Genomic DNA, 72,089 nt, shown 5'->3' on the forward strand with positions numbered 1-72,089 from the left:
TTAGCCACGGCTCTCCCAGCGTCCACCGCCGGAGCCCCTTTTTTTGAACCTCTGGCAGGCCGTTTACCTAAAGATGAAGCAGCAGAAAAGGTTACCCCCCGTGATTCATACTCCAATGTGTTTTAACTTTAACCAAAATGTGTGTAGGTTTTCTAATTGTAAATTTATTCACGCTTGCAGTTATTACGGAGACAGACATCCCAAGTCCGTGTGTCCTCGGAGTACGCAAAAAAATAAAATAAGGCCTTCTACACCTGTCAATGTTCCTGAACTTGACAAAGCTTTGAGAAAGCATCCCAACTGCTGTTTTGTGCATTATTTGATGACAACTCATGACAACATTAATGTACCTAGCATTAACAGTTTGATTCCTCTTCCCAGTTTTTCTTTGTTTTATGCTTCAGTAGATCATGCCATTCAGTTCATTAAATGAGCTGGTATAGGAGCTTGGCTGGGCAAAGCTGACATCATTGATGCTTTTAAAATCATGCCACTTCACCCATCTCAGTGGCACCTTTTTGGAGTTCAATGGCGTAAAACTTTTTTTTATTCTGTTAGACTTACTTTCGGCTGCCGCAGCAGTCCTCATATTTTCGATACTTTATCGGAAGTGCTCTGTTGGATCCTTTTAAATGAATATAAGCTGCCTTTCGTGCTTCATTTGTTAGACGATTTCTTGGTCGTGGACTAGGGATGGGACGGTATGAAAACTTAATATCACGATTATAGTGACCAAAATTATCGCGATTATCAATATTATCACGGTTTTGTTAAAACGAGATGAAAGTGTTCAAAACGAGTTGATGCTCACACTGAAGACATTTGAACAAGTTTTATATTTGAAAATCAACAAACAACAAATAAAACAAGCAGTTCTATGCACTTTTTAAAACATTTCCTTCCTTATAATGACGGTCGTCAATAGCAACGCATTATAACACCGCGCACATCCATTGTAACGCCCGCCTAGTGTTAAGTAGTGTTCATGACATGAATGTGGATGTGCCTTTAAGATAACTTCTTCTATGGTGTACGTTATTGTATGCATGCTGTTTTTATGTGAGCGCGCACGCACAGTGAGTGTGAGATTACTCGCGCAAAGAGAAAGATGACTGCTCTGACCGTTGTTTTATAATAATGTGTTTACTTCCACTTTGTATGGCAAGCCGTTTTAGCTTAAATTGTACCAAGCGTTACTCGTCGTAATTGCATTTTTACTAGTAAGAATTCAATTAGAGAGCTCTACAATTCAATTCTTACTAGTAGCAATTACAATTAGAGAGCTCTCTAATTCAATTACTACTAGTAAGAATTACAATTACAGAGCTCTCTAATTCAATTATTACTAGTAAGAATAACAATTACAGAGCTCTCTAATTCAGTTCTTACTAGTAACAATTCCAATTAGAGAGCTCTACAAATGAATTTTTACAAGTCATATGTCTCCATTGACTTCCATTCATTTTTAATTACGGAGCTGTACAATTGAATTGTTACTAGTAAGAATTACAATTAGAGAGCTCTCCAATTGAATAATTACTAGTAAGAATGCAATTGCAGAGCTCTTAAATTAATTTATTACTAGTAACAATTTAAATAGAGAGCTCTCTAATCCAATTATTACTAGTAACAATTCCAATTGGAGAGCTCTCTAATTCAGTTGTTACTAGTAAGAATGCAATTGCAGAGCTCTTTAATTCAATTACAGAGCTCTGCAATTATACATATCTTTAATTCGTATTTTTACTAGTAAAAATTCAATTAGAGAGCTCTCTAATTGCATTCTTACTAGTAAGAATTTAATTAGAGAGCTCTCTAATTGTAATTGTTACTAGTAATAATTGAATTAGAGAGCTCTCTAATTGTAATTCTTACTAGTAACAATTCAATTGTAGAGCTCTGTAATTAAAAATAAATGGAAGTCAATGGAGACATATGACTTGTAAAAATTCATTTGTAGAGCTCTCTAATTGGAATTGTTACTAGTAAGAACTGAATTAGAGAGCTCTGTAATTGTTATTCTTACTAGTAATAATTGAATTAGAGAGCTCTGTAATTGTAATTCTTACAAGTAACAACTGAATTAGAGAGCCCTCCAATTGTAATTGCTACTAGTAAGAATTGAATTGTAGAGCTCTCTAATTGAATTCTTACTAGTAAAAATGCAATTACGACGAGTAACGCTTGGTACAATTTAAGCTAAAACGGCTTGCCATAACTTTGATTTGTAGCGTGTTTTAGAGTGTTTTCTTTTCCCTTTTAACATTCGCTCTTCGACATGTATGTGAAGAGTGTGCTTAAAGGGGGGGTGAATTGCTGTTTCATGCATACTGAGTTTTTTACACTGTTAAAGAGTTGGATTCCATTGCTAAACATGGACAAAGTTTCAAAAGTTAAGTTGTACGTTTGAAGGAGTATTTTTGTTCCAAAAATACTCCTTCCGGTTTGTCACAAGTTTCGGAGGGTTTTTTTCGAGTATGGCTCTCTCTTACGTAAGAGAGGGCGGAATTTCCTTATATGGGTCCTCAGGGCACTTCTCCGCGGGCGCGCGCGCACTCGTAGACCAGAGAGAGAAGAGAGCGAAAGCAGTACGTTACCTCAAAGCGCTATGCTCGGCTTTTAGGGAAGTCAATGTCACCAAAGAAGTGTGTTTTTGGTTGCCAGGGCAAGACAACCCTGCACAGATTCCCAAAGAACCCAGCGTTAAGGGAACAGTGGATGGAGTTTGTTTTTCCTGAGCATAAACGGAGTTGTGTAGACTGTTTGTTCCCTGCATTTCGACGATGATTGTTTTATAAACAAAGCCCATATCGACGGATGTGCAGATCGTCTAATGCTTAAGGATCGAGCAGTCACAATGATAAAGGTTCGCTGTCGCATGCAGTGAGTAAACTGCTTCAAATGTCTCTCTGTGTTGTTGTTAGCTCGGTTAGCACTATAGCACACCGCCCACACGGCCCGCCCCCAGCCGCTCGGTTTTTTCCGGAAAGACTCGGTACAGCCTATCTTTACATTATAAATATAATAAAACTAAAGACGTTTTGGAGATATGAAGGATGCAATACTACTCTATAGGTACTCAAGATTAACAGGAGATTGAGTGAAAATGAGCAATTCACCCCCCCCTTTAACTGAGAGGAAACATCTATAAAAGTCTCGTGGAACTACCAGTTAATTTGCACTGTCTTGTATTCTTCATCTGGGCAAACTTCAAACTCTCTGACAGACGTTACACTGTGTATCACAATGGACGCGCTCTCTCGTTTCATTCAAATACAACTTGCCGTCTTGCGTCTCCGTTTTTAATTGTATTGAAAATTAAATCAGAGTTGATTTATTGTTTACAGAGTTTGATAATATTGTTGTGAATGCTTGTTTTGTACGCTGTACATAATGGATTTATAAACAGGTAAGATTTAAAACATTAATCTCAATTCAATGTCACTCTTAATAGTCTTGTTTGAACTTGTTCGTTCGTCTTTGGCTAAGCCACTTGCTGCGAACTTTTCTTCGCGGAAGCTTCACGTTTATTTCAAGTGATTTAGTTAAACTTAAAACAACATTTTATGCCCAATTATTGAGGTCAAAGTTAACTTGCCTTGCGTTCGCTATACAACAGTCGGTGATGGTCACACAAGACGACTCGGCAGATCTTTCCCCCCTGTTGCAGCTACTTTTTCTTGTGCATGTTCTGCAGACAGGGTGACCATCCTCGATAGAGTTTCCCTCAGGACTTTTGTTAAAGCCAAAATATGACCACACCTCAGAATTGGTTCTTTTAAAAGGCTGAAAAATCTCCCGAGCACGGTCACTGCCTTCGGCAATTCCTTCTTGAATAAAAAAAATAACATTGCGCGCTGCGCCTGCGTCAGACTGTTGCTGGCTGAACAGGATTTAAAATTGCGATAATCAAAAACGGTTTGAATGATAATTAAATTTTAAACGATATTACTAACCGTCAGTACATTTTATCGTGGTTTATCGTGAAACCGGTAATCGTCCCATCCCTATCGTGGACTATCCAAAATCTAAACCTGAACGATGTCTTAATATTCTGAAAGAAACCTTAATACACTAGGTATACCTCTCTCAGAAGAAAAAAACAGTGGGGCCTTTAAATTCAATCAAATTTCTTGGCATCATCCTAGACAGCAATCTCATGCAAGCGTCCTTACTTTTTAATAAGCTTGATCTTATTAGGGAGGTTATTAAAACATTTTTAAACAACGATTCCATAACTAAAAAGAATTACTCTCTCTGTTAGCGCATTTTAATTTAGCTTCCTAATGATATCAATACCTGGCTCTAGGAAAGCTAACATTAAGGGCGAGGCCACACGCAAATTAGAATGACCCATAGAAAAGTATATATTTATTAAAGCATGGGCGTCAGAAGCAAAAAAAAAAGTGGGTGGGTCCTCCCTCAGAAAAATGTTACTAATGCCATTTCATATATTCTGATGCCTTTTAATTAAACAAGTAAACTAAACTCGCCTCCAAGTCGTGCATTAAATGCACAGCTATCCGTGGATTAACCTGCTGATACCACGGTCATTTGCCAGCATTGACAACTTAAAGCGATGTTTGCAATATTTGACTGGAAGGGTACAACGGGTGTTTTTTTCGTCAGTTGTAGCTTGTTGAGAAATATAATGTAGCTATTTCAGCGTAAATGGAGTTTAATTCATTAGGGCATTCCTCAAGTGGAATGGATTTGACTGACGCAGCTCTGAAAAGCGAACAGACATATGCGCTGAACGTAAAAGTGAGTGGGTCCAATATCATTGGTCTTAAAAAGTGGGTGGGTCTTGTCCCACCCATATACAATGGTTCCGACGCCCATGTATTACAGTAACAAGTTAAAGAGTACCACAACATTAATTACACAAAATAGTGGTCTGGCCTGGCAGCATAATACAGCGGTTTTAGTTGTTTTCGCGGATCCATGTAAATGGGGATTATTTTGACAATGGTGTCGTCTGAATTCAGAAATCAAAGTTTCTGTTGCAATATCAAGTTCTTCTAAGCTATCTGGGATGCTGAGATGATGAAACTGATCAGGAAGATTATCGAAAAGCAATCTTTAGTGGCAGAAGTGATAAGTCTAACATTTGTAACACAGAGTCGGCTTTGGAGCCTTGGCTAAATGTAATTTACATGAGACTATAATGATCTTAGATGTCATCGCTCTGCTGCAGAATTTCAACGGCTTCAACACTTATTCTGTGTGATAATATTAGATCTAGAGTATGATTATGACAATGAGTAGGTCCTGACACGTGTTGTCTAACTCCAATCAGAGCATGTGAGCGGAGTGGAGCGGTGAGAATCTCCGCTCATCGCTTACGGAACTGTTCACCCCTCCGCTCCCCCGCGCAAAGCTACATCAGGCCGCTCCGCTCATTATCGCTCAGCGCATAACAAGGTTTGCTTCGTGCTCCACTCAAACCCCCCCCCCCCCCGCTCACTCCATAAAAGGAAGAAAATCTACATGTATATCACTTTTAGCTTAGACCACAGCCTTACCTCCTAAATAACTAATGAGTAACATTTTTCAAATAGAAATGTTTTATTTCAAATTACAGGCCTATGTAAGAAGGAATATAGCCTACACAAAAAGTAAAATTAAACGAATAAATGGGCCTAATAATCTAAGTAAAAATTATATAAACAAAAATATGATACATTTTTTCAAAGTAAATTAACTATAAGGCCAGAATTTTGATAAGTGAACTTCTGCGCAACGCGCACGATTAAAATTTAAATGGGCTTCCATACACAAACTGCTGTAAAATTAAACGAATAAATGGGCCTAATAATATAAATATGATTACGGACTACACAAATTCGGCTAAATAAAACGAACCATTAGGTCTACTTGAATGAAAAAACGAATTTGTTTGAATATTACGCTATATTTAATTTACACTTTGTTACAAGTTACCGTATTCAATTTGCTAACCTTTTGTTTTCTTCCCAGCGTTTTCTTCCCCCATGTGTCTTTTGAGATTCCAAAATGAATCTTTGCTGACTGAAACGATGTCTCCACATTCGTTTTCTTGTACCACATTATCATTGTTAGTTAGTTATATTAATAGTACAGGGTGGGCCATTTATATGGATACACCGTAATAACATGGGAATGGTTGGTGATATTAAAGTCCTGTTTGTGGCACATTAGTATGTGTGAGGGGGCAAACTCCTCAAGATGGGTGGTGACCATGGTGGCCATTTAGAAGTCGGCCATCTTGGATACAACTTTTGTTTTTTCAATAGGAAGAGGGCCATGTGACACATCAAACTTATTGGTAATGTCACAAGAAAAACAATGGTGTGCTTGGTTTCAACGTAACTTTATTCGTTCATCAAGTTTCTGACCACTTATAAAATGTGTTCAATGTGCTGCCCATTGTGTTGGATTGTCAATGCAACCCTGTTCTCCCACTCTTCACACACTGATAGCAACACCGCAGGAGAAATGCCAGCACAGGCATCCAGTATCCGTAGTTTCAGGTGCTGCACATTTCGTATCTTCACACCATAGACAATTGCCTTCAGATGACCCCAAAGGAAACCTCAAGGCCATTGGATATTTAAAATTGCTACATGATGATGTGTTTCCCTCTTTATGCACTGAAGCTGGCACGTTCCTTGAGTTTTTCCAGCAAGATGGTGCACCACCACATTATGGGTGCCAGGTCCGAGCATTCCTAGATGAACAGTTTCCTGGAAAGTGGATTGGTCGTCGTGGGCCAGTTGAATGGCCACCAAGGTCTCCCGATCTGACCCCCTTAGACTTTTATCTTTGGGGTCATCTGACTTCAAAACACTTCAAAAAGAATTATATTTGAAACTAGACTTCTTAGTAATTCTGAAAATATTACTATAAATTACAGCAACACCTCCACCTTTGCCTTTCAGACGAGGTTCATGTTTATAACCATAATCTTGGAGGGTGAACTCCTTTAGAGTAATTGTTTGGTTTTAGCCAGGTTTCTGTCAAACACAGCACATCTAGGTTATGGTCTGTAATCATATCATTAACAATATGTGCTTTTGAAGTAAGGGATCGAATACTCAGCAACCCAAGCTTTATCATTTGTTCATTTGTATTATATCTGTTTTTTATTTGATGAACATCAATTGAATTTTTTCCATTAGATGGGTTTGAAATTTTTTGGTATTTCATAATTCAGGGAACTGACACAGTCTCTATATGATGATATCTAGGTGAAATATTCTCTATGTGATGGGATTTATCTGACCTTGGTGACATGAGACTGCTAGCAGACGGTCGGTTTAACCAGTCTGTCTGCTTCCTGACCTGAGGGAGGGATGAATACCATCTCTTTTCAACAGGTCAGGTCTGCCCCAAAAACTTTTCCAATTGTCTATGAATTCTATATTATTTTGCAGACACCACTTAGACAGCCAGCCATTGAGTGATGACAATCTGCTAACTATCTCATCACTCCTGCGAACAGGAATAATAACACAGCCACTGAGAATCCTGTTGAATGTGACATTTGTTATTAGCGATTATATTACACGGAACGTGAAAATAGAGCCACCAGCCACCATAGTCACATGTTTGCCGGGAGCCAGAGCGCCTGACATCAAAGCAAATTTAAAAGTGCTGGCTCTATTAAGTTAAACACAATTCTGTTCAGTTTATAAGCTGTCAGATGAGACCAAACATGTTAGGACACTTTTATAGTATGTAGTGGGAAGAAGCATGTTTGTCCTGTGAAGCAAATGGCACAGATGTATTAGAGGTGTAAGAGACACAACAGTCTTCAATCTGCATAAGGACGATTCCCTCGCATCAGATTCACAGCATTAGCATACTGTGATGATGAGGCCATTGACCCTAATTTAATTCACATGAATACTTTTAAAGTGACAACTGCTGTACTAGGGCAGTAAATGGGCTAGTTATACCCATATTTCACGTCAAAAGTTCCTGTTTTCACCTCATTTATTATGCTGATGTCTTCAGATCTCCTGTAAATTGCCACTTAAAGCTCATTTCATTGGCGTCAACAGGCTGAGGTATTTATTTATTAAAGGGTTAGTTCACCCAAAAATCTAAATACTGTCATTAATTACTCTCGCTAATGTTGTTCCAACCCCTTAAGACTTTCGTTCATCTTCGGAACACAAATTAAGACATTTTTGATTAAATCTGAGAGCTGTCTCACTCCTCCAGAAAGTTAGTAAAGACATTGTTAAAATAGTCCAAGTGACTACAGTGGCTCAACCAAAAGTTTATTGAGTGACGAGAATACTTTTTGTGCGCAAATAAAAACAGTTGTGTATTAGCATCGGTTACTTTACAGAAAAACAGAAATAAATGCTTATATGTGATATTAAGTATAAAAACAAACTCAGTAACTGATACATTTTATTTTTATTTTGGGCAGATCAGCTCCTCCCACTAAAATGTACTATAATTGAAGCTCCTCCCACATCAATTACATCCCACTGCAATTCACCCATAAATGCTGGAATATTCCCACCAGCTTCAAGTGAAGACGGGCATCAGAGCATCAGGAAGAGCTGAAATCGGCAAAGACTGAGTTTATTAAAGAGGACAGTGAGAACATGAGTGATCCAGAACCCTGCAGAATGAAACACACTGAAGATCCTGAAGAACAAAGAGGTTGGTGTTTATTCTTCATTCATTCATGATGCTGAAGAACATTCATGTTAGAAACATTCAAGCATTTCATCACATTTTAGATAAACAGTTAAACTATGAAATGGGTAAAAATTTTATTGTTTGTTAGTTTTCAACAAATGGTCAGTAATGGGAGGTTTATACACTTTTATACGGTTTGTCAACATCAGGTCAGACTAAATATTCTAGCTATGTAACATTTATTTGCAACAACGTTGCCAGTATTTTTCAATATAGTTATCATAATTACATTAGCAATTAACAGAGTAAACGACATATCAAGTAAATTAACTTTCCAGAATGGCTGACAGGGTTGTAAGCATAACTTAAAGTGTAAATTGCAGGTTTACCACCACAGCCAATTAATGTGTAAATTAAAGTGCTCTATATGTACATATTTAATTATTTCTGTCTTAAAATGCGTTAAAATAACATTTATTGGGGTTTCTTCAAAGGTAGCGTGTTTTTGCAGTAACTGGGTGATGACGTCATAAGAGGCACTCTTATCCCATACTCTGCTAGATTCTTACTGTATTATGGCTATTTGGAGAACGACTGAGGATGTGGGAAACCATCAAATTCCTTATGGACCACAGCCCTACAATTTTTAACCGGTCAGGTGTGAGAGAGGGGAGGAAATTTCCAGGAGCCATGGCACTCAAAGAGTTATTAATGCTTGGTGTGAGGAGAATGAGTGGAGGGTTGGCCAGGTGTCCTGGTGAGTAACGTTAGCTACGTTAGAGCTAGTCTGGGCTAGCCTGGTGCAAACTTAACCCGGATAATATAAGGGAACAAGCCAGTCTTTTCAAAATCTTGCCGTCATGTAGAATAGCACGGAGGGACAACGACTGAAGACATTATTTACTTGGTGTCAGTCCAAATTAGAGCTGTAGAGATGCACACACTGCACAGGCATCAATCGCTTGTCTCATCGACGCCTCAAACGTCATGTAATGCCCTTCCTCAATCCACGCGTTATAAATTTCTAACGATTTAATTAGCGATGTTTATTGTCAGAAAAGAAAAAGAGATCGATGTCCCCATCACTGTGTTTGTGTGGGCTATGCTACCCAACTGAATCAGCAGTGGAGAGTACGTGCTGCCGTGAGGTGAACGCGTTCTGGAGTTTAGTGGAACAGCTCGACCTGCGACCGGCTGATCTGACGTGCCTGAACCCGTTTGTTTTGCGAATAGCTTATTCTCATTCCAGGCAGGATCACGGTCCCCTTGAAGTCAACACACACGAGTATTCAACTGGGCTCTTTCAACTGCATGATGGGAGGACAAGAAAATAATCTCAATCCATTGTCTCAGTCTTTACACAAACTGTACAGTGTTGATCACATTTATCAACTATGGCGTGACGCCATAAGAGGAACTCACTAGTAGAGTTACCGGCATAGTCATAGCTATAGATGCCTTACATAACTACAGAAAAGTTAGTTGTATGTTTTATTTGATAAAAAAATTATGGATAAAATAACTCAATTGTAAACGATGTCACTTCATGTGTCACAATTTTAAGAAATGCTCTGTTTTTAAAATGAGGAAAATCATGTCAGGAGTAACAGGGTTGAGTGAAACATGTAGGACACAGATAATGCTAATAAAAATTGCTAATTTAAAACTAGTTATATAGCTATGGACACTGTAAACTTAAAAGGATAGTTCACCGATTAGCATTAAGCTTTGTATTAGTGGAAAACCTGTAGTATTTTCGAATTACCATGCTCTCAGTAATTTAAAAGTCTTAAGTAAAATAAATTAAATATCTAAAAGTTGGTGTGAAAATATGGAAGTATTGTATATTTTAATTGTTTCATTGATCAAATGTAATTAATAGATCAAGATCGATGTACCTCATACATGATAATATTATGTAGCAGTTGTCTTGCATCATTTTTATGCCCTTTCACTTCATATTTCACTTTTTGAATTAATTGAATTGAATAAAATGAATTTCTTTCATGTCAGACCTGATGGAAGAGAGCGAGGAGAGTGAAGAACTGAGTGAAGTGGAGGAGGAACATCATGTCAAACCTGGAGAAAAACCTTTGAGTCGCTCAAAGGCTAAAAATACATTTTTAAAGAAAACAAAAGCCAAGAAATCTACAACCTGCACTCAGTGTGGAAAGAGTTTTACAACCAAACAAAGTCTTGCGTGTCACATGAGAGTTCATACTGGAGAGAAGCCGTTCTCATGTGATCAGTGTGGGAAGAGTTTCACATACAAACAAAGTCTCGATCATCACTTGAGAGTTCACACTGGAGAGAAGCCATACGCTTGCCATCAATGTGGGAAGAGTTTCACACAACTATCACACCTTAAAGAACACATGAAGACCCACACTGGAGAGAAGCCGTTCACATGCATTCAGTGCGGAAAGAGTTTCATAAACAAACAAAAGCTTAAGCTTCACATGAGAGTTCACACCGGAGAGAAGCCATTCTCATGTGATCAGTGTGGGAAGAGTTTCACAAAAAAAGAAAATCTTGAGCTTCACATTAGGATCCACACTGGAGAGAAGCCGTTCTCATGTGATCAGTGTGGGAAGAGTTTCACAAACAAAAAAAATCTTAAGCGTCACATTAGGATCCACACCGGAGAGAAGCCGTTCACATGTGATCAATGCGGCAAAACATTTATTAGTGCATCAGCCCTGAAGACACACATGACAGTTCATACGAAGGAGAAGCCGCATTCATGTTCTGTGTGTGGAAAGAGTTTTTCACTGCTGCCATATTTACATGCACATCAGAAAAGTCATGCTGATGTGAGAGAGTACCTGTGCTTTGAGTGTGAGAAGACTTTTACTACAGCACGAAATTTAAAAGTGCACCAGATGATCCACACTGGAGAAAAACCTTACAAGTGTTCACACTGTGACAAGAGATTCAGTCACTCCTCAAATCTGAAAACACATGAGAAGATCCACAGCAGAGAGAAGTTGCACACGTGTGATCAGTGTGGGAAGAGTTTCTCTATTAAATGTTACCTGAAGAAACACATGAAGATCCATGTGTAACGTGTGTAACCATCCAACACAGTCTGAGATCATGGTAAGTAGTTCATCTTTATGTGCTGAGAAACAATCCTGTGTAAATTCACTCTCTCACTGTAGGTGGCGCTCCTGGAAAAGCAGAAATAAAGCACTATACAAAGCAGCGCAGCTTTCTGTTCCTGACATTAACTTGTTATGGAGAAGAATGTCAAACAGTGTTTTCATGTTTTCAAACAGCCGTTCAGAATTTTGTATTTGCTATGGAGATTATTAAGATACACAGATGAGAGAGACGCTTCAAGATTATTTCTGTTAATCAAGTATATTTTGGTTTTTATGTGTATGCAAGGATCTGCATACAGTGCATGTCATACAAAATCAAACAGTATAGAACGCGCGCCACCTTATTTAACGCTGCCACGCAGGTCGCACATTGAATTGCATTGTTTTGCAGTAATCAGTTGTTCCACAAGGTGGCAGCACTGGCCTGGGCTGTTTATTCCCAGTATAAAACCAAGGCGGTAATCCAGAATCCATAAAGCATACCTTCTATACTGTAACTTTACATCTGAGGAGTTTAAAGACTCAATTTGTCCATTGTTTATTTCTAAAAAAAAACACGACAATGTATTAAAGGGTTAGGGTTATGGTTAGGGTTAGCCCTAACCCTAACGCATTACCTTGTATCTTATGCTATGGCCCCGTAGAAGCCGTTTTTGTAAAAATAGGCTAACGATTGCGTCATAACCACGCGACTCTCTGTCGCAAAGTAGAGAGGAGGAGAAGCTCGCAGGGAATCGGGGGGACGTGGAGGCAAAATAATTAATCAGAATACTTACCAAAAGTAGCTCATGGACAGCTCCTACTCACACTCTCCGTCTCTGTGAGATTCGGAGGGAATGATTCCGATTTCTCTCGGCACAGCTACTAGAAGACTTGCAACTGTCAGACGGGTTACTCACGTCACATCTATGTCGTCAAACTCAGTTTGAGTCTGTGCAGTAAGTGCTTCTAATGGACTTCACTTTTCTCCGTTGAAGTCTATGGGGTCGCTGTGTCCATTTCTTTTAATGTCTATGTATAAAACCAAACTAAAGGGAAGGAACAACAACAGATGCCTGCATTGACAAGCGAGAGGGTCAAGAGATATGTGTAACTTTAGTTTAAAAGATTACAAAACATGGTTTCACTTTATTTTGATGATCCCTTTAACACATTCTGTTGACTATAAGTAACGTTGCACCTTCATGTCTTACTAACTCTCATTAGAGTGTTAGTAGAGTATTGGTAGAATGTCTAGAACGTCACTTTAAACTCCATGAGTAAGCCATGATTAGCTGGTTGTTTGCATAAAATAGTCCATAGAAATTCACTTGATTTCATTTGTCTTTTAGACCTGATGGATGTGATCAAGAAAGAAAAAATCTGTCTCCTGCCCTAAATCAAGGCTGAAGATTCACATGAGGATCCACAGCGGACAGAAAGCTTACACATGTGATCAATGCAGGAGCTGAAGAAGAGGCTGTAAAGAGAGACATGAATCTAATATTAATTTTTAACTCGTTCTTCATTGTTTTTCTTTAGAACATCTAGTTTCTCTTCCACTTCTACTCTTCCATGCAAACGCAGTATATACTTTCATGTATCATTTAAACTGGACACTTCTCTGAGATGCTTTGCTTGTCAGCAAAGAATCATGCAAAATGGGAGAGGGACGATTTAATGTTAATAAAATTCCCAGTTATTCATTTTATGTCTCAGAATGTGTGTTTCTTGTCTTTAATTTCACCACTGTAAGTTTAACCACCGTGCGCCTCTTCCCTTGATGTGCTGGATCTGTGAAACGCGAGTCTGAGGGGATAGAGAAGGGGAGGTGGAAGCAAATTCATAGACAGAGACTTGTGCCTCGATTTGTAAAAGAATTAGCCAATCACCATTGAGTATTTCACTTTCAGCAATTAGGAGTATTGAGAAAAGTAACATGGCAGAGGAGGCTAGTCTCCCTTGGTAAATCAAACAGTCATTGACGAGACGTACATTACATGATATTAGTTTGAACTTCTACCCCTGATGTAACTATGGAGAGTAGAGATATTTAATATTTGATCGCAAACAAATTTACTAAACAACCATTGAAACAACAATTAAGAATGAAGAAAGACCCCATGCCTAAGTTGGATAAAGGCTAGAGCAATCAGCTTCACTAAACGACTGAACGTTGTCTTTCAACACAGACATTTAAAAGGACAGAAGGATTTTTGCTTCAAGTTATAGGCTAGGACTAGGTGAGTGAACTTATATTCATATTGTCTTGATGCATGTTTCATTTTCTATAAATATTCTGTCAATAAGTGACCAAAAAAGCATTTTAAAGTTGTTAAAAAATCAGACCGCTAAAATGTTGTGTGCCTCCTTGATTTTAAAACCTACCAGCCACCACTGCTTAATGTTTGTATTTGCTTCAACTAATCATTGATTAAAATCAAGCATCGCGTTAGTTCAGGCAGGCCACGTCAGCCAGGTTCGCATCAGCTGATAGCCAGCTGTTCATGACGTGTTCCAATCCAGTGTCGACATCTATCACAGCGGCACATATTAACTCCCATTCTTTCAGCATTTTCTCCATAGCATCACTGCTCGCATTAAACTATTGTATGGCTGCAAGTTAATTCAACATCGGCAATGAGAAAACTGCTATTCTTAGCGCAAGTCATTATTACATTACTCACCATGTCTGATCTGGATTCAGACAAAGAACAAGTTCAGCTTTTCTTAGAAAACGCTGGTGAGAATTTTGATCCGGACAATGCTCCAAGTGTGCGCAGAAGTTTGCGACTGGTCAACAAAACAACTCCTCTGCTCGTTATAGCTGACTGGCCTGCTGAACTCGCGACGCTGTACAGCCACAACATCCAGTCTCCTCTCGGAATCAGCCACTAAGAACTCTTTCAATTCTTCCTGGAAAACATCCCAGAAACGCCCGCAACTCCATCGACTCCAACACCATCCGGATCCAGGAAAGCCACTGCCAAATGAAAGCACTCCTCCATTTCCACCAATGAGCAGAGAGCAGATCAGAATTAGACGCCTATTTAGCCATTATCTCAGACCTCGCCATGACTTACGGTGGGAATCTTTTCTACCACTACCATAAATCTTTCTCGGCTAAAGCAGCTATGTACATTCAACGGTTTAACCAGAGACTGGACTGGTCTGTAGTAGATTTGGCTTTAATAAGCAGACATTTTACCAGTCATCGCGCTTTGTCTTGCTCTTTGTGTGTTTTTTTTTGCGCATACTCCTTCTCTGTGCCTGAGAAGTGCTAAAACTCCGGCAGGCGTTAACCTAAAGATGAAGCAGCAGAAAAGTTTTCCCCGTGATTCATACTCCAATGTGTTTTAACTTTAATGAAAATGTGTGTAGGTTTTCTAATTGTAAATTTATTCACGCTTGCAGTTATTGCGGAGACGGACATCCCAAGTCCGTGTGTCCTCGGAGAACGCAAAAAAACAGCGGTTCCTCTTCGGACAGCCAGAGGTGAGTGATGGAGCAGACACTGGTATGGGGTTCACACAGCGATTCCTCTTCGGACAGCCAGAGGTAAGTAATGGAGCAGACACTGGAAAGGGATTCACAAAGCGGTTCCTCTTCGGACAGCCGAGGGTAGATAGTCGAGCGAAAGGCCCTTTCCAACAGGAACAGCTCAGTAGCCTGGTAGCAAATCTTGCCAGGGAATCAAACAACAGTGCATGAATATTCAACAAATCATCTTCAAATCAGACAGTAATCAGGTACTCACGCCAGGGATCCTCTTCAGTGTGAACAGTTCAATAGACAGATAATGCTGCCTCTTTTAGTCAAGGAGTCAAACAGCAATGCATGAATATTCAACAAATCCTCTTCAAATCAGACAGTAATCAGGTACTCACTCCAGGGATCTTCTTCAGTGTGGACAGCTCAATTGACAGATAATGCTTCCTCTTCGAGTCAGGGAGTCAAACAGCAGTGTATGAATATTCAACAAATCCCCTTTAAATCAGACAGGATGGAGCTGCAATCCTATACAGCATACATTCAACACACAGCAGTTAGTTAGTTTCAATTCGGCACCCGAGACCAACGAGTATGCCAACTGGGGACACAGGCAGACACAAAATTATAATGTCCACACCTGTGCATGCATCAATCTCTTCAAATGGTCACAAGTGTTCACTTCACACTAAGCACTGCAACTCACGACAACTCACAGTTAATAAGGTCTCTACTCGCGGTCCCAGCCGACTCCTTCCTCTCAATTGACGAAACTGCACATCCAAAACTGTGTGGGAAGTGTACTATGAACACACTACTGTCATTAGAGGCTTTGTCACGGGTGACAAAATGCTTGGAAAAGCGGAACCCTTTTTCCATGTTCCCCGAGGGGATTATTTTGGTGTAACACCTCACTCCGGTTCCGGGTGTAGCAGAGGCATTGTCCAACCTAATTACCACTGATGCACGGCAGGTGTGAGAGAGAGAGGAGCGGCGTTTGCGCAGGCTTTTCACTTCACAAGAGGAGGATAAAAGAGCCGTTCAAGAGAGAAGAAGTGGTTGTGTCAGTCGGTCAAGACAGTTGCTTGTGGTGCAGTTGCTGGTCGGTGTTCAGTTGATCAGTTGTTCGGCTGGGTCTCTGTCGTCGTGTCTTGGGGTAGAAGATCTCTTGTTTGGGCGCTTACTTTGGACGCTGTAATCCTGGAAATCCGTGTAAGTGAAGAACTGCCATTGGAGTCGGTCGTTTAGAGCTGCTTGTGGAATACTACTGGATTGAACTGCTGCTTGGATCTGTGCTGGAAGAGGAAGAGAGAAAGACTAGAGAAGAACTGAGAGTTGAATATTCCTAATGAAATGCATGGATGAAGCGAGGCTTCTGATCAGCCCTACTATGTGAGTGATTTGCAGTTGTTTGCCTTACCTGAAGCACGCCGAATTAATGCTGTGGATTTGTGGTGAACACGAGTGCTGTGTGATATGCTGAGAAAAGTCTCCCAACGCCTGCTTTCATTGTTGTGAAATGATCTACCGTAAATACTCTAATATTGGCCTGTATTCCATTACCGGCCGGGTCTCTAACAGTGGCCGGTCTCGCTGTCGGCGGAGGTAAATAAAGGCCGGTCTCTAATAGTGGCCGGGGCTATTATTAGAACCAACGTTTTTCTGGGCAGGCCACAGCATTACGCTTGTGATAGTAACATGCAAATACCTCAGGGGGGCAATGTTTGCTAACGAATCCAAGCCATAGCTACGGTAGCCTGGTCATGTCAATATGTCAATCACTTCGCTCTTGACTCGCACGTGAGACTTCAGTCATCGGTAGGCTAACGTTGTTTACCATGGCAGCCGCAGAGCCAAAGAGGATTTTTGGCGAAAATCTATTTTTTTAACCCCCTGGGGTCGACAATCGCGCCGGCGATAGGCTTTTTTTCTTATAAGTGCACAAGAGATTCAAAATATTCTGTTGACTTTGATCTTAATTACGGAGAGCGCGCGCTATTCAAACTCTGAGGCGATCCACGCAAACCTGTGAACACCCACAATCAGCTGGATAACACACACCTCGGGTTCACTTTAAGATTCACCTCGTTTTCATTTCGAGGAGCAACGGATCCGGTTGAGGAATAGGTCAGTTCTGTATTTGCTTTGTTCTAATCGCAATAGTGTCTGTACACGCAAAAAGACTGTTTAAATATGAATCGTGTGTGTGTGTGTGTGTGTGTGTGTGTGTGTGTGTGTGTGTGTGTGTGTGTGTGTGTGTGTGTGTGTGTGTGTGTGTGTGTGTGTGTGTGTGTGTGTGTGTGTGTGTGTGTGTGTGTGTGTGTGTGTGTGTGTGTGTGTGAATGCACAGATGCGTGCTGTTGTGGAGCTACTACAGCGCGCACAAATACTGTTTCAAAATGAATCATTGTTTTTGTGTGTGAATGAATGAACAGCTTTTACCAAACTCTATTGCTATACTGAGACGAGTAAAATAATGTTATATGGTAACTGTACGTTTTCAATAAATTAACTTAGTATTTTATAGGTTCAAATAGACAAAATCTCGTTTTTATTCATTCTACTGGTAGTCCGTTTTGCTCAAATAGAAATAAAGGCCTGTCTCTAATTCTGGCCTCCTTCCAATAAAGGCCGGGGCCGCGATGCGCTTGAGTAAAATAAAGGCCCGGGCCTATATTAGAGGATTTACGGTACTTGTCCCCATCCAAATTCCAGAACGATACAACTGAACTGGTGAAGTAATGCTTTGTATTTTCCTCTCTTCCACTGAGTATTGTCGTGAAGTGAGTTTTAAAGTCACAATTTCCCTTTCATGTCCTGATCAGAGAATCTGCTGTTGAGAGAAGAAACATTACCTGTTACTTACCATCTGAGTCCTGCAGATGTGCAGCAATGCTGTGAAGTGAGCTTTAAAATCACAATTTCCCTTTCATGTCCTGATCAGAGAATCTGCTGTTGAGAGAAGAAACATTACCTGTTACTTACCGTTTGAGTCCTGCAGATGTGCAGCAACGCTGTGGAGTAAGCCCCTCCCCCCAGCCACTATCGCACCATTGTGTTCCGAAGACAGTGAAGAGTCGATCCAGCGGCTACTCCGGTCAAATAGCCCTAGAAGAAAAGAGTTGTTTATTCTTTCCTCAAGTTGATTGTTATCCAATAAAGATTGTTACTCTTGAACTCAATTACTTGCCTCCTCCTTTGTCCATCTGTTACGTGCCTGTGGTGTCGGCTCCTCATGGTAGTGTCTGGAGTCAGGGGCGGCTGGTCATCCGAGTCCGCCCCGGCCTGCACCGGTGACAGCTTCAAACCAGATTTCAATAAACTCTGGGGCAGTTTCACCAAACTGTTATATACAGCGGGTACTGAAGGCATTAGGTTTCCTAATAAGAATTGCAGATGACATTTAACTGCTTGACGAAGTAACATAGATCCACTGCCTCTCTTCCTCTGTTAGTATTATCTCCCTTTATGGATCCAGATCCATCAAACCGCTGATTTAAGGCTCCTTCCTCCTAATGTGCAGTCTCTCTCTGCTCTGTGTGACATCCTCTCTCCACACAAACATGTCCTTTTATAATCCCCCTCGCGAAAACATGTCTCTCTCGCGGCTCAATCTCCGCTCATTACACAGCTGACGCTCATTTCCCCATTTACTAATGCCGGCCAGACTGTTTACACAGAAGGACCCGGAACCGGCCTGGTGTTACCTCGAAATCACTCCCACGGGGAAACATTGGGTAAAAATAGTTCCGCTTCACGTCACCCCGTGACACTTACTTTCGGCTGCCACAGCAGCCCTCGTATTTTCGATACTTTATCAGAAGTGCTCTGTTGGATCCTTTTAAATGAATATAAGCTGCCTTTCGTGCATCATTTGTTATATAATTTCTTGGTTGTGGACTATCCAAAATCTAAACCCAAACGATGTATTAATATTCTGAAAGAAACCTTAATACACTAGGTATACCTCTCTCAGAAGAAAAAACAGTGGGGCCTTTAAATTCAATCGAATTTCTTGGCATCATCCTAGACAGCAATCTCATGCAAGCTTCCTTACTTTTTAATAAACTTGATCGTATTAGGGAGGTTATTAAATAATTTTTAAACCGTGATTCCATCACTAAAAAAGAATTACTCTCTCAGAGTAATTCTTGCTCTGTAGACCAGAGCAAGAGAGAAGAGCGAAAGCAGTACGCCCATCAAAACGCTGTGCTCGGCTTTAGGAAAGTCAATGTCACCAAAAAAGTGGGTTTTTGGTTGCCAGGGCAAGACAACCCTGCACAGATTCCCAAAGAACCCAGCGTTAAGGGACCAGTGGATGTAGTTTGTTTTTCCAGAGTTGTGCAAGACTGTTTGTTCCCTGCATTTCGACGATGATTGTTTTATAAACAAAGCCCAGATCGACGGATTTGCAGATTGTCTAATGCTAAAGGATCGAGCAGTCAAAATGATAAAGGTTCGCGGTCGTGCGTTGGAACCGGGCGGTGAGTAAAACTGCTTCAAATGTCTCTGTGTGTTGTTAGCTCGCCGCGTTAGCACAGCTTTAGCTCTGCCCACACGGCCCGCCTTCAGCCGCTCGTTTTTTTTTCAGGAAAGACTCGGTACAGCCTATCTTTCTTTTATAAATATAATAAAACTAAAGACTTTTTGGAGATATGAAGGATTCAATACTACTCTATAGGTACTCAAGATTAACAGGAGATTGAGTGAAAATGAGCATTTCACCCCCCCTTTAAAGTAACAAGTTAAAGAGTACCTCAACATTAATTACACAAAATAGTGGTCTGGCCTGGCAGCATAATACAGCGGTTTTAGTTGTTTTCGCAGATCCGTGTAAATGGGGATTATTTTGACAATAGTGTCGTCTGAATTCAGAAATCAATCAAGATGTTCTGCTGATGATCCTGAATGGCTTGTTGAATGAGTGTTGATAGTCTGAGGCTCATCAATATTAACAGATTTGCTGAAAACACTCTTTTATTTTGGAGGTCTTGGAGGTTTCGGTGCTATTGCGGTGCAAAAAGAACAAAAAGCAGTTGAAGGAGAATGAGCAGAATTTAGTTATTTATCTGAATCCATTAAAATTATTGCTAATCTTTAACCTCTTACTTAATACTACTAAACTAAAGTTACTAAATAACTAAAACATAGGATTTAACCAGAATAATGTAAGTTATAATTGCTTGAGCTTTTAACATTATCATTAATAAAAGGGAAGATTCTTAAAGCCTTTAAAGGAGAACTCGGGTCAATTTTAACATTGAGCTAATTTTTTTGTAAATTTGGAGTGCTGTCAATACAGAGAACAACGACAAAAATCGGTGTTGCCTACACCGTGTTATCCTCTTTTTAAAGTTTGCAAAATTTGCATAAAAAATGGCACAGATGTGTGTTAGAGGTGTAAGAGACACAACAGTCCTCAATCTGCATAATGACGATTCCCTCACATCAGATTGACAGCATTAGCATACTGTGATGATGAGGCCATTGTCCCTCATTTAATTCACATGAATACTTTTAAAGTGACAACGGCTGTACTAGGGCAGTAAATGGGCTAGTTTTACCCATATTTCACGTCAAAAGTTCCTGTTTTCACCTCATTTATTATGCTGATGTATTCAGATCTCCTGTAAATTGCCACTTAAAGCTCATTTCATTGGCGTCAACAGGCTGAGGTATTTATTTATTAAAGGGATAGTTCACCCAAAAATCAAAATACTGTCATTAATTACTCCAAACCCTTAAGACTTTCGTTCATCTTCGGAACACAAATTAAGATATGTTTGATTAAAGGGGTGGTTGAATATGATTTCACTTTCTTAACTTTAGTTAGTGTGTAATGTTGCTGTTTGAGCATAAACAACATCTGCAAAGTTACAACGCTCAAAGTTCAAAGCAAAGGGAGATGTTTGCTTTTAAAGAAATTGTTTTTTAAGGACTACAACAAACGGCTGGTAGGGACTACACAACATTCCACACGGGCATGTGCGCATCTCACAACAGTTCCTATTTGAGCAATTTATAGATTATCATGACAGAATATCTTAATTGAAGATAGTTAACTCCACATCAGCAACATAAATTCATCAACTGACCATTCAGAGACGTCCTGTTGCATTCTACATGTTGTCACTTCTTTGTCTGACTCCGTTTAAACATAAAAGGCAGAACTGTTTCTGTCATTTTAGTGTGTACTCCACCATAGGCTTCTATTGTAATTGAAACTTGCCGGCCCAGAAAGTTAGTAAAGACATTGTTAAAATAGTCAAAGTGACTACAGTGGCTCAACCATAAGTTTATTGAGAGACGAGAATATTTTTGTGCGCAAAATAAAATAAAAACAGTTGTGTATTAGCATCAGTTACTTTAGAGACAAACTGAAATAAATGCTTATATGTGATATTAAGTATAAAAACAAACTCAGTAACTGATATATTTTATTTTTATTTTGGGCAGATCGGCTCCTCCCACTAAAATTTGCTATAATTGAAGCCCCTCCCACAGCGATTACATCATCAGTGAAGCTCCTCCCACTGCAATTCACCCATAAATGCTGGAATATTCCCATCAGCTACAAGTGAAGACCGGCATCAGAGCTAGAGGTCTTCACGGGTCCAAAAATTCGTGCCCGAACCCGAAAGAGACCCGTAATGTGCTAAACCGAACCGACCCGGACCCGTCTATTATTTCAAAAGCTGGACCCGGACCCGTGCAGATCCGAGAAATGCCTAACTGGACCCGACCCGGACCCGTCTATTATTTGAAAGCTGGACCCGAAACCAACGGGAAGACACAGACCCGACTGGACCCGATTGTCACATATTCCACCTTAAACTGCTATTACAAGTCAATAAACCTGTTGCGAAAAATACAACTTTTTGTCTTACCTAATTTAAGCCGTGGTAGCTTAGTAGTCTCCTCTCCCTTCCTTGTAACGTTACCTGACTGGCTGTGATCATGCATTACAATCCTCCGACAAGAAAGTTATTCATGTTATTCCTCTCGTTATTCCAAGTCCAAGCTTAATCCACTCATTATTTCAGCTTCAAAAGTCCACTTGATGTCACGGTGACGGATGACAAATGCAACTTTGCACATGTAACGTTAACTTACATTCTGACTCGAGTTAACTCGCATAATAACTTTGACTGTTTGCCCTTTTGAACTAACGTTATAATAACGATTGCTCGTTCAGTGCCATGGCCGCTGACGTTATTTATTTGCTATCATCTCTGTGCTCTCTGCTCTGCATCGAGTCCTAATCTGACCACTAAAACTTTAAAATTAAACAAGACGGTTAATTTATATTGTAAAATCTAAAGCGCGGTTTGGCGGTCCCTCACTGAAGCTCTGGTAACTGGTTGCCATAGAAACATGACACGCGCTTGAGACTGCACATGCACGCTAGCTGGATCAACCTAAAATATGCTTTTTAACGCAATTTATTTTGAGTGTCCTAATTTTACAAGTTGCAAGTTACAAAAAAAACACAAGCAGTGTCTAATCACGACCGGGTTTTCTCCAAGTCTGATCTAATGACTCCGATCGCACGGGTATTACACACAATGTTAAACAGACCCGGGACCCGAAGTAATAAATTCGGACCCGACCCGGACCCGGCTGATCATTTAAAATATAGACCCGAACCCGTACGGGTCCCGGGTCGGGTCCCGGGTCAACGGGTCTCGGGTTCACTGTGTAGACCTCTAATCAGAGCATCAGGAAGAGCTGAAATCTGCAAAGACTGAGTTTATTAAAGAGGACAGTGAGAACATGAGTGATCCAGAACCCTGCAGAATGAAACACACTGAAGATCCTGAAGAACAAAGAGGTTGGTGTTTATTCTTCATTCATTCATTCATGATGCTGAAGAACATTCATGTTAGAAACATTCAAGCACTTCATCACTTTTAGATAAACAGTTAAACTATGAAATGGGTAAAAATGTTATTGTTTGTTAGTCTTCAACAAATGGTCAGTAATGGGAGGTTTATACACTTTTATACTGTTTGTCAACATCAGGTCAGACTAAATATTCTAGCTATGTAACATTTATTTGCAACAATGTTGTCAATATTTTTGGCATTTTTCAATATAGTTATTATAATTACATTAGCAATTAACAGAGTAAACAACAAACTTTAACAAGTAAATTAACTTTCCAGAATGGCTGACAGGGTTGTAAGCATAAAAGCAAAACTTGACTCATTTTAAAAACAGAGCATTTCTTAAAACTGTGACTCTCAGGAAGTGCCATCATCTGGGCTCTTTCTGCTGCATGATGGGAGGACAAGAAAATAATCTCAATCTATTGTCTCTGTTTTTACACAAACTGTTGATCACATTCATCAACTCTGTTACCAAAGATATTATAAGAAGAATTACCTCAATAAATATGACACTTATATTATTTATAAGAAATACAACCTTATCAGTAACTATATGGGAAATCATGTTAGGAGTAACATGGTTGAATGAAACATGTAGGACACAGATAATGCTAATACAAATTGCTAATTTAAAACTAGTTAAAGCTGCGGTCACTCTTGACTTTCAGTATGTGAAATTTCTATGGACACTGTAAACTTAAAAGGATAGTTCACCGATTAGCATTAAGCTTTGTATCAGTAGAAAACCTGTAGTATTTTCGAATTACCGTGCTTCCCCCACTCATGTCCCCCCGAGACGAGAGATTTATGTATTTTTTGTCTAGAAACAATCTTCCTATGACGCAAAAATCATAATTTTGCGTCATCTGAATATTTCCTGGCCAGAGGCTAAAGACTACAGCCAGTAGAAGGAGTTAGATCCGCATGTTTTCAACCCGCCCATAGAGGGTGGGATCCCACTCACAGAATCTACAGACAGTGTCAGCCATCTTTTTTAAGCTAAGCTAACAGGCTCTTGCTCTGTGGAGAAAGCTGAGTAGTAGGGGTGACCATAGGTCCTCTTATTCCCGGACATGTCCGGCCGGGACTGCCAGTGCTCTTCCTCTGACCGCCAAGCAGGTCTTGCTCCTCCGGCCGCCTCCCGCTTCCCCACCATCCATGCATCCGACCCGCGCACCATACCATACCTCGAGATCGCCCAAAATGTCAGGGTCTCGTCTAATATTTTCCACAGTCGCCATTCACTACGCCTACATTTTTACATTATTTGACACTGACACGTACGTGCCAGCTTTGCAGGTCATGCATTCTGCTTCACAATGCTAAAACGCACATCAACCGATCACTTATTTAGCGATCATGTAAACACTACGTTCAGATTCACCAATCGGAATTAATTCAGTCCGATTGAAATAAAAGGCGTGCATGTAAACATAATGAACGGCGACCGCAGAAACTAAAAGCCGAATCCCGGATATCATGAAATCCGACGCCCGGAGCAGCCGCTGCAGCAGAGGAGCGAGACCCGTCCGGCGGTCAGGAGGAAGAGCCCGGGCAGACTCATGGAGATAAAACAGCGTCTTTTCAGTTTTGAGTCAACTAGTAACTTATTTGAATAATTTCTTCTGATACTGCCCTCTGTAACCGGTAGGCGTGGCTTGAGAGTGTCCTTGTAGGGCAGCGAAGCAAGTGCATTCTGGGAGTTGTTGTCTTTCATCCACATTTTCTGGCTTTTCTCATTCTAGAAGGCACCAACTTCTAAAATAATTTCACATTTCTACTACATACATGACCCAATTTAAATACACATTCATGATGTGTGTGCGCGAGTGAGTGAGCGAGTGTGTGTGTGTGAGTGAGTGAGTGAGTGAGTGAGTGAGTGAGCGCAAGTGAAGTGAGTGAGTGAGCGAGGGACAGTGAGTGTGTGTGTGTGCCAGCGAGTGTGTGCGTGCGTGCGAGTGAATGTTTGCGAGTGATGGAACGCGATGACTGGTCGGAAAGCAACGTGTAGTCTGACATGTTTCTTGTCCACGACACAAGATTTTAGGAGTCAAAATCGTGTAATCTAACACCTTGACTATCGTAACAGACACAAAAATCTTGCAATCTGAACCAGGCATTATTCATCGTGTCAGGCTGTCTGTTGCAATGTGTTCATCACGCGAGTTCATATCGCAATGAAGATGAAAATTCGATGTATCGCAGGGTTTCCGTTGTCCGGTAATTGCCGGACATTGGCCGGAAAAAAATTAAATGTCCAACAAAATTAAATCTCTCCGGTCAAATTGTCTGATTAAAATTGTCCTAACTAACTATACGAGACGTGACACGCGCTAAAAGATATCTTTTCCATGTTAATCCGAGTTTTTGTCCTATAACCAGACGCGACGGCGAACGCGACATTTCTAATTTAGAAACGGTTTCTATTTTTCTGCGACGTCGCGCTGGAACATCAAACACAAAGTGTGGCAATGATAATCTCTGGTAGGCTACTGTTTATGTGCTTTATTTAATGTTAAAAGCGTGAAATGTGACTTTGAATATCATTTAGTGCTCCAGCTTTGTGTAGCTGTAAAAGCAACAATGGATATAATTCCCCTCAGATCTTGAAATTAAACAAATGGAAACATGAACGTTAAAACTGTGAACAAACAAGTGTATTCTTTGACAAAGAATGTTTTAGTAACTCAGTCAGTACATACTCAAAATGTATTTTTTTAAATGGTGTAATATTTGTGAATGTTATTATGTAGCTACTTATCCATTTTCTTGCGAGTGCCTCAAGTTTACTCTAGCCATCTCATTCCAAGATCTTTTTGTGTGAAGTGATCAAATCCCTCACACTCAGTTTTTCTTAACTGTCACAACGAACCAGCAAAAGTAATGATTATGAATATGTAAAATATTGCAATGAGACATTTTAATTGTCTATTAATAAAGTGTTTTCTGTGTCGGCTGCAAAGATGAAGTCTGACTCGCGATCTTCGCAGTAGTGAACGCGCCGGAGAGAGATACACATTTCATACGGATCACATCGTTTTATTTTGTTTTGAATGGTTCTGTTTAAAAGTAGAGATTTCTGTAGATAATAGATATATTTCTATTTTATTTTATTTTTTTAGGTGTGTGAGGCGAGTAGGCTACCTTATACATTAAATTTCGGTTCATGGATGATAGCTTAAAGGTGGTATCAGTGATTTCAGGCCCAAAAATATTTTTGAAAAAGAAAAAGCTGGCTCAAAACGTCACAACACCCTCCCCCTGTCGGTGATTGGTTGGAACACTATTTGTTTTGGTTTTGATTGTTTGGCTAAACCATTTGTTTTTGTGTGCAGATCTCGGAGCCTAGGCTGCCTACAGAGACGCGTTTTTTTGACGGCATGCTTATGGGGCGGGCAGCTAGCCCGTGAATATATCTCTGAATATATCTCTGAATGTGATAAAAATATTTTTGGGCCTGAAATCACTGATACCACCTTTAACGTTAGCTCCAGTTCAGGCGCTGGCGCCTCCATGTCGTGATTATTTATTGTCTGCTATATTTACTTTTTATTTATTAAATCGAGAAAACTGGATAATGAAACACTGATTAAAATTAAGATACAATTAATACAAAACGAAATTCGTTTTAAAGAAAGGCTTTGTGCTTTCTGTTTGAGGTCTCTGTGGAAGTTTTAAAGCAGTCTTTTAGTGCCGCTTTGAACAGTCGCGATGCGTCAGTAATGGAGAACTGTCACGTAAGATGGTAATATTATTATTATAAATAATAAAATGTGTAATAATCCCGCCCCTCTAATTAAGAGCCGATATCTGACCGGCATATCATCAAAAATGTCCAGAAAACGAAACCTCTGCTGGTCACTTTGACCGATACCATTTTTTTCTAGCGGAAACTCTGATTGTATCATTCAGCCCTATATCACACATTCACATGTGTATGAATGGAAGTTGGTGGAACAAAAGTCTAGTGTGACCGGCCCTCAGTAATTTAATTAAAAGACTTAAGTAAAGTAAATTCAATATCTAAAAGTTGGTGTGGAAATATGGAAGTATTGTGTGTTTTAATTGTTTCAGTGATCAAATGTAATTAATAGTTCTCACTACAGAAACATGGGATTTGTCTATAATGTTTTAAAAAATTAAAATTTCAAGATCGGTGTACATGATACACCTCATTCATGATAATATTATGTAGCAGTTGTCTTACATCATTTTTATGTCCTTTTGATGTACTGAAAATAAAAATTAAATTTTCTCTTTCATGTCAGACCTGATGGAAGAGAGCGAGGAGAGTGAAGAACTGAGTGAAGTGAAGGAGGAGAGTGAAGAACTCAGTGAAGTGAAGGAGGAGAGTGAAGAACTGAGTGAAGTGAAGGAGGAGAGTGAAGAATGTCGTGGCCAATTCTCAGTCTCTGGTTCAGGTCTCAGAAGAAATCTTTCAGAGTCGAAGTTTCAGGTCTCAGGAGAAATAACTTTATTGAGCAGTTCAATAAAGTGAGATGGTAGCTAAGCATCTGATTTTACAATGGTCTGCATTTGGGTCTTATACCTCATTTTACGTCATTTATTTTTTACTTTGGTATCCAATTAACATTCGTATAATTATCTTTTTCTCTTTGCTCCTCCTCATCACTTCACCACGATTAGAAACACCTGCATTAATGCTCAATTTCTATTGGTGGCCATACTGGCGCATGCGCTTTTCTGATGATGACTTTGCATATGGTTTTTTGGGTACTTTTCCACTCTTTAGCCTTATTTTACCTTTTACCCAGTTTTCTGTCTTGTCCTCACACGACTCCTATCCTCACATGCACTTTTGACATGTCCTGTGTTTCCCATCATGCTTTGTTTTCTCTTTCTCCCTTAATTGCAGGCCTTGTTTTCTATTTCTCCCTTGGTTGTAGGCCTCCCTTATTCTAGGCCTAGTTTCTTCAATGTTTGTATCATGCATTTGGACTCATATGAGACAGATATAATTCTCCAACATATACTTATGTATAAAATTCTCCAACACATCCCCCCTTTGGGACTAATTCAGTCCCACCTTCATCTCCTTCTTCCCAGAATGTACTTTCATGAATAAGTCACTTTTCTTTTCTTTACCTATCCAATATGGTCAATATAGACCATCCATCTTTTACCAAAAGACCCCCTCACAAAAGTACACCCTGGAGGAAAATGAGACCAAACATCTCCACCCCCACTTGGCTAGAGTGGAGTAAAAGATCTCACCTTCCTGTAATATCATCTTTTTAAGGGGTGTGTTACATCAATCTTTCAATACCTATCTTGTTGTACAAACTTGGAGTTTAATATCTATCCATCGGTGCCAGAGGTACTGCGCAGGCGCTTCCGGTGGCCTGGAGTGCTATCTGGGTTGCTCCATCGTTGCCAGAGGTGCCCTGGTCCTGCCTAGGGCGCTATCTGGTGTTGGAGCAGACAGCGGGTTTTTAAACCACCAGTTGAGTCAGCTCTTGTTTCTTCAACAATCGATGACCGCGCTTGCAAATAATTCCTCTTTTGCACTATAACTATATATATGCTCCAATGACCCAATGTATATAATTTTTGTCCTCTAACTTGCTACAAGAATATACTTATACATTTCAAAAATGTAAAAAATAAAAAATGAATAAAGTAATAAAGTGACTATTAGTGATAAAAACATTCTTAACTTTTTCCTTTATGTCTGGTTGCATTACCTCGTACCACGGGCAATGACCTGCTTTAAACCCTCTATCGTCCCCTCTCATTCACATATTATATAAATGAACAGTAGGTATGATTATATGTAGCAGCAATTTTAATAGGATTATATGTGTATAATGCTTTCAAAACAATTATATGAGTAAAATTCTTTCAATTGATTATATGAATAAAATACTTTCAGGAAAAGGGGCCTTATAAAAAGAAATACAAAAATACAAAAATCCCTCTAACTAACTCCCTATTCTACCCACATTCTAATTATTCTGTCTATTTTTACCCCAAAATAAAATACACAGTGGGGCTATCTCCCTCTCTCACCAAAAACAAAGTAAAATTGTTAAACCCAATATAGTAGAGTAAAAGAGAAAGAAGAAAAACAATAATAACAAGGCACCCCCTTCCTTACTCCTCCACCAGGACTCTTTACAGGAAGTCGTCTAGCTCATCCATGCCTGGTCCAATTGAATGCACTCTGGAGTTGTTGCATCCAGTATCAACTCCCGTTTGCCTCACTATTATATTGACCATCTGCTTGGCAGCTGCGTTGGCTAGCAGTGATCTGAGGAAAGGCACAACACAACAGAATAACAAAAGAAAAACAATAACACCCACAGCTATTATTGTTCCCACCTTAATGAACCATTCTTTCCAGGATCCAAACAAAGAATCAAACCAGTTTCCCAATTGTCTGTCCCTCCCCGCATTTTCTGCGACCTCTTGTCTTAATTCCTTCAGCTTTTTCATGGCTTTTGTAAATGATCCGTCCGGGGCTGTATTATTTGGGATAAATGTACAACAGTCAGTACCAAACATTACACACACTCCTCCTTTTTCTGCCAGCAGCCAATTCAGGGCTACTCTGTTTTGCCACGTCATTTTGCTAGTATACTTTAATTGCTGACCTAAGGCATCAAGTGCTTGGTCTGAGTAGTTAATGAATCTCTGCTGATTGTAGTAAATATAATTAATCCATTCCATATTCTTATTTGGCGTTATCCAGACAAATATTGATTCAAGTCCAGATGCTACCTCGTCTCTAGCTTTGAACTCATGTGGTATCCCTCTTGGCTGTCCAATTGCATCAATAGTAACTTTAGGGTCTGGAACATATGCTCTTTTAACTCTTTGACTTTTCTTACTGAGCTTCTCCACTGTTCCTGCATCATCAGGATCCCAGTTTACGATCCCTATTTCCTGGATTAACCTTACTCTGGCACAAAGTCCTTTCCAGTCTACTAGGGTGGCTCTCAGTCGTCTTCCTCCACATAACCAGAAATAATCTGCTATTGCTTCAGTTTGATTTTCTAATGGTCCTATCAATGGAAAACTCAGGGTAGCATTTTCACAGTCATCTTGAATTTGCGTCACTGTCATGTTATTATTTACTGTGGCTGTGGCATATATTAGGCTAGTGGACCTGTACACGTCTGGATCATCGTACATTTCATAGTCTAAATGCCATATTATGGCACATTTACCTATGAATGTCCCCATATCTCTGTAACCTTTAGTCTTGTTGAAACATTCGTATTCTAGTGACATGTCTAGTATGTAGTTATCCGGGATCTCTCGCTTAGATTTATCTATCCTTATGTCTAATTTTTTACACTCTCTCCCCCATCCAGTCTGATTGTAGAATCTCTTATAGTATTTATGACCCAGCATTGCCAGACAGTCTGCTGGACAATATGGTATTATTCGCCCCTTTCTATCACAGTATTTCGAATTAAATTTAGCACAATGCATATTGTCATATTGATTAGGGACTACTCTTAACTTTTTCAAGGGAGAGGGTGAGCATAACACACAAGTACTTGTTGTTGTCTGTTTTACTGTATATTGTGCCCATTTATACCATTCATTATGATAAGCAGTGTCTAATAATTTCTCTTTTCTTAGTTCTGATTCAAATTGATTCTTAGCTCGGACATTCCTTTCTCGAATCGCATTAGCCCTCTTCAAAGCATTTCTTTCTTGAACAGTTTTAACCCTCTTCAGGGTAATTTTCTCTTTAATCTTTTTAGGTCTCTTCGTGGGCTCTTTCTTTATGTGTCTGCTTGTTCTGTTCAAATTAGGCTGGTTCATTTCATTCAACGCCTTGGAGGTCTGGTAGTTCAATTTCTGGAAAGTCCCGTATGAAAAATGTTCAACACTGGAATGGTTCTCTGGTAGAAGGACCTCTCTCTGGAGGCTGGTGTTCTGGAGGCCTTGTGTTTGAGGCAACTGCTGCACAACATGTATCACTAAGAAGACCAGTGCCAGGAGCTCTCTCATTTTCGGGCTCCATGTCTTCTGGATGGTGCATATCGTTCCGCATCTGCATTTCATCTCCTGGTTCAGCGTGTTCAGTCTCCCTAGAATAAGGTTCAGCAACATTATTATCTTCGCCCTCAGCTCTCTGCCCTTCTTGGGCATTCTGTGTTACTTCCGTGTGGTTTTCTTCTGAGCTATCTATTTCCTCTCCTTGCCTCCTATTCCGCAACCTTGGGACCCTGGTGCAATGATTCAAATGATACCACGTTGTGCTGCCCTCTACCTGAACTGCTGTAGGGGTTGCTCTTACTACAGTATAGGGTCCTTCTCGTCTTGGTTGATTCCACTTTCTTCTGAAGACTCTTAAGTATACTTGATCTCCAGGAACTACCGGACAGGGAGCTTCCTCCTCTTCCCTGGGCCCCCTATTCTGCTCCTGTGAATAAATAGCTTCATGTATAGCAGTCAATTGCCTCATATATGTTCTTAATTCCATTTGCAACTGTTCTAGGGGCGGTCCTTCGTACGGACCTCTCAAATGAGGCGCAGGCATTGGTCTCCCTGTCAACATCTCATGTGGAGACAAGTTAGTAATTCTGTGGGTCTGCATACGGTAGCTCATTAGCGCAAGGGGTAACGCATCTACCCAGTTAAGTTTAGTGTCTGCACATATTTTGTTGATTTTTGCCTTAATAGTCCCATTCAAACGTTCTACTGCCCCCTGTGACGCTGGATGGTAAATGCAACCTAGTCTCTGTTTCATCCTTAATTGTTGTATTACTGTCTTTACTGTTCTTTGAATAAAGGCTGATCCATTGTCTGAACTAATCTGTGATGGTATGCCAAATCGTGGTATGACTTCTCTGGTCAAGAATTTGATCACTGTTTGTGCTCCTTGATCTGCTGATGGTTCTGCTTCAATCCACCTACTAAACCTGTCTATTATAACTAACATGTATCTTTTCCCTCTTACTGATTTGATCATGTCCACATAATCCATCACCAGATGTTTAAATGGTCCCTCTGGGACTGGAATAGAGCCTATCGGGGTTGCTATTCCTTTTCTGACATTATTCTGTACACAAATTTCACATTCACTTAAGAATTCGTCTACTCTTGTTTGTAAGTATGGGGACCAGAATCCTTGTCTTTTTATCTTCCTTAATATCTCCCCCCTTGCGCAATGGTCAAAACCATGCGCATCAGGAATTAAAATGTTTAGCAATGGGGTGGGGGCTATCATATGGCCTTCATGTGATCTCCATATGTTGTTGGCATCTCTCGTTGCCCCCCTTTGCTGCCATAAGTATATTTCAGGTGGTGATGCTCTAGACTGCATTTGGGCAATACTCTCTATGGTTGGGAGAGGCTGAATCAAAACTGAAGGTGCCATGACAGCCAATTGGCACCCAGAGGCTTGTTTTGCATGCATATCGGCCGCATTGTTTCCTTTAATGACAAAGTCATTTCCCTTCTTGTGAGCTTGACATTTAATGATGGCCAATTTTGTTGGAAACATCATAGCTGTAATCAATTCAGTAATTTGGTCTCCATGTTGGATTGGTGTTCCATCGCTCTTTTTAAATCCTCTTTGTTTCCATACCGCCCCAAAAAGGTGACAGACACCATGAGCGTATGCAGAGTCGGTATAAATGTTAGCAGCTTTGTTTTTAGCCAATATGCAAGCTTCAGTGAGTGCTTTAAGTTCAGCCAATTGGGCAGAGCAAGGTTGCTCACAATGTTGTCTTTTCACTGCAGTAAAATTGTCTCCATCTCTTTGTACGACGGCAAAACCAGCATGATTACCTAAGTGGTCTCTAAAGCATGAGCCGTCAACAAAATAATCCACGTCTGCATCAACAATTGGTGTTGATTCCAAATCTGGTCTCAGACGGGTAAAAGCTAGAGAGACAGAAACACAGTCATGAGGTGTTCCTTCACCCTCCAGCGGAATAAAGTTTGCTGGATTTACTGTGGCACATCTTTTTATTGTGACGTCAGGATAAGTCATTAATGTGGAGTATGCTACACATCTAGCTTGTGTCAAAACAAAACGTCCTTGTTCTAGTAATTCTGCAGTCTTATGGTGAGTGTAAATAGTGACTGGATAGCCCATGGTGATAGCAGAAGCTTTATCATATGCAAAATAAACAGCAGCTAAGCCTTGTTGATAACATGGGGGGTAGCCTTGAGCTACATTGTCCAGTTTGGTGCTATAATAGGCGATAGGTTGTTTTTTCCTACCACTGCACGTTTCTTGCATTAATACAGCAGAAGCAAATCCATCTTTTCTGTCGGCCACGTATAAGTGAAAATCTTCGTCATAGTTTGGAATGGCTAAAGCTGGAGCTGTTTGTAATTCCTTCTTTAATGAGTTAAATGCTACCAGTGCCTCAGGATCCCATCTCAACTGTGCTTTAAGAGTTTGTTGACCTGCCTGTCTTATTAGGGCTCGCAGTGGAGCTGTTTTAATAGCATAATCCTCTATCCAATCAGCACTAAATCCAGTCATCCCTAAAAATGTCATCATCTGTCCCACTGTTTGTGGCTGTGGTGCTTTACTGATTCCTTCTAAGTGGCTAGGTGATATTGCCTTTGTCTGGTGTGCAATCAATCGACCTAAGTATTCTACCTGAGGCAGGCAGTACTGCAATTTTTCTCTCGAGGCTTTATGGCCTCCTTCTGCTAATTTAGTCAGCACTTTGATGGAATCATGATGGCACTGTTCCAGCGTTCCTGAGCATATTAGCAAATCATCAACATATTGTATTAATGTACTATCTAACCTCAAATCTTCCAGATCTAATTTCAAAATTTGGTTGAAAATATGCGGAGAATGTCTGAATCCTTGGGGAATTCTTGTGTATGTAAGCTGTTTACCTCGGTAGGTGAAAGAAAAAAGGTGTCTGCTTTCTTCCGCTAGTGGAATGCTGAAAAATGCAGAACAAAGGTCAATTACAGTAAAATAATTAGCAGCAGGTGGAACATTCGTCAATAGCGTATGTGGATTTGGAACCTCGGCTGGCCAATCCTGAACTACTTCATTTACTGCTCTCAAATCATGGACTAGCCTCCATTTCGACTTATCAGCCTTTTTAACAGGTAAAATTGGGGTGTTACAATGACTGGTAGTTTCAACCAATACTCCTGCATCTACTAGTCCATCAATTGTTTTCCTTATCCCTTCTACAGCTTCAGGTTTCAGTGGGTATTGTTGCTTTCTTGGTAACTGAACTCCTGGTTTAACTGCTATCTTAACAGGGTTTGCTGATTTGACTAGGCCCACGTCTGTGTCATGTTTTGACCACAATTGCATGGGCACCTGTTGTTCCATTTCTAATATTAGTTCTTCCATTTTGGACTTCGAGTCATGTTTTCCTTCTGTCTCAACCATTAACTTTGGAGTCCCTACCATGCTAGTTGTGCATAAGATTTTGAGGTATGTCCTGTCTGGTGTTTGAAAAATAAAAGGGTTCTCAGTGGCTTCCCACAATTTTCCAGTGGTTTTTAGCATCATTGGGCCTAAATCTTTTGCCTGACTTCCTTCATTCAGGTATAGAGTAACATGTGGGGCTGAGCCATCTACTTTAAACCACTTTTTAGTGAATTCACACTCTTCGATTTGTAATGCTGCCCCTGCTGGTCCTATAACTATATAATTTGAAATCAGACTTATATCCTGTCCCTTGGTTTTTTCCAGCCACTCTTTTTCTATTTCTGGATCGCTAAGGGGATCATATCTCATAGTACAATGGAATTCAATTTCTGGGAAGGTTGGCTTCTGGAGCTGCACTTCTATATATTTTCCCCATTTTCCTAGTGTCTTCTCTATGTCCTCATCCAAACTTCCTATCAGGAAAATATTTACTTGCGAGTTTTGTTGGTCAGTTCTATCTACTACTGTCATTTGTTTTATGCCTTCATTTTCTACATATATACCTTCAGGAGAGCACCATATTTGTAATTTTAGTCTGCATAATGCATCCCTTCCCAATAAATTAACTGGTGTTTGATCTGACACTAGAACAGGAATTTTTATTTCAGAGTCTTTGACTTTTATGCTGACGGGGGTTGTCATTGGGATTAGCTGCGTCAATCCCGAGAATCCTACTGTCTTGGCATATTTTCCAGACCTAGGGAGGTGAGAGGCATATTTTGGGCTCAAACACGTAAATGTTGCCCCGGTATCAAGCATTATGGGTATTGTCTTGTCCTCTATCTCAACCCGCAGCATAGGCTCTTGGTCAGCATTTGATGTTAATATTGGCAGCTGACCCCTCCCTGTAGGATTCTCTGGGCACCCCTAGTATCCTTGGTCTGGACCACGCCATGGGTTAACTGGTCCCCTCACTTGTTGTTGGTAGTTCTGCTGTCTCTGTTGCCAAGGCTGCTGCATTTGATCTTGTGTGCCATCTCGGGGCCATGGGTAAACTGGGCATGATCTCTTGGTGTGTCCAGGTTGGTTGCATCCCCAGCATACGAGTTGTTGTTCAAAGTTCCTCTGCTGGTTGTTGTATTGTCTTCCTCTTCCTCTTCCCCTTCCTGCCATCATTCTATTTCTGTTCTCATGGTTTTCAGGAAGGTATATTACGATGGGAGCGTTTGGCTGCTGTGTGTTTTCCGCGTTGTTGGGTACATTCTGACTCATATTGGTTGGTGCTTGCTGTACCACTTGCGGTGCTTGGCTTGGCACATTTACAGCAGCAATCATGGCAGGCTGATCTCCAGCTTCTTTTAGAGGAGCTTGAACTTTCTTCCTCTTGTTGATCAGTTCATCTAGTTGTAGCTGTGTTAGTTTTCTCTGGAGGTCTCTTTCTTGATTCTTCAGTTTTTGTTCATTTTTCCTGTATTGTTCCACTGCATGAGCCACATGGTCATTGAACTCTTTTGATGTCTTTGAGCCCAGTCCTACCACGTCTTCCAGCTTGGCTTTCACAGTAGGAGGCATGGCATCAACTATGGCGGACCTGAACAGTGCTGTTATCACTGGATCTCGTTCAGGATCTCTCTCCAGCTCTTGCTTCCATCTTCTTAACTGTCTCTGAACGTAGGTAATTGGGTTCTCTTCTTCTCCCAGTGGTTCCCCTTTTAACAGCTTTGGGTCCATCTGGGTTTGGTAATGTCCTCTTAGGGTCTGCCACAGTGAAGCTCTGTACCTATCCAGTGGCATGGCGTCCATTTTTGTGGAATCAATTGCATGTTTAAGTCCTGAACCGTCAAGGAGTTCATTTGTCTTTGCACCCCCAACGCATTTTGCCAGCAGGGCCTTGATATCTCCAATGGCTAGTATCTTCCCCATTGTTTCCTCTTCCAGCAATCTGATCCATTTGCCAGCCCCCTCGTGTAGATCAGGGAGGCGGGCTATCAGTCCTTCCAGATCTTGTCCAGCCCACGGTATGTATTGCCCTTGTTGTCCTTTAATCAGGATGGGTAACTGTGTGTGGTCTTTTTCCAGTTGGTCCTCTTCATCTCTGTGCTCAATGAGTCTGCTTGCTGGTCGCTTTCTCAGATTGTCTCCTCTCCTCCAGTGTGGTTCATTCTGGATCATGTCTTCTAGGAGGAGGGTTCCAGACACATTCTTGTATTCTTTGTGAGGACTGACGAGATGAAATCTGCTTCTTTTACTCTTTTGAAGTCTTTGTTGGTCCTCCTCCATGGAATCTTGCAGGGACTTTAGCATAGATTCAGAGATCTTTAGCATAGTTTCAGCTTCTTGATTGATCTTTTCTTTGGTCTTCCGTATCTCTTCCTCCATCTCCTCTTGTTCCTGTTCAACTTGTCGCCTGTCAGTCTCCATCTTCCTTTCCATTTCTTTTCCAAGTTCCTGTAAGGCCTGGCTTGCGTGATGATATGGGTTAGACAAAGTGGGGCTTCTGTGTGAGCTAATCAGTTCTTTCATGTCCATTTCACTGTTCTGGCTTCCCCCATGACTTAAGATGTCCCATCCCAACAAGTCTCTGGTTTCACGCACACCTTCTTCCTTTTCTTCTTGTTTTTGTCTTTCTTCATTCTCATCCTTGAAATTCACCTTGCCTTCTATATTCACTGTTCCTGTCACTAGTGGCAGCTGTTTACCAGTCAGATCATAAAATGGTGCATAAGGGGGTGGGGTTTCTATCACATTATCTTTTTTCCCTACTCTCTCCCTAAGTTCCCTAAGCAGTTGTGCTCCCTTTTCTTTGAATAAATTCAGCACTTCCTGCTCTTTTCCTCGTTTCTCATCTCTTTTCTTGCTTTTATCATGAGCTTTGTGATTTTTTATTAGGGCTCCCATCTCCCTACACATAGCTAAATCAAATGTTCCCTCTGCTGGCCACTTAGTGTTTAACTTTTTGGTCCTTTTTTCCCACTTTTGCGACAAGTTCTTAATAGTGTCACTGCATATTGGATATTGTGATGCAAGCTGTTCTACAGGGGACTCCCCTTGGGGTGACACCGAAGCCATCGTTTCAGCACCTGATTATTTTGTACTCCACTTAGTCAGTTACGGCACAATCTCTGTTTATGTTTAATTCAGGTGTTTGCTTTGTTTTCTTAAGATATTTCAAAATTATTTTTATTGGTACCTCAGACAGTGGCTTCGGCGTCACCTCTTCTACCCCGCCGTATGTACTGCGTTGCCAAATGATGCCTTCTCCCAGATATATTAGTTCAAAATTCCAGGTTATGTTTTTCTTAAACCACCGGCCTTGTGCAGATATTTTTCCTTTCCTATATGAATAAACAAGAGATGGAGTCAACTTCACTTCATTGCCCCCCCCACGTAGTTATTGATAAATTAAGTCCCTCTTTAGTGCATGTTTCTAATGTCAATGGTTCGAGTAAGTCAATTAAAATCATTCTATCTTTTTTATTTAAAAACCTCCTTCCTCTATTCCCTCTCTTGCCTTTCCTGTTTGTCCAGAACTTCGGCATTTTCAGTAGTCACATGACTCCTCTATCTCTTCCTTGTTGCGACGTAACTCAACCAACAGATGACGAATTCTACTTGGATTGTTTTTTAACACTACCATTACCACCAGTTTTTCCAATGTCCAATTGTTTACTAACGCTGGTCTGACCTCCACTGTTCCTTTAACTTCAAAAACTGCACCACTTTCCCACCTCACTGGCCTTATGCAAGAACCCACTGTCATATAGAGGTTTTGCAATATTGTTGCTCCTCCCAATCCCTGAGGCCAATTCATCCATGCATTTGTTTTCAGGTATGGGACGTACACTGGGTTTATTTTTATTTCTGTTGTGGACAACAGTGCCTCCAAAATGATAGCCTTAGGGAGGCTGAATCTGTTCAGATGTGGCCTTAGGGCTTCAAAAGTTATTTGGCTTTTAACTATTCTAGTCCAATCAACCAAAGGCCACTCTGTCTCAAGTTGAGCAAGATTTGTGATTTTTGTCAGGCCCTGTAAGAGTTCATCTCTCTTTTGTTCAGTCAGTTCCTGTCTTTGCCCTTCCTCACTTATGAATTCCTTTTCCAACCAAAAATGATTTCTTATGCCTTTTGTTAACTCTTGTGTCTGTCTAAATTTTTCCTCTTCTCTTTGCCTTCTGTTCCACCGCCTAAATCTTTCTTTTTCATATTCGGTCACTCCGTCCCACATTTACCCTCTCTTTGTTTTTAGATTTCTTAAAAAAATGTTTTATCAGTTATCTGTATTTCCTTGTTCCCTTCTACCGTCTTTGGTTCTTCACTTCACATACAATTATGCTTATTTTATTTCACTCCTCATTCATACACCCGGGATTTCAATCACACACTGTCATTCATTTATTAAAATGTTAATATAAATGCAAAAGCAATGCTTGTTTTGCTTAGTTCTTACCTAGCAAAGGCTGTGTTTCTCTGTGTGGATCACAATACCTACAGTCTGGCAAATGGCCAAACAATCGACAAAACCAACTTCTTGGAATATTTTTTGTTCTTTGATAACTATATCTCTGTACTTTTCTTTCACCAATGTGTTTCTCACTGTCCATCCAATTTTAATAATTTCTTCTTTTTTTTTTTTTTTTTTTTTTTATAATATTTTCTAAATCAAATCCTCTGCTAGTCTTTGCTAACTCTGGCTTTCACTTGAAGCTCAACATAATATAACCTTATGATTAACTAAACACCTGTCTTGGCAGTGCTCCCGGAGTAAGTTTGGTAATAATTTGGTAGAGTGCCCAGACTGAACGGACAGCTGGCAAAATAAACAGACAGCTGGCAATACGCCCGGACCGGACAGCTGTTACCCCCTCCTTCTCTACTCCACTAAGATTCTTCTATGACTTAATATAATAATAATGATAATTTTATATCTTCCAATCAGTTTTAGTTCAGACCACTTATTTCAGCTTATTCTTTTTTTTTTTTTTCAATAAAAACTTATTAGGAGTCCTTTCTTGAAACAGTGCTCTTTCTGTATATATATATATATATATTTAATACTCATTCAGTTTTAATTCAGATTATTTATTTCAGCTTGTTCTTTTTATTTATCCACTTATTTTATTTTATTTATTTTTATATAAAAACGTATTATCAATTTTCCCTTGAAAAAAAATGCTCTCTTAACACATGTATTGAAAACTCTTTCTTTGTTCTCTTTCTGCACTTCTCCCTGCTCTACTGATAGCGCTCTAAAACTGATCTGGCACCGCGCCCGGACCGGACGGACAGCACCCTCCTTCTCTGCTCTTCTCCTTAAGATTTTCCCAGCGCATAATATAATGATGACTTTATATCTCCTAGTCACTTTTAGTTTTAATCACTTGTTCTATAAAAAATTCACTAATAATTTTTTACTCAAATCAGTGCACTCCTTACATATATATATATATATATATATATTTAATATCCTCTCTCTACTCTCTCTCTGCACTTTTTGCAGATCTCTCCTCCTAAAGACAAACAAACAAATAGTGTGCTTTTGCACCTTCTGACGCCCCCAATTCGCACTTTTTGCGTTTAAGACAAACAAACAAACATGTGAGTACCTCTCACTCACTGTGGCGCACTTTGTTACACGCACTTCCCGCGTTTTAACACAAATAAACAAACATGTGAGCTCTTCTCACTCACTGTGGTGCACTTTCTCACATCACGTAGCGCACTTTCTCACGCTACACGCACTTCCCGCGTTTTAACACAAATAAACGAACACGTGAGCTCTTCTCACTCACTGTGGTGCACTTTCTCACACCACGTAGCGCACTTTCTCACGCTACACGCACTTCTCGCGTTTTAACACAAATAAACAAACACGTGAGCTCTTCTCACTCACTGTGGTGCACTTTCTCACACCACGTAGCGCACTTTCTCACGCTACACGCACTTCTCGCGTTTTAACACAAATAAACGAACACGTGAGCTCTTCTCACTCACTGTGGTGCACTTTCTCACACCACGTAGCGCACTTTCTCACGCTACACGCACTTCTCGCGTTTTAACACAAATAAACAAACATGTTTAACACAAACAAACACTTACACTATGCGTGGGTTTTCTCCCTAGGACCCGAAAATCAGACTTTCCCCTTTCTTTAATTTTAATTTTATCCTTTCTTTAATTTATTTTATCCTTTACAGGTTCTTTAATTTATTTTATCCTTTCTAGGTTCTTTTGGAGGAGGAGTATTTAAAATAATTACCAACCATGGTGATAGCTTACCAGCAGTGACCACACAAAACAAAATATAAGCAAAAACTGCTTACCTTTTTATTTTGGCGCCTTTGTTTTGTATGCTCTCCGCCAGAGGTCCACCACAGCTGGTCTCCTTCCCTCCTCCTGGCTGGCGGTCGCCAATTATGTCGTGGCCAATTCTCAGTCTCTGGTTCAGGTCTCAGAAGAAATCTTTCAGAGTCGAAGTTTCAGGTCTCAGGAGAAATAACTTTATTGAGCAGTTCAATAAAGTGAGATGGTAGCTAAGCATCTGATTTTACAATGGTCTGCATTTGGGTCTTATACCTCATTTTACGTCATTTATTTTTTACTTTGGTATCCAATTAACATTCGTATAATTATCTTTTTCTCTTTGCTCCTCCTCATCACTTCACCACGATTAGAAACACCTGCATTAATGCTCAATTTCTATTGGTGGCCATACTGGCGCATGCGCTTTTCTGATGATGACTTTGCATATGGTTTTTTGGGTACTTTTCCACTCTTTAGCCTTATTTTACCTTTTACCCAGTTTTCTGTCTTGTCCTCACACGACTCCTATCCTCACATGCACTTTTGACATGTCCTGTGTTTCCCATCATGCTTTGTTTTCTCTTTCTCCCTTAATTGCAGGCCTTGTTTTCTATTTCTCCCTTGGTTGTAGGCCTCCCTTATTCTAGGCCTAGTTTCTTCAATGTTTGTATCATGCATTTGGACTCATATGAGACAGATATAATTCTCCAACATATACTTATGTATAAAATTCTCCAACAAGAACTGAGTGAAGTGAAGGAGGAGAGTGAAGAACTGAGTGAAGTGAAGGAGGAGAGAGAAGAACTGAGTGAAGTGAAGGAGGAGAGTGAAGAACTGAGTGAAGTGAAGGAGGAGAGTGAAGAACTGAGTGAAGTGAAGGAGGAGAGTGAAGAACTGAGTGAAGTGAAGGAGGAGAGTGAAGAACTGAGTGAAGTGAAGGAGGAGAGTGAAGAACTGAGTGAAGTGAAGGAGGAGAGTGAAGAACTGAGTGAAGTGAAGGAGGAACATCATGTCAAACCTGGAGAAAAACCTTTGAGTCGCTCAAAGACTAAAAAAGGAAGAGCCAAGAAATCTTTCACCTGCACTCAGTGTGGAAAGAGTTTCCCAAGCAAACATAAACTTGAGTGTCACATGAGAGTTCATACTGGAGAGAAGCTGTTCACATGTGATCAATGTGAACAGAGATTCTCGAACAAACGACGTCTCGATCATCACTTGAGAGTTCACACCGGAGTGAAGCCGTACGCATGCGATCAATGTGGGAAGAGTTTCACACAACTATCACACCTTAAAGAACACATGAGGATCCACACCGGAGAGAGGCCGTACGCATGCCATCAATGTGGGAAGAGTTTCACACAACTATCACACCTTAAAGAACACATTAGGATCCACACCGGAGAGAAGCCGTTCACATGCATTCAGTGCGGGAAGAGTTTCATAAACAAACAATGTCTTAAGCTTCACATGAGAGTTCACACTGGAGAGAAGCCGTTCTCGTGTGATCAGTGTGAAAAGAGATTTTCAAACAAACAAAATCTTAAGATTCACATGAGGATCCACACCGGAGAGAAGCCGTTCTCATGTGATCAATGCGGCAAAACATTTCCCTCTGCATCAAACCTGAAGAGACACCTGAGAGTTCATATGAAGGAGAAGCCACATTCATGTTCTGTGTGTGGAAAGAGTTTTTCACAGCTGCTATATTTGCATGCACATCAGAAAATTCATAATGATGTGAGAGAGTACCTGTGCTTTGAGTGTGAGAAGACTTTTACAACAGCAAACCATTTAAAAGTGCACCAGAGAATCCACACTGGAGAAAAACCTTACACGTGTTCACACTGTGACAAGAGATTCAGTCTGTCCTCAAATCTGAAAACACATGAGAAGATCCACAGCAGAGAGAAGTTGCACACGTGTGATCAGTGCGGAAAGAGTTTCTCTTTTAAATGTTACCTGAAGCGACACATGAAGATCCATGTGTAACGTGTGTAACCATTTAACACAGTCTGAGATCACGGTAAGTAGTTCATCTTTATGTGCTGAGAAACAATCCTGTGTAAGTTAGTTTCCCAACAGTCACGATGAGCGAGAGCACATTTTGTTGGTTGATTGGTATCTACTAACTCATGTTCACACTAACACGAAAGTTCAGTCTGATTTTCACATGCAATTTGTCTGTTCAGACCAATGCAAAAAATAGCAGTAAATGCAAATTCACTCTCTCGCTGTAAGTGGCGCTCCTGGAAAAGCAGGAATAAAGCACTATACAAAGCAGCGCAGCGCAAATTTCTGTTTCTGACATTGACTTGTTATGGAGAAGAATATCAAACAGTGTTTTCATACGGAGCCCCCCTAGTCCCACTTTTCCCAAAATTATTATAACTATCTTGTGGCCTCAAGATAGTAACTCGTGGCCTCAAGATACTAACTCGTTAGTGTTATTAGAGTATTGGTAGAGTCAGGAAAATGTCACTATGAACTGCACGAGTAAGCCATGATTAGCTGGTAGTTTGCATAAAATAGTCCATAGAAACTCACTTGATTTAATTAGTCTTTTAGACCTGATGGATGTGATCAAGAAAGAAAAATCTGTCTCTGTCTCCTGCCCTAAATCAAGGCTGAAGATTCCCATGAGGATCCGCAGTGGAGCAAAACCTTACACATGTGATCAATGCAGGAGCTGAAGAAGAGGCCGTAACACCTTTAAGAGAGACATGAATCTAATATTAATTTTTTACTCGTTCTTCATTGTTTTTCTTTAGAAAATCTAGTTTCTCTTCCACTCCTATTCTTCCATGCAAACGCAGTATATACTTTCATGTATCATTTAAGCTGGACACTTAGATGCTTGTCAGCAAAGCATCATGCAAAATGGGAGAGGGACGATTTAATGTTAATAAAATTCCCAGTTATTCATGTAATGTGTCAGAATGTGTGTTTCTTGTCTTTAATTTCACCCCTGTAAGTTTAACCACCGTGCGCCTCTTCCCTGGATGTGCTGGATCTGTGAAACGTGAGTCTGAGGGGATAGAGAAGGGGAGGTGGAAGCAAATGCATAGACAGAGACTTGTGCTTCCATTGGTAAAAGAATTAGCCAATCACCATTGAGTATTTCACTTTCAGCAATTAAGGTGTATTGAGAAAAGTAACATGGCAGAGGAGGCTAGTCTCCCTTGGTATATCAACCAATCATCGACGAGACGTAAATTACATGATATTAGTTTGAACTTCTACCCTTAATGTAACTATGGAGAGTAGAGATATTTAATATTTGATTGCAAATAAATTTACTAAACAACCATTGAAACAACAATTAAAATGAGTGAACTTATATTTATATTGTCTTGATTTTCTATCATTATTCTGTCAATAAGTGACCAAAAAAGCATTTTAAAGCTGTTAAAAAATCAGACCGCTAAAATGTTGTGTGCCTCCTCGATTTTAAAACCTACCAGTCACCACTGCTTAATGTTTGTATTTGCTTCAACTAATCATTGATTGAAATCAAGCATCGTGTTAGTTCAGGCAGGCCACGTCAGCCAAGTTCGCATCAGCTGATAGCCAGCTGTTCATGAGGTTTTCCAATCCAGTGTCGACATCTATCACAGCGGCACATATAAACTCCCATTCTTTCAGCATTTTTTCCATAGCATCACTGCTCGCATTAAACTATTGTATGGCTGCAAGTTAATTCAACATCGGCAGTGAGGAAACTGCTATTCTTAGCGCAAGTCATTATTACATTACTCACCATGTCTGATCTGGATTCAGATGAAGAACAAGTTCAGCTTTTCTTAGAAAACGCCAGCGAGAATTTTGATCCGGACAATGCTCCAAGTGTGCGCAGAAGTTCGCGACTCATTATAGCTGACTGGCCTGCTGAAAAAATCCTTGCGACGCTGTACAACATCCAGTCTCCTCTCGGAATCAGCCACAAAGAACTCTTTCAATTCTTCCTGGAAAACATCCCAGAAACGCCCGCAACTCCATCCACTCCAACACCATCCGGATCCAGGAAAGCCACTGCCAAACGAAAGCACTTCTCCATTTCCACCAACTCACCAGCTCCGAAGAAAAGGACGGAACGATCCGGTAACATCGCACCGCTCCAGTCTACAGAGGATCCTGTGCTGTCAGCCCTTCAGAACATTCAATTTTCCTTAACCAGCTTAGACGCTAGGATTAAAGTCTTGGAAAATCAACCTTCTTTCCAATCAACTTCGTTGACGCCTGCTCCCATGGCTCCCGTTGCTGCTGCAGAATCTGCTCCCTCCACATCATTCATCATGGGACCTGCTGACCTTCTATCTGATTGGTTGACCCATCTGTCCATCATCAAAATGCCGGGTGACGACACGACGCGGCTTCTCCAATGAGGGCGCGCCATGTGCCTTTAAAGAGCGCACCTGTGTGGAAAGCGATAGATGATTTGCACGCTAGAGCATTTGATCCTTTTTGTGATGCATGTTTACCTGACCTGTACCGTTATAGTGTTCTGAGAAATGGGTTCTTTGAGAACTTGGTATTTGAAGCCGGTCGCACACCGGACGCGCAGCTCAGCGCCGCGCAGCGCAGCGCCACGTCTTTTAAATTCGAACACATTATTCTCTATGAGAGTACACACACCGGCGGCGTCTGTCCGCGGCGCCCAGCAACGGCTCAGGACCGTGTTCAAAACCCTGCCGCGCCACACAGCGCCATTTACATAGTTTTATATTAAATTTACATTTATGTGTCTCAAATCGTAGTTAATGTATATACGGACTTAACCCCGTGCTGCAATATACATTTAGTTTTATATTTATTTACAGAAATCAGAAAATTGCTGATGCTAACGGATTTTCAGGTGACAGTTGTCCAAGACGTGGCGCGGCGCGGCGCTGAGCTGCGCGTCCGGTGTGCGACCGGCTTAAGGCTCATTTGGGTTGTCTTTCCTCTGTGAGTATTTTGCCGTTTAATTTGTTATGGCGGTTTGATCTGTTATTAAACGGGGAAGAGAGAAGAACAGCTGAGATATCACGTGATATACATGTGCTACACTGAGTTATCAATTTTGTCTAGAACACTAGTTTAGCGACCTGTGCCACTGTTTGTATTTTTCGTTTTGTTAGGAAGAGTAGTTTATTTAGGGTGTCTTTGACGTTGGAGATCTTTTGCTTTTTGTCTCTTTTGAATGTTAATTTAGGCAGATTATATATCGTTTTGTTTTTCTAGTAAGATTGGTTTTGGTTTTATTTATTTCTTTAATTTGGCATGGTCTAGTTCTTTTCTCTTTACCTTCTTTCTTTTGTGAACCTTTATCTTTGGTTTGCATAAATTGTTTATATAATTAATTACTTTGAGGTGTCCTTGCCATATTGATTCTCATTGTAATAAACTACCATTTTTCTTACACTAGATTTGTTTGTGTGTGAGGTGTTTTTCCAGTACGCGTTCAATGTTTTAATTTTGCACGCCTTATTCCCTCTAGACTAACCAGGGTTTGTAACGCATGCCCAAGTTTAATGTGGCTTTCAAAGTCTTCAGAGACATAATCTATGAAGTCTATCCGGAGCACAGATCAGAATTAGACACCTAGTTAGCCATTATCTCAGACCTCGCCATGATTTACGGAGGGACTCTTTTCTACCAGAACCATAAATCTTTCTCGGCTAAGGCAGCCATGTACATTCAACAGTTTAACCAAAGACTGGACTGGTCTGTAGTAGATTTGGCTTTATTAAGCAGACATTTTACCGGTCATTGCGCGTTGTCTTGCTCTTTGTGTGGTTCTTTTGTGCATACTCCTCCTCTGTGCCCGAGAAGTGCTAAACCCCCGGCAGGCCGTTTACCTAAAGATGAAGCAGCAGAAAAGGTTACCCCCGTGATTCATACTCCCATGTGTTTTAACTTTAATGAAAATATGTGTAGGTTTTCTAATTGTAAATTTATTCACGCTTGCAGTTATTGCGGAGTCGGACATCCCAAGTTTCTCAAAGACGGACATCTTTGAGAAAGCATCCCAACTGCTGTTTTGTGCATTATTTGATAACTGGACTTATTCAAGTTTTTTTGGCTGGTTTAACACTTCTCCCAAAAACATATTTCCTTTGCAATAATCTTCAGTCAGCCATCAAAGAGCCTGAAGTAGTTGATAGTTTATTGGCAAAAGAGGTAAAGAAAGGTTATTTGATTGGTCCTTTCAATAGTTTCCAGTTTTTCACATTAATCCTTTAGGTGTAGCTTCAAGGAAATATTTAAAAACGTTTAATAATAGTTTCTTCAGATCCTCATGACAACATTAATGTACCAAGCATTAAGAGTTTGATTCCTCTTCCCAGTTTTTCTTTGTTTTATGCTTCAGTAGATCACGGTAGACCACTGGTAAAGGCACTTGGCTGGGCAAAGCCGACATCATTGATGCTTTTAAAATCATGCCGCTTCACCCATCTCAGTGGCACCTTTTTGGAGTTCAATGGCGTAAAACTTTTTTTATTCTGATAGACTTACTTTCAGCTGCCTCAGCAGTCCTCGTATTTTCGATACTTTATCGGAAGTGCTCTGTTGGATCCTTTTAAATGAATATAAGCTGCCTTTCGTGCTTCATTTGTTAGACAATTTATTGGTCGTGGACTATCCAAAATCTAAACCCGAACGATGTCTTAATATTCTGAAAGAAACCTTAATACACTAGGTATACCTCTCTCAGAAGAAAAAACAGTGGGGCCTTTAAATTCAATCGAATTTCTTGGCATCATCCTAGACAGCAATCTCATGCAAGCTTCCTTACTTTTTAATAAACTTGATCGTATTAGGGAGGTTATTAAAACATTTTTAAACCGCGATTCCATCACTAAAAAGAATTACTCTCTCTGTTAGGGCATTTTAATTTTGCTTCCTAATGATATCAATACCTGGCTCTAGTCTAGGCATTAACATTAACATTAACATTAAGGGCGAGGCCACACGCAAATTAGGATGACCCATAGAAAAGTATATATTTATTAAAGTAACAAGTTAAAGAGTACCTCAACATTAATTACACAAAATAGTGGTCTGGCCTGGCAGCATAATACAGCGGTTTTAGTTGTTTTCGCGGATCCGTGTAAATGGGGATTATTTTGACTATGGTGTCGTCTGAATTCAGAAATCAAGTTCAAGTTCAAGTTTCTGTTGCAATATCGAGTTCTTCTAAGCTATCTGGGATGCTGAGATGATGAAACTGATCAGGAAGATTATCGAAAAGCAATCTTTAGTGGCAGAAGTGATAGGTCTAACATTTGTAAAACGGAGTCAGCTTTGGAGCCTTGGCTTAATGTAATTTACATGAGACTATAATGATCTTAGATGTCATCGCTCTGCTGCAGAATTTTAACGGCTTCAGCATTTATTCTGTGTGATATATTAGATTTAGATTATGATTACGACAATGAGTATGTCCAGACATGGGTTGTCTAACTCCACTAGAGTTCAGAATGTCTTAAAATGCCTATCCCAATGCATCTTTTTCGTATATAAAATCACCAACAATTAGGACTTTATCTGCAGCCAGTACTAACTCTGATAGAAAGTCTGCAAATTCATTGATAATAATAATAATAATAATAATAATAATATTTTTTTTATTTATAACTCACTTTACATCAATTCAATGACCTCAAAGTGCTACAATGCAAAACAGAGTAAAAACAGAAATGACTTCAAAGCGCTACAATGCAAAAATAAACAGAAACAATAAAATAACACCTTTAGCCATAAAAGGCTTTTCTAAAAAGATGGGTTTTAAGACCTTTTTTAAAAGAGTCCACAGTCTGAGGGGGCCTTAGATGTACAGGGAGAGCATTCCACAGACTGGGTGTAACTGAACAAAAGGTGCGGTTCGAAGCCTTGTCCTCGGAGGCTGGAGGAGGTTGGCCTGTCCAGAGTGGAGATGGTGTGAGGAGGAAAGGGGGGTGATGAGTTGTTTGAGATATAAGGGGGAAGTGCCATGGAGGCACTGGTGGGACAGAAGGGAAACTTTGAATTCAATCCTGTACTGGACAGCCAATGGAAGCCAATGGAGCAATTTGAGGATGGGTGTGATGTGGTGGTACTTCCGCACGCCCATCAGGATTCTAGCAGTACAGTTCTGAATGTACTGCAACTGCTGGATGTTCTTGCTTGGGATCCCGATGAGGAGCGCGTTGCAGTAGTCCAGCCTGGAGGAGACAAAGGCATGGACAAGTTTTTCAGCATTGGGAAAAGTGAGTATGGGGCGGAGCTTTGCAATGTTCTTGAGGTAAAAGAAGGAGGTTTTACAAAGATGTTTAATTGTGGGCCTCAAAGGTCAAGTGAGGGTCTATTCTAACACCAAGGTTTGTAATTGAGGATGAGAGGTGAATGTCATGGCCGGAAAAGGTGATGCTGGTGATGGTGGATGACCGGGTCTGGTGCGGAGTGCCAACAAGAATGGCTTCCATTTTTGAGCTGTTAAGTTGCAGAAAGTTAGCTGCCATCCACGTCTTTATCTCCTCCAGGCAAGTGGAAAGTGTGGAAAGGGCTGCAGAAGGGGTTGGGTTTGTTTTCATGTAAAGATGGGTGTCATCAGCATAGCAATGGAAAGATATTCCATGCTGGCTGATGACATGTCCAAGGGGGGAGCATGTACAGCGTGAAGAGGGTGGGGCCAAGGACCGATCCTTGAGGGACACCACAGGTGATAGAGTGTGTGTCCGATTTGGCACCACCTAGGGATACATACTCAGTTCTGTCCGTAAGATATGATGTAAACCAGGCCAGAGTAGTATCAGAGATTCCAATGGAGGTATGGAGGCGGTGTAAACCAGTCTCTCCGGTCTGGCCAAGTCCCTACGTCTCTGGGGGGGCAGAGGGGCTAAAAAAAAGGAGGTAAAAAAGGAGGTAAGGAGGAAAAAAAAGGAGGAAAGGAGGTAAAAAAAGAGAAGAAGATTGTACCATGGTGGACAAATGAATGTGATAAAGCAATTAAATCTAGAAATAAAGCTTTTCAAAAATGTTAAAAAAAGAATCACAGTTTTCAGAATTTTATTGAATATAAAAGGAGGCAAGCAAATGTAAGGAGAATATTAAAAAAAATACAAAGAAGGAATTTTTGAGGAAATTTTGTAACACAGTGGGAAGGGAAACAGAAGTTGGTAAAGTATGGGGAATGATAAAAAGAATGAATGGGATAAAAAGAGAATTTGGGTATCCAATATTAAGGGATGGAGAAACAACAGCAGTAAGAGATGAGGAGAAAGTAGAAATGCTGGTTAAAAATTTTGTTAAAATTCATAACTCAAATAATATCAGTGAAGAGGGAAAAAGAGGAAGGGAAAGTACATTAGAGGAGTATAAAGAACTATGATGTAAACCAGGCCAGAGTAGTATCAGAGAGTCCAATGGAGGTATGGAGGCGGTGTAAACCAGTCTCTCCGGTCTGGCCAAGTCCCTACGTCTCTGGGGGGGCAGAGGGGCTAAAAAAAAAGGAGGAAAAAAGGAGGAAAGGAGGAAAAAAAAAGGGTGGACAAATGAATGTGATAAAGCAATTAAATCTAGAAATAAAGCTTTTCAAAAATGTTACAAAAAAGAATCACAGTTTTCAGAATTTTATTGAATATAAAAGGAGGCAAGCAAATGTAAGGAGAATATTAAAAAAATACAAAGAAGGATTTTTGGAGGAAATTTTGTAACACAGTGGGAAGGGAAACAGAAATTGGTAAAGTATGGGGAATGATAAAAAGAATGAATGGGATAAAAAGAGAATTTGGGTATCCAATATTAAGGGATGGAGGTGAGGAGAAAGCAGAAATGCTGGTTAAAAAATTTGTTAAAATTCATAACTCAAATAATATTAGTGAAGAGGGAAAAAGAGGAAGGGAAAGTACATTAGAGGAGTATAAAGAACTATTACAGAATGAGGAATACACTAATGACCAATTAAATATGTTATTTACAAAGACAGAGTTAAATCGTGCTCTCAGAAAAACCAAGAAATCAGCTCCAGGCATGGATCAGATTTGCTATATAATGATAAATCAGCTGTGAATCATCCAAGGATGTTTTATTAAAAATGTACAATAAATTTTGGGAGGAAGGAAAATTACCACAAAGTTGGAAGGGGGCGGTGATTGTTCCAAGGGAAAGATTGCACAAATCCAGGAAATTATAGACCAATAGCTTTGACATCTGTGTGTAAAATAATGGAAAAAATGATAAATGAAAGGTTAATGTATTATGTGGAAAATAATAAATATTTATCCAAATATCAGAGTGGTTTTAGGCGAGGGAGAAATACCATGGATCCAGCTGTATGTTTAGAACATGATATAAGAAAAGCACAAATAAATAGAGAGAGTGTTGTGGCTGTTTTCTTTGATATAGAGAAAGCATACGACATGATGTGGAGAGAAGGGCTGTTAATCAAATTAGATAAGTTAGGTATTAAAGGTCAAATGTATAGATGGATTAAGGATTTTTATTAGGGAGAGCAATAAAAGTTAGAATAGGAAACAGTTATTCAGAGAAATTTATGATAGAAAATGGAACTCCTCAAGGAAGTATAGTAAGTCCTTTAATATTTTCGATAATGATAAATGATGTGTTTGAGGATCTGGAGAATGGGTTGGGGTTCTTGCTTTTTGCTGATGATGGGGCAATCTGGAAAAGGGGAAGGAACATTGATTTTATTGTTAAAAAAGTACAGGAGGCTATTTAAGTAGTTGAAGAATGGTCATATAGGTGGGGTTTAAAATTTTCAGTAGACAAGACAAAGATAATGTTTTTTACAAGGAAAAAAGTTGGAGGTGAGGCAAATTTAAAATAATATAATCAAGAACTGGAAAGAGTGAAAAGTTTTAAGTTTTCAGGGTTGTGGTTTGACGAAAGAGTTACATGGGTGATGCATATCCAGAAAATATTGGACAAATGTAAGTAGTGTTAGTAGGAAGTGAATGGGGGGCTGATAGGAAGGCAATAATCAATTAATAGTTAGTCCAACTATTCCGCTACCAGTAATAAAACCTTGGTTACTCTCAGATGCTACAGTAGATTTTACATTGCTAGAAAAGAAAAACAGAGATAAGGAATGTAATTCATGTAATGTGCAGAAATATATTAATGATTACCATAGCTATGTTCAGATATATACAGACGCATCAAAGAATATAGACAACAGGATAAGAGTCGCTTTTACTGTTCCAGAATTTCAGTTAGCAATAAGGAAAAGGATTAGTGATGAGTTATCGGTTTATACAGGGGAAATGATTGCAATATTATTAGCAATACAGTGGATAGAGGAGATACGACCTTTAAAATCAGTTGTTTGTTCAGACTCGAGTTCGTCATTGGCTAGCTTACATTACAGTCATTCGGAAATTAGACCAGATATTTTAATAGAAATACAGCAAACATTACACAGAATACAAATGATGGGACTTACAGTGATTTTTTTATGGGTACCTGCACATATTGGTATCCAAGGAAATGAAATGGCAGATAAGGCAGCAAAGGAAGCCATTAAAAATAATGAAATTAACTTAAGTGTTAGTATAAGTAAGAATGAAATCAAGAGTATTATTAAGGAAAGGTTAAAGGTAAGGTGGCAAAAACAATGGGATATCGAGAAGAAAGGTAGATGGTTTTACTGAATTCAAAGGAAAGTGGGAGAGATGAGAAGTGCAGGAAAAAACAGGAGAGATGAGATAGTAATATCAAGGATGAGATTTGGACATACAAGAATTAACGGTGTACTTTATAAAATGGGTAAACATGATACGGGAAGGTGTAAATTTTGTGGGCAAGAAGAAACTGTGGAACATGTTATGATATACTGTCAGAAATACGAGCTTGAAAGAAGGATTTTAATAGAAAAATTAAGAAAAATAAAAATGACATTTATACTAGGGGATATTTTACAAAATGACTCTGGAAATGAATGTTATAATTTTATTTTTCAGTATCTTAGAATAAATAATTTGTATGAGAGGATGTATGTCATTTTGATCCACACTCCGCCAATAAAACCTTAAGAAGAAGAAGCCTGAACGCAACCCGAGTCAGCGTCGAGTCTTCTGAGATGAGGAGAGCAGTTAATGGTATTTCTCACATTTACACAACCATCACACACACTTTATACAGTTAGATTAAGCGATAGGCTCATTTCTGTGTTGTTTCCATCGATCACAGCGATACTTGTGCGTCTTTTCTGGCGTCTTCCTACTGAAATAAACATTTAGTGCAGCAGCAGCGAGCATGAGGAGAATATGTTGAGTTCATTCAGACCTGAGCGATTTTGTGTTCGTTTGTGTGATTGTCTCGATGTTTGGAGTGAGAACTGTTACTGAATGTCAAGACAATAAAGTTTGAGATCCGTGAGTGAGGGGAATTGATCTCACGTATTGCTGCCACTTTATTTCTACCCTTTTAACATCTTTGACATGACACATCAAATTGGTTACTTTACATTATTGAAATTTATTGAAACAGATTTACATTCAGCCTCTTACAAGCCACGTAAGATATTTTAAATCTATACATTAATATTAATTAAAGTAGAACTATATTTAGATTCATATGGACTTATCATTCTTTTGTTTCTTAAGTGTTATTAATGTTTTTGTATTATCGATGTTTTACGTCATGTTGTGAGAAATAACAGTATCATCTTTCATTAGAGCAGTTTTACAGGCTTTTATCATCTATCCTGACTCAAATAATGTGTTTCTAACAGCAAACACTCAGAATTAAGTGAGATGATCTGCTGATGATCCTGAATTAGTGTTGAGAATATACGAGTAGTTTTCACCACAAGGTTCGCACTCGAACTGTTGAAAGTCTCACAATGTATACCCTTCAGAGATCACATGGTTTTCCGTAAGCACAAAGCATCTGCATACATTTATTGAATGCCAAATACTGCATGTGGCAAGACAAAAATACAGCAAACAGTCAGTTTATGCCCCTCTGCTGACTGGAACCCCTCACAGATCTTTTGCAATTCTCGCTTCCCCATAGCTGAACTTTTTCTGCTGACCTCTTCCTTCTGCAAGTCTCATAGCAAAGTTTTTTTACCTTAACACTTTCTTCAATATGTCATAGCAAAGCAGAAGTAATGCGTCCCTCGGTTTTTCCATATGCTCCTTGACCCCTACATGCACTAAGGCCTAAAAGAAAAATTCGTTTGGTTCCGTTTTCCAACCGACCCTGTCAATTTATGTGCGACCCAAATTTATTTTATGCGCTTGGGGAAGAACGGTCGTTCACACATCGTTGTCGTCACTTACATTTTCCCTTAAATGCTTTTTTTTCACTTAATTAATCCCTTAAAAAGCGTTAAGTAGGCTATTGCATAAAGCCCCTTAACGGACATTTCCCTAAGTAAGTTATAATTTAAGGTTTGGAAATCGTAACCTTAAAGGTCCCATGATATGAAATTTTCACTTTCTGAGGTTTTTTAACATTAATATGAGTTCCCCAAGCCTGTATATGGTCCCCAAGTTTCTAGAAATTTGAATCGGTGTAAATCGAGCTTTTGCTATCTTTCTCTGCCTTTGAGAAAATGGAAGCTCAATCGCGCTGATCTTGAATCTCCTCCTTGTGACGTTATAAGAATGAATGTTACCTCCCCTTTCTCTGCTTTGCCCACCCAGGCGCCCAGAGAATATTTCCCGCCCATGAGAAAATAAGCTAGGAAGTAGGAACGCGCGCGAGATTTTAGTTTTGTCTACGAGAGATAACATGGCATTTGAGCGAGCGAAGCACAATAATTGTTGAATAATTGGATGTATAAATGAACACCGAAGCCTTTTTTTAGTTCCTTCATCCAAGCCACAGAAGAACCAGTGGATTCATTTCATTTTCTCTGGAAATGCGCCGAAATTCAGAATACAAATTCCGAAAGTTTTGCATGTCTGCGGCAAACATTTCGCAGACGACTGTTTCGTCAACTTGGGACAATACAGAGCTGGGCTTGCTGAACCTAAAGTCTGGATCAGTACCAACTCTCTTTGGCTCAGCTACTACACACCTCGGACAAGTAAGTCAACTAATGATATATAATTGTGTTGTTTTACTGTTTATGGAATGTGGCTGTAGCATTAGCTATGCAGTTAGCTGCTACTTGCGCTAACGTAAAGGTAGACGGCATCAAGTATGTGTGTGAATACACACACTGTAACGCGAGTGTTGTACACTTCTTTGTTATTTTGGATAACCGTTTTCCTGTTGGTTATATGTCGCGCGCGATATCCGCATTTCAAGATCGCAGAGCTTGATGTAATTGTAATAAGATAAATTACAGACGTTACAGATCTCTGTGTACCAGAACACCTAGGCTCAAAAAACAGTTTTTCCCCCATGCAATCTCCAGCTTAAACAGCTAACACAGCAATTAACACCGGTTTTATTATCAGCACGTGACAGAATCAATACATTTTTTTTAGACGCGTTTTAAAGACTAAAAAGACGCCGGCGTCTCTACATTTGAAATAAAGAGAACCGAAAGCCTCGTACCGAACGGTTCAATACGAATACGTGTATCTTTAAACCCCTAATTAATATATATATATATATATATATATATATATATATATATATATATATATATATATATATATATATATATATTAGTGTTGTCACGATACTAGAATTTCTAACTTCGATACGATACTTTGAAAAATATCGATATTCGATGCCATTTTCGATACCACGGAGAAAAAAACTGCCACAATATTAAGGGGTTATTTTTTTAATTTAAAGTTAAATATAACAAGTCTAGAACATATATTTTACATTAACAAAAATGTCCTGAGGTAGTGCACTTGTTCAAAAGCCTCTCAGATTGCATTACATTCAAAAACCAATAAAGTAAAGTAAAATAAAAGTGCAATCTTTTGTATTTCCAAGTAAAATCAAATAGGCTACAATCACAATGTCAACAAAAGATACTTAAACTTCAAGCAAAAACAAAATCAGTGCAATCTTATGCATCAAGTATCAAATTAGTAAACAAAATAATTAAATGGAATCTGTTGCTGCAGTTTTATGCAGATTTTCTCTACAGAGGTGAGTGAGATTGTCACCCATTACTGTATCCTACAGTTGTTTTGCAACTTTCAGATTTTGAGCTAGGAACACCAGCATGTCAATGTGCTCCTCTGTAAGTCGTGCCCTTCTTGCACTGCAAATGAGCCCTGATGTACTAAATACACGCTCTGAAGCTGAACTTGAAGCAGAGATACACAGATACTTCTTAGCAAACTGGGCAAGGTGAGGTAAAGTTGTCTCATGTGTCCTCCACCATGTGAGTGGGTCCTCTCCTGCACTGATTTCAGGCATCTTTTCATATACTGAAAACTCATTTTTGAGTTCTGTTTCTGCACCCTCACCTTTTTTGGATGATGAACCCTCTCCATGTTCACTCTTTTTTTCCCCCTGTATGTTTGCTAACAGACTCTTCAGATCTGATTTAGTTTTTTTTGCTGGTTGCTGCTTGTCATCTGGGGCCTCATTTATAAACGTTGCGTACGTACAAAAGAAAGCGTACGTCGCTCTCTACGCAATAATTGGTATTTATAAAAAGCAAACTTGACGGGAAAATGTGCGGTCCTTCACGCAAGCTCTGACCCAGGCGTACGCACAAAAACGGGTGAAATGAGAAATGGCGACACCGTCGGCAGATGGAAGAAACACGTGAAAGTGTGTGAAACTGTAGACCGTTGTGTAAAAGAAATGGCAATACTGAGCTCATAAATAACATGAAGACTTCACAAAGCAAGTCTTTCAATTAACAGCCTACACGAACACCCGTTTGATCGATCTGCAGCGTAAAACAAGCAGAATACAACAGAAATGCAAATTAACACGTATTTGCAAAAAGAAAAGTTAAATATGCTCTGCAATAATATTGGCATGTTATGCAATTCATCCTCATAAATAATATGGTCAGAACGAAATAATGTACAAAACTGATATTCTCGTCAATGTGTCCGTCTGGCGGAGCAGATAGCCTATAGATGCCATTAGATAGACAGATAGATAAATATTTAGGGAGATATATAGATAGATAAATAAATAGATAGATGTATTAATTGTCCTCTAGCTGGGGAAAGTTGTTTTCATAGTAAAAATGTATTCATCAGCTACGGAATCATGGTATTCATGCACCTTTAGTTTGTTTTATTTTTGATAAAATAACGTATGACGTATGTCTCAACCATTCAGAAAGCTGCAAGAAATTTCATTTCAAATTTCCCATTTCCACGTAGATTATAACCGACATCTGTAACTTGTCACACTCTAGAGCGCTAGATGCTTTTTTGCCTCGACTTTGATGTCCGACCATTTCTTTTTTATTTCGGCCACGGTCCGAGGTTGTGAGGCTACAGCATTTACGGCGTCTGCAACCTTTTGCCACTCAAGCGCCTTTTTGGCATTAATAATAGTGCCCTCAAAACAACATTTTTCTCCTCTTTTCCACCTCGCCAAAGATAACTTCTACTTCACTTTGAGTGAAGTTACGTTTTTTTTTTTTTTTTCCTCTCTGTGTTTGCCATGATTTCGCAATCGATGAATATTAACTTGTGGGCGTTTCACGGACTATTTATGGGCAACTATGGGCGTGACATGAAGCCGCAAAAGCTGCGCTACATTTAGAATTGATTGTGATTTATTAAGTAAAAACTGCGTAGGATGTGCGTGCGCACGGTTTTATAAATCCGAATATTTCTGTGCGTACGCACGTCCTATGTTTCATCCGTACGCCACTTCTGACGCAAATCCTACGCAAAGTTTTATAAATGAGGCCCCTGGAGATGATGTTTGCTGACTTTGGCCCCCTGCTTCAAGCAAATTGACACTGACCGTTAGATTCTGTTTAACCTCCTCTCTTAAGGTTACAAAACTTTCCTTGAACCTTGGGTCAAGAAATGTGGCAGTGTTTAATATCAGCTGCAGATGTGTGTTCTCATATCTCTGTCTGAGATCTTTTCTGATGTTGTCTTTAAGTTGACGTTTTAGGTTGCTGTCACCTTCCTCAACTGTCAAAGTAGAGAAGATCTTCCAACTCAGAGGCAGGACTGCAGAGAAAGTGGTGTGTTTTTCACCACTAAGGGCATCTGTGAAAGAGCTGACGGGGCTCAATACCTCTTTTACAGTCTCAAGAACTGTAATATCTGAATCTTTTGGCATGAGGTGCCATTTCTTCCGATCATCAGCTAGAACTGAACAGACAGCTTGCTGCTGTTCTAGAAATCTCTCCACCATTTCATAAGCTGAGTCCCAGCGTGTGGGCTCATCATGGATCATTCTGTGTTCAGGCAGTTCAGTGTTTCCCCTACAATGTATTAAGCAGCGGCGCAGCGCCGCCGCTGGATTTTCAGCGCCGCTGCAAAATCTTCATATGATCAATAATATCACGACATTCACTTACACATGTTGCCATAAAAGGGACCGTTCACATTCACGTTCACATGCAAATATTTCAAATGTGGGCGCGCGGCAAGCGCGCTTATAATAGAAGCGACGCGGCGCGCACGTTTTCAGCATGGACAGATCAAAAGGTTTTCAGGCGCGCCTCTGTTCATGGTTGGCATAGCAACGACAAACGCCACGGGAGAGCGAGCAAGCGCTTGTGCAAAGGAGAAAGCGGTACGAACTTTTCTCCGTTGAAGTCTATGGGGTCGCTGTGTCAATTTTTTTACTGTCTATGGAAAATATGCCGTCCCGCCCCTCCGTGTTCGGCGATAAGGTTTCATTCTCGCGCAGCGTGTTTTAGTAACTTCACGTGCGAGTCTTTTCCGCTCCGTGTTTGCGCCGCGCTCTCGGTTCCGTGTGTGTGTGAGTGTGTGTCTGCGCACTGCGCTCTCTGCTCAATGTTCCACTCCGTCTTTGCGCTGCGCGTTCTGCTCCTTAACGGCCCAAACGCTCCAATCATGTACCGATCACGCACTGGAAAAGCAAAGTATGCTCAAATAACGTGAAATTTCTCAGTAGTAGACTTCTGTTTGCTGAGCTGGTATAGCCATGCATGGTAAAATTACCTGCTCTGATCACATGCTCTGGTAATAATAGCTTTGTATGACTATATTTTGATAATTAGTCAAAAAATAAATCTGTTAAATCTGAGTATGTTGCATAGAACTGAATGAAGAATAATATATTGATGTTTTATATTTTAATAGGGCTATTTTTTGTCCAATTTGTGTGGACATTTGTCTTTTTTCCCCCTTTTTTGTTTGTTTGATTTAATTAGTGATTCTACATTTAAATATTGATGATTACAAGTTTGGAGGAAACTTGGGTGAAAAGGGTGCGATTTGTGAAAAAAAACAGAGGGGGGGATGTTTTGAAACATTTTTATTCATAAAAATAAACCATGAGAACATGAACTTCATTCACTGCATTTGCTGCTCTGGACCCTTTTCATTGTTCCCAGCTAGCTAGCTAGAGTTTTCGCGCTGAAAAATTAGGCTACATAAATATTTAGGCTACTTGGTGACATTCTGAAAAGCCGTACATGGATCAAAGCTAATGGACAGGATCAGATAAATCAGAGTTTAGATTCTCTGCCCGAGCTGAACTTGACCCGACCCGGGCCGGGCCCTTGATCCAGCACTTGTGTTACAAAATGCAACACGTCACGTGTCATGTTCAGCGTCTCCTCCACTCGCACGCATCACACCGGGCCCGGGATAATAAACTTTAAAAATATTTATTTTGTTTAAAAAATATTCTATATTCTAAAACCTTGTTGAATTAGAGTTGTAGCCTACTAGGCCTACTCCTCCTAGGCCATCCAAAGTTCATCCAAAGTTCATTCATGTTTATTTTCTGTGTTCATCATTGTCCACGTTTTTTTTTTTTTTTTTTTACATTTCTTCATTCGGATCCATTTGCGATCCATTTCATTCTGAATAAACAAACAAGACAGTTACCATGATTTGTCCTTGTTGCATTATTAATTAAGATAATAATTAATAAATGCACGCACAATTATCCGTGAACTTGATAAATGTTGCAGATATGTTTTACTATGCACAAACAAATGCCTTTCAACTTGTGTGTAAAATTCAGAAGCAGTAAATGAATGTGCAGAAATTTGTACAGAGATTCTGTAGGCCTACTATGTGTTGTAGCCTAGCCATTAAATAATAAATTTAATAAATAAATAACTAAATAAATTTAGTTGCATATTTGTTAAAATATTATAATGTTTTTTTTTTTGTTTTTTTTTTTCATCTATGTTGATTATGAAAAGTGAACAGCACGAAGATAGGATGTGCAGTATATCGGGAGACTTGGAGTGGGTCAGACATGATTTTGACCACTTCATTAATTTTTGTTTTGTAGAAAGCATTTCTTTAAAGTGAATTTCGTTTTGTATAAATTGTATCTTAATTTTAATACATTTTTCATCAACGAATTGCATGTATTTAAGAAGCAAATATAGCAGACATAGGCTAATCATGGAGGCGCCCGCGCGCCCCGGTCACTTGCACTGCGCATCTCATCATAAATTAACCGAAACTCAGTGTATGCCTCACACAGAGAATATTAAGAAATATATCTAAAGAAAGCTTGAAATGTCTTTAAACGAAACAATTTAAAACGAAAAGAAATAGGCAACACTCTGATGTAATTCATGCATTTCTCCATATATGTGCATTCACTACGGAGATGGCGATCGTCAACTTCATCTTTGCTTCATCTCAACTTCCCTGGCGCCACCTGGTTATAACGGCCCACGTATTAAAAAAAATGTGTGTAAAACTTCTCTCTCTGGACGGGTTTAAATCGGGCTCGGGCTCATGATTACAGTTAACGTGTCGGGCAGGGCCGACAAAGTCAATTCGCCTCATTCGGGCTTCGCGTCTACCGCGCCGCAGGATCTCTAGACGCGCGTAAACGCGTCTTTACATTGAAATCACTCGCGCCAGAAACTCAAGAGTGAGTGAGTAATCAAAAAACCTTTGCGTTTAGTCTCAATTGATTAAAACACCGTATGTGTAACTTCGGCCATTCTCAGTGGTGTGACTGGGACACTAACCCTGCTTGTCATCATAGAAACAGATAATCAGATTGTGATTTTTATTCCCGCTTCAGTAATATGCTGAATATACGGCGTAAAAAAAGACCTGCAGCCGTCTCGCAAGTGTTGATAGGCTATTACTCGTGAGGTGTAACCAATCATATAGCGCCGTGGGCGGGAAATTGAGCAAGTCTTCAGAGTGGTGATAGAGGCTGCGTGGAGCCAGTCAAAGTAGCGCATTTTAAAATAAAATGGAGTTTAATCAATTAAACCACGGATCCGTGATAAGTTTTGTGATCCGCCTCGCCACTAGTGTAGTAGCACTGATCACTTTGAGGGGGGGATAAATTTATCCCCACTGGGGATAAAAATAATTAAGCAGAGGCAGGGATACATTGACCAGAAAGGGGGAAATCCCACGCATCCCCCCCGGCAAATCGCACCCTGTATATATATTATGCAGGTGTTGAGTAGAGTTAACTCTTGAGGCGTAAATCATTGCTTGTGTAACATGACTTCAATATATGAGGACATGGAGAACTTTGTCATTAAAAAATAATCCACATTACAGTCTTCTCTAAACTAGAAATATTACTAATATAGATGCTAATACAAATTTAAAACAATAGCAAATCAGAGCGACATGAAAAACAAAATAAATGTAAACCATCCGAATAAAGTACCGTATCCAGACATAATATTATAAACTAACCATTCGGAAACGTTCTGCTGGAGCCGCTGAGTTGCAACTTCTTCATCTGGATCGGATTCTGGGTCAAACTGAAATGCTTGAACGACTGCGTTTCTTCGTGCCATTGTAATTATCCAACGTAAACGTGGTACCGTTGCCGCAAGATGGTCAAGGCCACACCCACCCTTCACCTTGCACCGCCTTTCTCCTCCTCATTAGCATTTAAAGCTATAGACACCGAAACGGCCCATCTGAAGGAAGCTCAATTTGGGACTGGCTTATAGTGGCTATAATTCTGCACCGAGGCTGAATTTTTTGGAAAGAGATTTCAGATACAGTACTAGGGACCACTAAGGCCTATATTAAAGCCTACAAAAAGTAGCATGTCATGGACCTTTAAGAGCACTAGCGGCGCCAGGATTTATTGTAGTTGGGCCTCCAGAAAACTGGATGGGCCAGTTAAAATAAGAATACTAAATAATAAAAAAAGTGTTCCCCTTCATCTCCGTTTCAGCACTTTTCTGCGGCCTACCTGAATTTAATGCATAATTAGCATAGGTTAAAAAAAACTTAAACAGGATTTTTTTTGTTGCTTTTTTTTATACAATTACAATTTCTTTTATTTTTTGTTTAATAAAATTATAGGCCTATTATTTTTAGTTTATTAACAGCAAAAACGGCATTGCATATTACGTGACGTCACGAACGCGCATCACAGAACAGAGCAAGGCGAACATTTGTGCTTATAAAACTTTAACTTTTTTATTTATTTTTGAAATGACCGATCGTTTCGCTAGATAAGACCCTTATTCATCGTCTGGTATCGTTTAAAGCCCTTTGAAGCCGCACTGAAACTGTCATTTGGACCTTGAACCGTTCGAGTCCCAATGGAATCCATAATTTGGGGAAAAATCCTGGAATGTTTTCATCAAAAACCTTAATTTCTTTTCGACTGAAGAAAGAAAGACATGGACATCTTGGATGACATGGGGGTAAGTAAATTATCAGCACAAGTTTTTTTAAAAGTGAACTTCTACTTTAACCATGTAAAGGAACAGGTTCTAAATAAAAACATTTTTAACAAATAAACTGAAGTTTCCCTTCAGAACTGGATTTGTGTCAACTCCGTCAAACACACTAAAAAGTATACAATTTTAATTCTTCAAATCCAACAAGAATCTAAAGTTCTGAATTCTATTGTAATAATGTTTAGTTACTCTTGATATGTAAAAAAAATTACAATATATAAACTTAAGTTGTGATGTCACACTATTCTGAAAACTCAGATTTCTAAATATTTGCATTTTCAAACTTTGATTTTAATTTCAATATTGTAAAAACAAATTCCTTAAATAAAACAGAGGATGTAGATCAGATGGTCCTTTACAAAAACAACATAAACTGAAGGAAAAAAAAAAAAAAAAACTTTCATACGTCCAACGCTGTTGACGGAGATCTGACGGTGTTGACGAAAAACTGACGGTGTTGACGGAAAAACTGATGGTGTTGACAAAAAATGTTTGAATGTTTTACCTCAGATTTGTGAAATGTTCACCTGTTTGTCATGATATGTTCTGACAATAAAGAGTAGTTTAAAACCACAATTAACGCTCTGTTTTCTACAACTTTCACTTAGAAGCAAAAATCTGCCTTTAAACTTTAAAGAAATAAAGATTTGACATTTATCGTGAAAATTATCGATATCGACTAGGGGTTGCACGACTACTGATTTCTGCTAATCGATTTCTTATCAAAACAATACTCGAGTTACTCGACTACTCGTCGTTTATGCTACTGTAAATTAAAAGACATGAAATAGCTAGATCTTATCAATAAACATTTATTAATTCATAGCCTAATGCAACAATTACATAAGTAAACTCTCAAAACATTATAATTATGACATTTCATTTTTAAATTTTCATGTAACAGTCTAAAGCCAAATAAATAGCCTTTCATTTCTAGACGTCTGTTCACATATCGCGTCTTTTTCGCGCTCAAGGTCGTTATTTCAAATGTAGGCGCGCGGCAAGCGCGCTCATAGTGAAAGCAACGGACGTGGTGCGCTAGTTTTTTCCAGGCGGGTTTTTCCTTTTCATCTCTACAAATCAGGGATGTGATTTTTCCGGATTAATCCGGAATTCCGGATTTTCCGACCTGAAAATGTGACCTACGTGAATCATGCAGATCTGTAAAAAAAAAAAAAAAAAAAAAGGAGGGGGGGGGGGGTTTGTAATTTCACAGCCGTCACCATGGTAACCCGGGACGGAACCACAATCGCCGCGAATCGCGGCCACACCGGGCGGCACGTTAACATGGTTACAGATGGCAGAGAGATGCAATATTTCCCCGCCCAGCCAGTGCTTGTAGTGCGTCAGAAACAGAGCGCGCGCGCGATCAGTTGTTGGTAATTTGTTGTGTAGCGTGCGCGACGCCGCATCCAATGTAGACAGCATTGCTTTTTTTTTTTGAGGGCGCTTAACACACAGCTTGTAGAAACGGGCCTGGCAGCTCGCGCCAGTTCTAGACGCTGTGAAAGTTTCCTGATTGTGACGGATGGCCGAATTTACATGACACATTATAAATGAGCATTATAGTCTGCGATAGATACAGTGCCAAAAAGAAGAGAAGAGGATAAAAGGGGATAAAGACAGAGGTAAAGTGATGTAGTGAATGAACAGTTTATCTAATTGCATAGGAGTAAGATACTATCATTTCATGGCGGTTATTTTTACCTTAAACTTAATGTTAGCAGTTGTTCTGAGTTCTCCAGACTGTGTGATTTTGTTACAATCATGTCAGTTTTAAGACACATTTTTTATTATCACTTTTTTATTAATGTTTTACTCTACAGTTGTGCAGTTTTGGGGGGAATAGAGTACAGGCCAAAAGTTTGGAAACATTACTATTTTTAATGTTTTTGAAAGAAGTTTCTTCTGCTCATCAAGCCTGCATCTATTTGATCAAAAATACAGAATTTTTTTTAATATTGTGATATATTATTACAATTTAAAATAATTGGTTTTCAATTTATTATACTTTAAATTATACGTTATTTCTGTGAAGCAAAGCTGAATTTTCAGGATCATTACTCCAGTCTTCAGCATGTGACATCCGGTCCATCACATGATCCTTTAATAATAAAAGTATTGATTTATTTCAAAAAAGAAAGAAAAAAATTACTGACCCCAAATTACTGACCAGTAGTGTATATTGTTGTTACAAAAGATTTCTATTTTTTTTTTTAATTCTTCTTTTTTTTTTTTTTTTTAATTTTATAACTTTTTATTCATCAAAGTATCCTAAAAGTATCACAGGTTATTAAAAAATATTAAGCAGCAGAACTGTTTCCAACTTTGATAATGAATCATCATATTAGAATGATTTCTAAAGGACTGGAGTAATGATCCTGAAAATTCAGCTTTGCATCACAGAAAAAAAATGATAATTTAAAGTATAGTCTAAAAAATGGAAATCCAATTATTTTAAATTATTTTAAATTGTTGATGGCGTGGATTAGACACTTGGCTTTGATTTCCACTGCGACACATCCACCAAATAAGTTGTCATTTGTCATACTGTACAAAAAAAGTTGCTTGTTGCACAACTAGCTGTAAAATAAATTAAAATATATATTTTTTGTTCAAATAAGTTGTTATGGGTCCTGCTTTACTATCCATATAGATCCGCCACCAGTTTGATCGGCGGGGCGGTGCGGGGGGGCTGGGTCTTAGTATATTTTCCTGCTTTTTTGTCCTTAGCCAATCACATGCCTGACAAATATATCTAGTAGTAAAGCTAATGCAAGGTCTAGAAATAAATGAATCCTTTGCTGAATGATACTTCTTCGTCGTCATCATGTAGAGCGCAGTTTGGTTGCATAGCAACGACAGACGCCACGGGAGCACAAGCGCTTGTAGGAGACAGCAGCACGACCGCGCGCGCTTTCCACACGTTTTTAGAAGCAATATGTGAACGGCCTCTTGCAGAGTTGGCCAAATTACAATATGTTTGTCATCCTTGATGAAATACTTCCACACATCTGACGCGTGGTGTCTGTTGGTGACGTTAGCCATTTTTAATTCATTTATGTTTAATGGACGCTCGAGTAGTCGATTGTTTCCGACAGCGTCGACTAGTGGTTGAAGTAGTCGATCTATCGACTACTCGACTAGTCTATGCAAGCCCTAATATCGACTGATATAAAAAAAAAAAATACCGTGATCATTTTTTTTTTGCCCATATCGCCCAGCCCTACACTGGCTTCTCATTTCTCTATCTCTGTCTCTACATATAAATATATATATTAAAGTGCTGGCAAAGTTACACAATAATAAGCAGACCACTGCCTGCTCATTCTCTACAAGTCCAAGGCTCGAAATTGCGACCATTTTGGTCGCATACGCTCCTGAAATTTAATCTGTGCGACTTAAAAATATATTTGGGAGCATTTGTGCGATTGCAAATAATGGTTGTGGTGCGACCTGTTTTCATTTCTCTAAAAAACGTTTGCAAATTACTTCACAGTGTGTACCTTATGTGCGCTGATACGCGATGGCCGGACCATCATTCTATCCAACGTTATATAACCAATCCCGGGGTTTTTCCTGCATTGATTTTTTTTTTTTGGCGGCCGCCAAAGCCTTATTTGATCGGTGCTGAGTGACTGCTGCGCTTGACGAGAGAAAGCCCCGGCCGCGCGCGCGCACTCTCACGTCTTCAAACAACACGAGCCCTGTCTTGCTCTCTCTCCCTCGCGCATATTTATCAAAATCATTTGACACGATAGAAAAAGGGTGGAAGACCAAAGTTTCACGTGGAGCATTCGGAGATTTTTTTTCTCCTAAATTACCGTGGAGTGTGAATTGTGCTAAAAAATAAACTACCGGATAATCACACAACGCTTGCCGTATGCTACACGTCCACTAATGACACGTCCGATTCGCGAACTAATGACTCATTTGAACCGATTCACTTTAATGAATGGTTAAAACAACTGATCTGTCCAACACACTCACGAGACGTCTGAATCGGTGTATAACAAATCGGTAACACTTTACTATAATGTTGTTCCACTTATTAAATTCTAAGTTAACACAGTTAACATGTACTATTAATAAACTGCACTTTGTTAATTTGTTTCAACATTTGGGCTACTAATAGCCTACATTATTGATTTTTTTTTTTTTTGTTAACATTAATGCACTGTGAAGTAACATTAATGAACAATGAACAGCTGTATTTTTATTAACTAAGATTAACAAAGATTAATACAGCATATTAATAACAATAGAGTGCCAAGTGCCAAGCAAAAAATGCAGGGACAGGTGTGTGGCAAACAAATCAGGTTCATCAAGTTCGATTTATTAAGGCTTTTAATCGGCAGGATACGTCAAATATCCATACTGTCTATGAATATAACACCGCACACCATCGCCAAAGAAGAGCTTGCCTTCACTAAATTTGTCAAATGACAAATCATGTGCCAATATCATCGGGGTGAGATGATATAGAGCCAGAAGACCAAATTTCAAATCTTGGCCACAGGATGAAATAAAATCTGTTAATATATAATTTGTAGATTTGTAGTAAGTCAGATGCGTATGGTTAAATAATGTAGTGCATGCTATGTATGTGCATTTATGTGTAAATAAAACCCTGAAATAACAGTTTAACCCTTCACTATATTCACAAATAATATTATATTCGCACATTAAGAGGTTATTGGTAGGGGTGCGCCGATCCGATATTCGGTATCGGTATTAGTCCGATACTGGCCAAAATCACTGGATCGGATATTGCATGAATCGCGGGAGTATAACCCGATCCGATACGATCACGTCCCTTAATCCTAAATTGTCATACAAATGCTTAAAGGGGGGGTGAAATGCTCATTTTCACTCAATCTCCTGTTAATCTTGATTACCTATAGAGTAGTATTGCATCCTTCATATCTCCAAAACGTCTTTAGTTTTATTATATTTATGAAAGAAAGATAGGCTGTACCGAGTCTTTCCGGAAAAAAACGAGCGGCTGGGGGCGGGCCGTGTGCTAAAGCTGTGCTAACCGAGCTAACAACAACAACACAGAGACATTTGAAGCACTTTACTCACCGCATGCGACAGCGAACCTTTATCATTGTGACTGCTCGATCCTTAAGCATTAGACGATCTGCCAATCCGTCGATATGGGCTTTGTTTATAAAACAATCATCGTCGAAATGCAGGGAACAAAGAGTCTTGCACAACCTCTGTTGATGCTTTGAAAAAACAAACTCCATGCACTGTTCCCTTAACGCTGGGTTCTTTGGGAATCTGTGCAGGGTTGTCTTGCCCTTGCAACCAAAAACCCACTTCTTTGGTGACATTGACTTCCCTAAAAGCCGAGCATAGAGCTTTGAGGTAACGTACTGTACTGCTTTCGCTCTCTTCTCTCTCTGGTCTATGAGTGCGTGCGCGCCCGCGAAGAAGTGCCCTTAGGACCCATATAAGGAAATTCCGCCCTATCTTACGTAAGACAGAGCCATACTCGAAAAAATAAAAATTAAGCAGCAGTATTGCACAACTGAGTCATGTTGTGGGCTACTTATTTCTTCCTTTAGGAAAGTAGAACATTTATTGCACTGTATGAGCATGATGCTTTTTAGATGGCTAGGTTAAGCACAGTGCGTCCTCCTGACAAATGTGTTATTAACAGCTTAATTAAGAAAAAAAAAATATGGTATTGTATCAGTATCGGTATCGACAGATACTCAAGTGTGTGGTATCGGTATCGGACATGAAAAAGTGGTATCGAGCCACCCCTAGTTATTGGTGGATTTGTCAACTCCATCAGCTTACAGGTCAACTACGTCAGACATAGAACCTGACGGAGTTGACGTAAGGGCATGTATTTTCCCGCCAAAACATGTATTGTACACTGCAGCTAGGTAGTTTTCCTCAGTTGCTAGCTGTCCCAATAACCTCACTAAAATGCTTAAATTCAATCCACTATGGTTTAAAAAAAAGTATCTTAACAGAAAGATGGTATTGACATGGTGCAGCTGTGACCATAGGAATATTGACATTGTTTGTCTAAAATATAAAAAAATGTAAAAAGCACCAGAGCATGTGTGGTAGTGCTGCATTCACCACAGGTAGGGAGATGAAAAGGGGTCCTCAGGGATATAGCTGACCATGCTATTTCCTGATTTAAAGAGCTTTATGAAAAAATCTGACGGAGTTGACAGAAACTGAGGACACAACTTTAATAGGCAGATTTTTATGGACAATATTGTTTGATGTTCACTTCATGCATTGTTTTTTATATTTATACCCCTTATTTTTTATGTGATGTATATGTTTTCACAATTGCTTTTTTAAAGTTTTTTGGGATGGTTAATATTGTGACCTCTTGCTGAGGACAAGTGCAATAACATGGACCTTCTAACCACAGACCATACATTTAAACAAATTTTCCCCAAAAAGATAAAAAGGTTTATTCTAAAAATCAGATAGGTATATACAATTCCTTTAGATTTAACTTAGTAAGTATGTCAATCATGATGAATTTCTTAATTTTTGCTATAAATTAGACTTATCTATGTGGGACATGTTTTGTCCCGACTCTCAAGAATCAGTGTATAACTACATATCTGTGCAATATACACTTTTGTTGTATTTGTACTAAAATTAAATGTATAAAAGTCATATTAAAAAACAACTTTAATATTAAATTCCTGACACCATTTTGTTTCTTTGTATTTTCAGACTCTAACTAATTGCCTTTGGTACATTACAAACCAGCAGACTGTGATACGTGATGCTTCTCACCATGACAGAGATGTGATTCCTGTTCCATCATGCTGGAGCTTTGAAGGATACAATGAAGTGCAGAGAAAGAAAATAAATGAAGGAGCAACCCATGTGTGCTGCCTTTCTGAAGTGTCATTACCAAGCCCTGTTGTCTTTGTGTGAATGACCATACATGTCCTCAACTGATGCTTGGAGAGCACTGAAGGAGGACCTTTTCAGTCTTGCCACCTGCCTTTGCTACTATGTGGAGTACCTGGAGAGGAAGAGTGATACTACATCTGCAAATCATAGCTCAAGTAAACCTGTCAGAGTTGTATCTGAAAACATTTCCGTGACACACCACAAAAACACCCTTGAGGTGGCTGCAAGGTACCAGTTGCAATGTTATGTGTCAAACAGACCCTCTAACGCCTGTGCTCCTGGATGAGACTGTACACCCAAAGGAACCGTTTGCAAGTTCATGGCACAGATTTGACTTCATCAACAGAATCCAGCTGTCTGTACCTGTCATGTGCTGAAATACCAACCTGGGGGCAGCAAGACTGGCATCACCTTTCTGTGGAAAGTAGAAAGGACCAGAACACGGGACGAGCAGCTAACCCAGACCATTCGAGTTGTCAGTTCTTTGCAGCCATTTCTCCCACAGTACCACACCAGGTACATGAAGAAAGAATTCAAGAGGAAGGTAACGAACGTGGCTAGGGTGACACCAAGCATCGTAGAGGCAATCTATCAGGAAATCTCCCATGATTCTTCAGCCCCATCGAATCCTCTCATGAATCAGCGCATCCAAGTGGCTCTCCTGGGAGAGCCTGGCATTATTGTCGACTTGTGCACCCTTAACAACAGCGGTCGTCCTGGTGACAACTTTGAGGAATTCTTCTCTAAGATGGAAGAAGCAGTCAATGAAGTCACTGCAGCAGATGATCGGAGACATGGCACTGCCCACCTGTCACAGTGGTTGTCACTTGAGGATCTCATTGAACAGGTGAAGTCCAAATGCGCTGAAGGAACCAGGGTGCCCAGCAAAGCCCTTGTGAGATTGCAATTTGCACCACAGAATCCCTACACCCGGAGAGCATTGAACTTCACTTCACGTTTTGAACTCAAGTACAAGATCCAGCGAAGACAGCTCTGAGCATCTCACCCTGATGCACACTTCTGTGTTGCACTCTTCAAGTTCTTGCGTCTACGCATGTATCAGCTGTGTTCAGACATATTTGTCTTATTCATCGACGATAAGGCCAAGATTCCGGTTGGAGAACCAGGGGAGCCAGTCCCCACCGGTGTCCGAGGTCGACACTCAATCGCGCCTTCAACCAGCCAACTAGCAGCACTGGACCATGACATGATGAACAAGGGATCCATCACATCCACAGTATACATGCAACCCAATGCCCCTAGTCAGCCAGAGGGTTCATGGTACAGTGGCAAGGTAAAGATCATTGTGCAGGACTCCGTCTTCCAAAAGTCTACAGCATACAGAAATGCAGCAGCAACAGTAAGGCTCGCACAGGAAGACCCTTCAGGATGGAAACCAATCCATGTCAAGTACAGTGATGGTGGAATAGAACATCGCACCCTACTGGTCAAAGTTCAGCTCAGTCTGATCACAATATTTAAGATGCTAGAACTGGACATGCTCATTGCCTGCAGAGCAGCTCCAGGCAATGAGCTGGCAGAATCCAGTTGAGAGGGTGATGGCTATACTCAACATCGGCCTGCAGAACTGTGCATTGGAGAGAGACAAGACAGCAGAGGACATGGAAAACCTGCTGAAGAGGTGCAGTTCTATGGCAGAGATCTGCAAAGCTGGCGAGAAAAACCCACAGCTTGCTGAGGCTTGGAGCACTTCAGTTGCGCCAGTGCTGGACACAGTGGCAGGACACTACAGTCGGCTGTTGATAAAGGGCGAGCCAATCACGATAATAGATGCGGTCACAGATGCAGAGGAAGATTCTGTCATGCAGGTTATCTCCACACTCTTCCCAGCAATCAATCCTGCAACAGTGACCAAGCAACAAGCAGACAAGGATCCAGCATTCACTGAGTGAGTGCAGCAACACTGCCGGCAACGCCAGTCTCTGTTTCAGGTATTTTCACTGTGTTTTTCTGTATAACTCGTAATGTTTTTTTTATTATATGTTGGCTGTAAAGAACTTCATGTATGGAAAATGCAATATAGCTAAATAAGTCTCCTTTCTTTCTTTCTTTCTTTCTTTCTTTCTTTCTTTCTTTCTTTCTTTCTTTCTTTCTTTCTCTCTTTCTTTCTTTCTTTCTTTCTTTCTTTCTTTCTTTCTTTTTCTTCTTTCAGCTACACAAATGTGATGACACTGAATGCTGTTCAGTACCAGTCCTCCCGCCTGAAAGGATGATCTGACTTCCTGACCCAATGCCTGATGCTTCTGGTAAGAATTTTACTTTAACATTCAATACACTGTAAAGTAAGCAAACTTTGTGGATTATCCACTTAACATGCTTTAGCCTAATATTACACCTGTTCACATTCATATTACGCCCACAGCTGAAACCAAAATACTTTAATGCATGTTTGTATTGTGCTTTATTGAAATAGGTGACCATTACTTGAGACTGGCTGAGGTTATGGGCACAGTTGACGCCCATCGACCTTCTGCCCAACAGTCCCACAAGAACAAGCATGCTGTGTGTGTCGACTTCATGTCGGACACACTGGAGAAGCAGCAGAAAGAGTCCGGACTGTTTACTGGCCAACATGCACGGGCAGTAGTTGATTGCATGGAATGTTCCAAACCATGAGTTATCTACTCAATGCGGCTCCTCTCCTCTCGCCACCAGGCCATACTAGCAGAGGCACTCTCAGATGACAGCATGGA

The 72,089-nt window shown here is 39.8% G+C and overlaps 1 protein-coding gene across 1 annotated transcript; it reads left to right on the top strand.

The window, feature by feature from the left end:
• Positions 1–22,932: 22,932 nt before the first annotated feature.
• On the top strand, positions 22,933–43,446 carry LOC308687068 (uncharacterized protein; the record flags this gene model as incomplete). The annotated part of the gene is made up of 4 exons (XM_081359291.1): positions 22,933–23,043; positions 41,485–41,753; positions 42,754–42,765; positions 43,426–43,446. Exons 1-4 carry the CDS (start codon positions 22,986–22,988, stop codon positions 43,444–43,446), a joined length of 360 nt encoding a protein of 119 aa, XP_081215417.1. The 5' UTR covers positions 22,933–22,985.
• Positions 43,447–72,089: the final 28,643 nt, after the last annotated feature.

The sequence above is a fragment of the Scardinius erythrophthalmus genome (assembly GCF_964197995.2).
Source record: "Scardinius erythrophthalmus genome assembly, chromosome: 1".
Taxonomy (NCBI): Eukaryota; Metazoa; Chordata; class Actinopteri; order Cypriniformes; family Leuciscidae; genus Scardinius; species Scardinius erythrophthalmus.